A 72,089-nucleotide genomic window follows, 5' to 3' on the forward strand; every position below is an offset into this window, starting at 1 on the left:
ATATCCCTTTTTTTTCATTTACAATGTTGTTAACTTGTGCCATCTCTATCTTTCTTTAATCAGTCTTGCCAGTATCTTCAGTAGGATACCCTAGAATTAGATTTTGAGGCTGGTTATAGGCATACCTTGGAGGTATTGTGAGTTCTGCTCCAGACCACTGCAACGAAGTAAGTCACATGAATTTCCTGGTTTCTTAGTGCATGTAAAAGTTATGTTTGCTTATACTATAATCTATCAAGTGTGCAATAGCATTATATCTAAAAAAATGTAAATACTGTAATTAAGAAATACTTTATTGGTAAAAAAAAGTTAACTATCATCTGAGTTTTCAGTGAGTCATAATCCTTTTGCAATAGAAACATCAATGATCACTGATTACAGATCACTGTAGCAAATATAATAATAATAATAATTAATAATAATAATAATAATAATAATAATAGTTTAAAATATTGTGAGACTTATTAAAAAGTAACACAGAGACACAAAGTGAGCAAATGCTGTGGGGAAAATAGTGCCGGGAGAAGAGCTTAATGCAGGGTTGTCACAAACCTTCAATTTGGGAAAAGCACGCTATTTGTGAAGTGCAGTAAAGTGAAGCACAGTAAGATGAGTTATGCTGCAGTCCATACAAACAGTTTACAGGGAGCATCCTTTAGAGAATGAGGAAATAGGACAGGGAATGGAAGCAGCTAAGTGAGGATGGTCTTCAAGTGAAATCCAGCATGAGCCTGATCATATGGAAAATTCTGGAATGTAAAAACAACAACAACAACAACAACAACAACAACAACAACAACAACAACAACAAAAACCAGAGTGTATCAATCCCCTCACACATACCTGGAAGCAAGAGACTGGAGATTTTGCAGGAATTCTACTCTTCTTATAGCAATCAGGTGTTGGCTATGATCTTCCTCGGGGGAAGCTGGGTATAACTTCCAGGCACTTTAGTGATTGCTGGACAGTGAGCATGAAACACTGTAGAGGCTCTGGATGATACTATATTCCTTCAGTATAGTTCAGTCTTCTTCTAGAAAGCAAACAAAATATGAGCATATCACCTTCATCTGCCCATTTGAGAAGTCTCAACTGAAACTTTGGAATATTTATTATGGTCATTCCATTTTGATAGGTCTTGAATTCAAATTTTGGTTTCTCCAACTCCATAAAACTTCAAAAGAAATCTGCCTGGCATTTTTATTCTCTTAGCAGCTACTTTTTCTGAGAAAGAAAAAATAAATATCTTTGAATTTTGTAGCATCATACAAAAGAAATATAGTTTGGGTGGTGGGATCAAGACAGCAGAGTAGAAGACCCTGAACTCACCTATGTCCACAAACACATCAAAACTATAACCACATATAGAGAAACTCTGAACAACCTGAAGACCAGCAGAACAGCTCTTCTATAACCAAGGCTATAAAGAAAAAACCCAAATGGACTCTGATAGCAAGTTGAAGAGAAGTGATCTAGTCAGGACCCAAACCCCTTAGCAGGTGACCAAGAAGAGAAAGGGGATATCACAGGCTTGGAAATCTTCTCTAAGGAGAGAGGGAGTGAGCCCCATATTAGGCACCCCAGAACTGGGGTCCAACACCAAGAAGTGAGCCCTCTTGTTTGGAAACCAGTGGGACTCACTATAAGAAACTGAGACTCCACTCTTGAAGAGGAACTACATAGACTTGATTGCTCCCAGACCCAGTGCAGAGGCAGCAGACTGAGAACTGCCTGTGCTCTGACCAGTTTGTCAAGACTGCCCCAGTGCGTCACCCTGGCCTGCATGGGGCTTTTCTCCAGCGTCTCCTGTTCTGGTACTGCTCCCCACTAGGGTGGAGTCCACCATTGCCAGTGCACAAGCAGGCATCAGGGAAAGATCTGAGATAGCTGGGTCCTGGCCCTGCTTCTAGCCATGGTAGAGACCTGGAGCCAACTCAGAAGTGCAACTCCAACCTCTAGATCCCCAACCCAGCCTTGGACTAAGGCAGAGACCAGGAGCCAAGTTGAAAACGCAGCTGCAACATCTCAGGCCCTAGCCATGCCTTCTGCCATCACACATACCAGGGAGAAGATCACCTCCTGCAGGGCACCTGCTCCAGCCCCTGGGGACCCAGTCTCACCCTCTGATAGGACAGCAATTACCACTGAGCCCAGGAGAAGCCCCAGCTCACACCTGGCACTGGCTCTAGCCCCCACTCCAGCCCTACCGTCCACCAAGAAAGCAGCTGCCAGCATGCCCTGAGGGAAGATGTGACCCTTGCTCACTTCAGATCCTGCTTTCCCACCAAAGCCACTGAGCACACACAGACTGCATAGAGACACTCCCACACAAGAACATGATTTCAGGACCAGCGTAGGTAGCTGTTTTGCCTAACTTCATTGAGAGAAATAGAGAAAGTAAAACAAAATAAGAAGACAGAGGAAAATGTTTCAGATGAAAGAATAATATAATCCCCCAAGGGGGGGGGAGTAGGGGGATTTACTGAGATAAATAATTTGCCAGATAAAGAGCTAAAAGCAACAGTAATAAAAATGCTCACTGAATTCAGGAAAAGAATAAAGGAACACAGAAATCCAACAAAGAACTGGAAAATATAAAAAGAACTATCAAAGCTGAAGAATACAGTAACTGAAATGAAAAATGTGCTAGAAGGAATTAACAATATTTGGTGATGCAGAACACATAAGCAAACTAGAAGACAGAACACTGGATACCACCCAATCAAAGCAGCAAAAAGAAAAAAAAAAAAGTGAAATCAAGTGAGGATAGTTTAAGGGACTTCTGACACATCAAGCCCAGTAACATTCATGTTACAGGGATTCCAGAAGGAGAAGAGAGAGAGAAAGAGGTAGAAAATGTATTTGATGAAATTACGGCTGAAGATTTCCCTAACCTGAAGCAGGAAACAGTTATCCAGGTCCAGGAAGAACAGAGTCCTAGGCAAGATGAATCCAAAGAGACCCACACCAAGACATATAATAATTAAAATGGGAAAAGTTAAATGTAAAAAGAGAATTTTAAAGGCAGCAGGAGACAAACAAAGAGTTACATATGAGGGAACCCCCATGAGGCTATCAGCTGATTTTTCTGCAGACTTTGTAGGCTGAAAGGGAGCAGCATGATATATTTAAAATGCAGAAAGGTACACCTACAACCTAGGATACTCTACCTAGAAAGGTTTCATTCAGATCTGAAGGAGAGATAGAGTTTCCCAGAGAAGCAAAACCTAAAAGAATTCATCACTACTAAACCAAACTTACAAGTAAAGTTAAAGGGTCTTTTTTAAAGTGAAAAAGACCCCAAGTAGCTAAAGCAATCTTGAGAAAACAGAACAAAGCTGCAGATGCCATGCTCCCTGGCCTAAGACTATGTTAAAACAATGCTACGGTAATCAAAACAACATGGTTACTATATAAAAACAGAGATCAACAGAATGCAATAGAGAGCCCAGAAATAAAGCCATGCGCTTACGATCAATTACATAAGACAAAGGAGGCAAGAATATACAATGGGCGAAAGAGTCTCTTCACTAAGTGGTTCTGGGAAAACTGGACAGCTACATGTTAAAATATGAAATCAAAACATTTTCCCACACCATATGCAAAAATAAACACAAAATGAATTAAAGACCTAAGTGTTAGACTGGAAACCATAAAACTCCTAGAAGAAAAACATAAAAGCAGAACAATTTTTGCTAAGTCATAGCAATATTTTTGATGTTTCTCCTCAGGCAAAGGAAACAAAAGCAAAAATAAACAAATGGGACTTACTTAAATCTAAAAACTTTTGCACAGCAAAGGAAATCATCCATATAACAAAAAGACAACCTACTGAATGGGAGAAATTATTTGCAAATGTTATGACTGACAAGGGGTTAATATCCAAAATATATAAATAGCTCATATAATTCTGTATTATAAAAATAACCTGATTAAAAATTGGTAGAATACCTGGATAAACATTTTTCTAAAGAAAATACACAGATGACTAACAGGCATATGGAAAGATGCTCCACATTGTTAATCATCAGAGAAATGCAAATCAAAACCACAATGAGATACTACCTCACATCTGCAAGAAGACCACCATCAAAAAGTCTACAAATAACAAATGTTGGCAAGGATGTGGAGAAAAGGGTACACTGTTGGTGAGAACGTAAACTGATGCAGCCACTGTGGAAAACATTTTGAAGGTTTCTCAAAAAATTGAAAATAGAAATACCACATATCCAGCAATTTCACTGCTGGGTACATAGCTAAATATAATGAAAACTCTAATTTGAAGAGATATGTTTACCACAATGTTCACAAGGGCATTATTTACAATAGCCAAGATATGAAAGCAATCTAAGTTCCATCAACAGATGAAGGGATACAGAAATGAATAAACTGCATACACACACACACACACACACACACACAATGGAATATTACTCAGCCATCAAAAGAATGAGTATTTGCCATTTTAAACAACATGCATGGATCTGGAGGGTATTATGCTTAGTGAAATAAGTTAGACAGAAAAAGACAAATACTGTTATGTTTTCACTTATATGTGGAATGTAAAGTATAAAAGGAACAAAACAAAACAGAGACATACCTACAGAAACAGAGAACAAATTAGTGGTTACCAATGGGGAGAGGGCTGGGGAGTTCACAGTTTCCCCACCACTACACCTAGCCCATATTCTTTGCAGCTATCTCTGCTGACAGCTCTATTCCAGGAAAAGGACCTCCATTCAAATTCTTTTAGGCAGTTGCAATGAGGTCAATTTTTTTTTCCTGAGTCTCTTGGGCCTTGATTCTTTTCAGCTCAAGATAATCCATATGCCAAAGAGACAGTTTAGGGTGGCAACTTTTGCTCCCCTACAACTACAAACTCGATTTTGCAGCTGCTCTTACCATGACCATAGCCACAGAAAGAGTTCTCTGCTGCCCCTAATGATGCTTGTAATTAGGTGACTAATTAAATTAATCACAGAGTGCATCTGATTGCGGAACCTAGGTCGTGTGGACTTGCTCTAGTGCAGAGGGTTGGAAAAACAATATTTATAACACTTTTAAAGGTGGTCTTTGTCTCCCACTAAGATTTCTAATAGGAAGGGTGCTAGTTGACCAAAAGAATGGCAAATGTCCATGACAAACAAGAACAATAAAGAGGACCTTTATCACTGCTTCTATTCCACATTTACCAGATGGATACAGTAAGATCAGGACAAGAAGTGACAGCTGAATGGATTGGGAAGGAAGAAATAAAACCTTCCTTATATACAGAAGTTACGGTTGTATAAACAGAGAATCTAAGAAAATCTATAGACAATCACTTGAATTAATGAAGTTTAGAAGCTTTGCTGGAAACAAATTGGTATACAAAAAAATCAATAGTTTTTCTATACCCAGAAACAGTAAATCAATGATGGAATTTTAATATGCCATTTATACTAGAACCAAAACAATTAAATACAAAAGAATAAATCTAATAAATGTTTAAAAACTCTGAAATATAACATTATAGGACTTAACAGAAGATCTAGAAAAAGAGGAGATAGTTTCTATTCATGTTTAGGCAGAATCAATATTTCAAACATAATTCTCAAACAAATCTATATAACCAATGCAGTTTCATTTAAAATGTCTAATGTGAATAAAAAAAAATCTAAACTCAAAATACAGAGTCTAATACTCAGCTGAAAGAGTAAAGGCCAAGAGATGATTGTAAAACAAAATTAAATCACTTGGTGATTGTATCCAAAGAATTGTGCTTATTATGCACGTAATGATGTATCATTAAGAATAAAAATTGCTGTAGGCTTTTGATAACCTTTTTCAGATTAAAGAAATTCCATTCTATTCCTAGTTTGCTAGTTTTTAAGCATAAAAGAGTGTTGAATTTTATCAAAATGTTAGGAATCTACAGAGATGACTATAAGCTTTTTATTTTTCTCCTTTATTAATGTGGAGTTTAAATGATTAGTTGCATGTCATTAACCTTTCTTGCATTTCTTTGATGCATTCTGCTGTCTTTTAATTTTAAAAATAATTGATAGATATAGTTTACTAATTTTATTACAGGATTTTTTTTTTAGCCAGTTTGGGAAATGAGATTTGCCTATATTTTTCTTTCTAGTATGGAATTCACATAGACTTTGCGGGGAACTTCCTTCTTTTTCAGCTCTCTGGAATGGCACTTATCAATCAGCGAACTTTTGGTCTTTCAAAGACTGGTAGAACTCACCTATAAAACCTGGATCTGATTTATTACTATTGTTTTGTGAGTAGATTTCAAGCTACTGATTCTATTTCATTAGTGGCCTTAGATTTCTTTAATGTTAATGGTTTTAGATGGTTCCACATCTCCCTGACTTTAATTCCAAGGTGACTCTTGGCAGCTACTTTACTAATACCATTTTCACCCTTTCCAGCTCCTAAAACAATCCCACTGTACCTTCTGAAAGTCAGTCAGTAATTAGCAAAATCTCCAACTACTTCTCTGAACATTCCCTTCACATTCTTGTTCTAATACCTGCTTGGCCCCTACTCAACCCTCTCAGGTCCTCCCAATACCTTCTCCACAATCTCAGATCCTTAAATAACCCACTGCTCTCTCTGGAAGGCACAGTCAGTAATGAGTACTTCAGCTCTTCTTCCTGGCTGGCCCCTGGAATACTCCCTCTCTCAAATGATTTCTCTCACACTCCTTACACTGCTGTACCTAGACGGGATATAGGGGTACTTCTCAGTCCTTATTGCTGCTTCTAGAAAATCCCCCTACCCCCAATATCACTAAAGTTTTAGAGATCACATATCCTCAATATATACTGCACACTTTGAGATGTCTAAAAATGAGTGAGGGTGCAGTCTTCTCCAGGTCCAGGTAATTAAAGTGTTCACTGTCTGCAGAGAATTGAAAAGCTATAATAAAACAAACAAAGAATGCCAGTATGTTTTTTATTACCACCATGCTCCTGCAATTCTAAATAATATTTACACCCTTGGGTACATCAATGCATACTACTCTTTCTTGTTGAAGGTATCTACCAACTCCTAGGCTGCTCCATTCATTTATTTGAAGGTTTTAGCTCTAGGCTCACTGTCAGTCTCTCCAACATGACCTCTTGTGTTAATTTTTCAAGCTTATATCCTTCAAGTGGGTCATCTTTCCATACATTGACTTCTCAGTTTGACCTCTACTTCAGTGATCTTGTCTCCTGTCACTTTAGCCATCCAATTCCATGGATGGATGGCTCCACTAGTCCTTTTCATTTACTAGCAATGGTGACGTGTCCATAATCTTAAATTTCAAGCATCCCACTCTCGTAACTATGACCTATGTTTCCAACTCCTTATAACAATTGTGTCCAATCATACTACTTTTGAACTATCCTTCATTTGTCTTCCTTCTTCAACTTTAAATTTCTAGCCCCTCTCCCTGCAGTATGGGTTGTGCAGAGGAGATAATTCTTAAAGGACTAACCCTCAACCAACAGGGTGTAGGTTGTCCCAGCTTCCTTGTTCTTCAATGGATCAGATCTGATATCCATTTTCCATAGATCTTCAGAGGGTCCCTTAGAGAGACTGGGCTCCAGTTTCCTAGACTGGAAAATGGCTTAAAAACATAATATTTTTTTAAATTTACTTACTTGTTTTAACCTTCCTTGTTTCACTGTTCTTAATTCCTCACTTCTGCTTTCTAGGATTCCCTAACAACTAAACTACTTGCATGAAATTCTTGTCTCTGTCTCCGTCTTTAGGGAATCCAAATTAACCAACTATGAATGAACTGTCTTTACTTCTAGTGAAAGTCAACCCCTCCACCTGGGCACCAGGACACATTCCCCTTGTCTACTCAGGGACATCGCTGCAGTGATTCGCCCTTATTTCCTTCATCAGTCTCCGTCTTCTCTGCTAATAGATATTTCCATTTTTCTTTCTACCTAGTGTTTGGTTTCTTCCTTCTCTTAGAGTCACACTCAGGGGAAGGACTTTTGAAAAACATTTGTCTTGAATTCTCCCTCTCTTCTTTCTTAAATAGAATTTAATCATTTTAGTTGCCTCTCTTCCTCCATATTTAGCTCTACTTCCACATTCCCCCAAAACAACTGCTCTTGAGAAGGTCACTTGTGACTTTCTTGTTGCTAAATTCAGGAGTCAATTCTCAGTCTTCATTTTCTTGATAGACTCAGAGGGAGGCTATTTAATCTTCACCTGTTTTCCTTAAGTCCCCACATCAGCAGGGCTCTGGTGCTACTAGATTTCATCCTTCTGAGGCTGACCTTGGGCCATTCCTCCTGGTCTCAAGAATGAAGGGTCAACTACGTTTAGAGTGTGGGGAGAGGAAAGGGCTAAATAGAAATATTTCTTCTGACCTATATTCTCCCTGCTTCTTCTGGCCACCTATGGCTTTGACTTTGAGTCCTCTTCTTCCACCAACCTCTCAATTCTCTATGTTTCTACCAGTTTATGGTAACTTTATGGTGGAATTCAGGTTCCTTAGGGATTGTTTTTTTTTTTTTTTACAAAAATTTGTTGTTCGTTATTATAATCTATGATTCTCTCTGGTTTCCATAGTTTCCTCAGGTTTAATCTTGAGGAAGGAGTCAGCAGCCCAAATTAATTTTCAATCTTAATGGGAACTTTGAACTAAAGGGTTAAGGTTAACTCAGAAGGCTTGGGTTGCTTAAATTCTGCACATTTATATCTGGTTTTTCCTGGACTTTGTCTATGTGCCTTTTCACGTTGCTGAGATGGATCTTGTCAATTGAAAAAAAATGCACAACCTAAAAGTTGAGAATTATGTTTCATTCAGTGGACATACCGAGGACTTAAGCCTGGGAGACAGCTCTCAGATCACTCTGAGAGACTGCTTTGAAGAGGTAGGGGAGGAGCCAGGATATATAGAAGTTTTTGCAAAAACCAGGTAGTGGGAATATCAAAAGATTACTGTTAATTGAAGAAAACCAGACATCTTAAGTTAATGAATATAGTGCTTTTCTGTATATGGGAAGATGCAAGAGTCTGGACTCAATGAAATCATTCCTTTGATATAACTATCTAAGGCCAGTATCCTGTTTTTCTCTATCCTGAATCCCCTCAGGGTACATAGCTGGGGGTAGCTGCAGTGGCTGATGGCTTGATGGCTTCAACATCCTTTGTTTACTGATATGACAGGAGACATTTTTATACACAATCTGCATCATTTTACTGTAATTAACTGTAACCATGATTGTAACACCATTTCAGAGTCCTAAAAGTCCTTCAAGTGAATCAGACAACACGAAGATGATCTTGGGGGCCCTGAAGCAGAACAAGATATCTATAACAAGGGTATAAAAGGATTGGGATTTGGGAGAGTAGTATCAAAGATGTGAGGAGGATTCATTTAGCAAGAGCTGTGCTGTGACATCCACTCACTCAAGTCTAGTGAGAAGACTTTACCAGGATTCCTAGGGGAACTTCATATGTATCTCCTAAAATGTGGCTGTCCTAGTGGATCAGTGCTTGTCTCCCTCTTGGGAGACATGATCTGGTTACCGGCCCTGGTGGTGGGAGTGATAGTGAAGGTTGTGCTGTGCAAATCTTGACCTGCACGCTCCAAGTTTGTTGGAAGTAACAGTGCGTGTGTGCTTTCTGTGTACAATATGGGCCATGCCACTCAGCCACCCAGACAGACAGACAGACACACACACACAGAGTGAAAGAGAGACAGAGAGACAGAGAGACACATAGAGGGAGAGAGGCAGAGGCAGCATGGGGTTTTCTGAGTCCTGTCTGGGAGGGCTGCACATAGGAACAAGGAAACTTTAGCAAAGGAGAAAATTATATACAATTTCTAATAGACCAAACTGAGAAGCTTGCCTTAACTGGACTAAAGGGACTTCAGTAAGAGATCTCTGAAAAACCCCACCAAATACACAGTAAAATTTAAATCCATGATGAGTCTGGGGAGTACAAAGTCAATTTAGCAAAATGCCCATTAAGCAAGGTTTTTTCTGCTTTACCTTTCCTCCCTTCCCATCTGTCCTGATCAAATGTGATCAGAAACCCTGATGGGTGAGATGAGGAGAGGTCTGAAGCATAAGGCAGGAAAAGAGAGGAGAATCATAGCCCTCTTCCCTGACCTGCTGCTGGATACAGGCCCAGGGAGGGTACATCAGAGAAGACTTAACTTCTGTTGATTTTCTGTTGACTTTCAGACTAGATATTTTCAATAACTGTATTGAAACTGAATTGTGATTAAACCATAGAACTTTTAGTTGCCTAAGATTGATCAAAAAAGTTTAGTACATGGAAGTTTTCATCCACGGGCAGGTAAGAAACTTATCTCACTAAATATGTTCCAGACAGTTGTTGAGAGAAAAAAAAACAAAAAATAAAAGTAACAACAACAACAAAAAAAAACCCACATTGTTTTACTCTGACACCCAGGAGTCTAGCCTATAGATGTTTGTTAAGACGATGGTTCAGGTTTTAACTTCCAATCTTTCCTCCCCTATGGGATGACAGAAACTCTTCAACAGGAATGACTCAGGCAAAAGACAGTGTGCGGTTTTTTTGTGGTTTTTTTTGGTAATACTGAGCAGTATTTTTGTTTGTGTTCTTTTGGTTTTTAATTGCTGATCTTTGCCCCAATGAATACAGTAGCACTGAGGTCAGAAGGGTGGACTGATATGGGCCATTTGTATCATATCCTCTTCACCAGGGTCCTATTGTCTAATTGAAATACCTGCCCTGCACTTACATTGGATGCCTCTGGCATGATCTGAGCATCAAGTTTGCAGAAAGGCCTTAGGCCTTGTCCCTGTCAGAGAAGAAACGGAGATGAGCAAGACTTTAGGGACTTGCTCTCAAATTCCTTATTTCTTCCTAGAAGTGTATGCTCTTGGGGAGTAAAGCAACCACCCTGAGCAGGACAGTTGGATGATAATGGTCTTCTGTCTTAACGAAGGGGGAAAGGATGCTAAGAGATGGATTTGAAAATGTGGTACCACATGATGCATTACAACTACTGGATTTTTCAGAAGATTTACAGAATTAAGAAACATTCTGAAAGATAGGAACTGTGCTTCCCCCCCCCCAAGGAGTGAGCTGTGAGCTTAGTTTAGCCCTTATCCCTTGGAAGAGGTGAACAGGACATGTCCTCCATTAGCAGAGTAAATTCCAAAAATCTGCCAAGGCAGTAGGAAACAGTTGGAAGAGAAAGACAGGCCATGGCAAGGAGGCTGTTACTATCATAAATTTCCTAGGTCCCTCACATGGAAAGAGTTGACCCTGATATTTTTTCTGGCAAGTAGAGACTATGAGGGTTTAAATATTTGAATACTCTTCTAAGTGGAGTGGGTTGAAGTGGAGCTAAAATCATTGGACTTTGCGCCCTCTAGTCAAATACTAATTCTCAAACTTGATTTGTCAGTGGCAGGTAGGGCCACACAAATAAAATGTTTTTAAGTTTAATTATATCAATAAAGCCACAAGCACCATGTGTACATATTCAGACTGATAGTTACTGTTCTTTTCCTATATTAACCATTTAAGTAAGATAATTATTTGCCATTCTGTGACATTTAATTACAATGCTATGACTAATCTACATAGTTTGAAGGCAAAAATTGCTTTATATGTCATTTAGGATTTGTATGAACATATTTAAACTGCAGAAAAGATTGCTTGGAAAATGCAGAGGTGGCTCCCAAGAGCTCTTGATTACCTTCTGTATCAAGATCATTTTTTAAAAATCGGCTATATGATTGCAGCATAATTTCAAGGTGACCACCTGTCAAAGAGCTTCCGGGAAAAAAAAGGCAAAACTCCTCTCTGTCTTATTTGTGCATTTATTTTTATAAACATTTCTAATTTTCCAGAGGGTATGATGGGCTAAAATTTTAATGGGATTGTAATAGTTAGCAATGAGTAAATAACATGAATTCTTAGTTGATGTAAATTTTATGCCAGGTTTGAGTGATGAAGGCAAAAACTATCATTGAGACTGGAAACACATTTATTAGCAGATGTTCAGTTGTGCAGGACAAACCTACATGAATAACAAAGCTTGCCTTATTTGCACTGAGAGCTCTCAATTTCTTCTTTTCCCAGGAAGTGCATTGTACTCTGGACTTAGTTGAGTCATAATTAAGCTGTACTAAGAAAACATTCAAGTGACAATAATTTGCAAATGATCAAATTATTGTGGGCTTAGCTTAGGGCTTCACCAGCTGGAGTTCTTTCTCTGTTATAACCATATGTCTGTTAATAAATTTGATTCAAATGTAAAACAATTGCAGATATTTTAGAGACTGGGCAGAACAATTAAAAACAAATAACATTGTTCTTGTGACTTGGTCTTCAAATGAATGAACAAACCAAAATGATGATGCCAAATGCTACTTGGATAATGATTACAACATGAGAAAAAGCAGCAGTTAGCATGTTTTAAATCTAATTGCCTCAGATATCATGTGTCGACTCATCACACAGGATAGCTTAAAAGAATGGCACTTAAAACATAGTAGGTACTGTGCAGATTTCAAAGGAATCCCCTGTTATCTTCCTAAGTTTACTTCATAAATGTTTCAATGAACGTGAAGAGTGATGATCATTAGCAAAGCGGAATTACAGAGTAAATCACTTGGGGGCAAAATACTGTACTTGTCTTGTAAAAGATTAACAGTCTTGGTAAAGGTGAAGATGAAAAAGGGAATTTCTGGAGCTGCTCTTTTAAAAGGAACTATTTTTTGAAGGAGAAAAGGCTTCATCATTCCAGGAATTTGTTAATTACCTCTTTTCTTTAAATCTGCTCTTTGAGTTCTTTGAGATAACACTATTTGCAATGTTCCACTCTCTCCTAGTATATATCCCCATTTAAATTGTCTGGGAGAGTTGGCTACAGCTCTGTACCATCTTTATAAATTCATGATCTTACTAAAAAGGATGTTACTGAAACTGCTGACCTCTCCCATCCCCATCTCACAACAACACTCTCCTGACAGCAGTATTAGCAAAATTGTAAATCTAGTAAAGAACATATTAATATGGAAAGGTCAGTACATGTCAGAAATGGTAAAGTGTGGATAACTGATAGAAAATTACAAATTGGGAACTGCTTTGAGGAAGGTAAAATACACCTTGGCTGGTTCAATATATTTGAATTTCTGAAAATTTGATTAATGACATGAATCACTGCGAATCTTTTGGAAACTGATAAAATCACCTATTCCTCTTTGTGGGGCTGCTGCTTCTACCTCTTTATTCCTTCTTTGTCACAAACTGATTCGTTCCCTTCCTCAGATTTCTTTTATACAGTAAAATTCTCATTTTCTCTTCGTAGAAAAACAGTATGGTTTCTGGAAGGAGTAGTTATTGTTTACTTAATTACTGGAATTTTTTTGAGGGGTAAATAGATACATGAGGGAAGAAACAGTTTGTAAATACTGAAGAAAACTTAGTTCTATTTTTAAAAAAATAGCTGTATGTATAGGTGTATAAAACAATATAAAATTACTTGTCATCACAAGAGCAGCCTGTGGACATAGTAAGTACTTAATAATTGTTTTTGAACAAATTATTTCTGATTTTAGAAACTAAAGGCAAGGATGAATGGGTACTTCCCTGGGTGAGAAAAAATTAACAACTGTCTATTTCAAGAATAAATACTGCTGTTCTTATTTTGCATTTTTAATGATCTGAAAGAGGGACAGCCTAGTGAGAACTCCACAGTTTAGATGCTGATAATCTCCTCCAAGTAGTCAGCAGCTAGCCTCTGGGGACAAACCTCTGGGTTCTGCAAGGTAATTAGAACCTTACTGCTACATTGGGATCTTTGCATGTTCAGGTTAATTTTTTCATTTGTCCTTTCTTTAGAATAACTGTTTGAAATTTGATGATCCTGGCAGGACAACAGTTGTTTTATAACAGATTTAAAAAAACCAAAAAACTGAGGCTCTGAGAAGCAAAAGATTTGCCAAGTTCATTCACCTAGTAAGTGAAAGAGGTTGGACTGAAACAAAGGGCATTTGACTCCTGGTGCAAGGTTGCCTAACACAACAAAGGCATTAGAGGCCAAAAAATGTAGACGTTCACAAATGATTTTGATAAATCCTTAGATGTCAGACACATAACAGATGAGTAAGGGTCATCACGTGTTCTTAATACCCATCTTCTCCTTCTTCAGGCTAACGTCATGGAGGGCAGCCATGCAATCCCCTATAAAACCCTTTGCCATCACTGTCAGAAACGGAGTCCTGGACTCCGGGCCCATTGGCCTGTCCCAGTGAGCCCTTTCTCAAGTTCTTATCTTTTGGATACAGAAGCATATTACTAGGGAGTGTGAAGAGAAAGTTGACTTTAATCTTAATTGCCTGCATAACAGTATTTTTAAAAAGATCTCACTCTGTAAAATATAAAACCTTACCAACATCATAGACGTCAGGCATCCCAGAGCAGAGCAAAGGTTATTAGAAAAGAAAAGCCAAGCTTGCAGTTACTCTGTCTTCTCTTCCTCTGAATTTGCCATCAAAATACGGATGCACTTCCAAGCAGACCATAGCCAGATTACAGAAAGCAGTCTGTGCAACTACTCTATCCCTGCTTAATGTACACGCCAGGACAGGACAGGTATTTATCAAAATGTTATTTCATTTTTTTTCTTCCTTGATTTTAGAATGTTCCTCTAAAATATTTGTTCAAATAACCTGTATGTCAAAACAGCTCAACGCAGACTGTGAATGTGATTCATATGACTTTTCGTATGACTGATGTTTTGTTAATCAACATTTTAATTTTGCAATGATTATGCCATGATCAAACCAGTTACCTGACCCTGTTAGGGAGTTATTCAATTGTAGGAAAATAACTATGAAGCCGAAATCATGGTTTCCAGTATTGGAGCATCTCATGTTTTTGTTAGCCAGTAAAAGGTGAATACAACCTGGCTTCGTTAGATAGTACTTATATTCTGATGTTTATATACTGAAGTATTCTAAATCTAAAGTAATAGCATGTTATGTTTTCGGTTGCTTGTTTGTGCAATAATTTGTGATTTAATGTCATCAAAGAAATGATGTACAAAAACACATTTCATTTCTAACTGTTTGTGGAGGTGGCATGGTGGAGGAGTGGGGGCAGTGATACATGGTTTGGGGTTGGCTTTACATGCACACAGCTGACGTGACTCAGAATGTTATGGTTTCCACTCCTGAACAGAGAGTTCATGACTAACATCTGTGCAGCAGAAACTGAAATTTCTAGGGCCTATGTTGGGTTTTAAACATTTTCTACATTTCAGTGGTACAAGTTATTTTTCAGGCATATAATAACTTCTCATACATTTCCAAGTAACTGAGAAAAGTGATCAAAATACAAAGTCCATAACATGTTAAATGTCTACCCACACATATATTCCAGTGCACATGTGCTTTGGAGCCAGAAAATTTGGATTTGAGCCCTGGCTAGTTCTGCTGCTTATTTCCCTTGTCATCTTGGGCAAGTTCTTTTAGGTCTCACATTCTTAGTTTCTTCATCTGTAAAATGTGAAAATAAAATCTGCCTGGATTAACTTCATATGCTAATTACCTAGCAAAATTTTTGACAATAAAAAAATCATTATTAATAGTATTATTTTTATTGACACTTAATATAATACATGTGCAAATACTCTGAAAACTTTAAAACACTGTGCAGTTATTGCTATAATTTTTATTTCAAATACTGTTCATATCAATATGTACAAGAATATACACAGAAATTTACTATATATATTTATATATAAAACATTTTAAACCTAAGTTTTACAGCATCAAGTGAAATTATTTTTATTTATTTTTATAGGTGTATACAATAATTTATTGTTTAATAGAAGTGGAATTTCAAATCAGTAGGTCAAGAAGAGTTTATCAATAAGTGATACTAAAACAAATAGCCATCTTTTTGGAGGAAAAAAGTGATTGGATCCACTGCCCCACACCACATGTCCAAATACATTCCATGAGGATTACAGATTTAAATGTCTTTAAATATAATATATTTCAAAAGAAAATTATAAAATCTGCCTATAACCTAGAATTTGAAGATTTATTTTTAGGCAAGATGGGAAATCCAGGTTGAAAAAAAAACAACTACTCTGGCTACATAAAAATGAAATGTTTTGTAGAATAAAAAAAGAAATATTAACATAGCAAAATAGATAGATAAAACACATTCGATGATGCACCTGAACACTCTCGGTAAAACTGTGTTACTAAATCGGTGCTTTACAAGATCTTTATTAACCCCACAAAGGCCATCCACTGAAAACTACAGCAAGCATAATTGCCAGAGTAACTTTAGAACCATTCTGAATAAGGGAAGAATGCCTGGAATCAGTGCTATTTCAGAGAAAAAAAAAAAAAACCCACAAAAATAAATATTTGAAACAAACAAAAAAATTACAGAACATGTCATTACACTGAAAACACAAAGGAATCAAAGATTAGAGTTTAGCATGGTGTCCAAATAAAGACCTAAAGACCTCTGAGTGAATGGAGGAAATGCGCTGTCTCACGGATTCCCGGGCTGGTAACCCGGCACAATCACTACAGAGGCTCTAGAACCGTGGGACAGGCGGTTGGAAAATCTTTCGTTGTGTGGGCTCTGGGGTGAGACCCCATACCCTGCTGGTCCTTCCAGGGTCCAAACAAGCAAGTCGGCTCCCACCTCCACTGCTGCCCCAAAGTACGGGCCATGCCACCTGCCTGGACCCCCGCCTCCATACCTGGTTCTAGAAGGAAACAGGTCCTCAGGCCTCCTCCGGTCCCCAGCCCCTGAGCCTAGCCAGCCCGGGCCGTCCACATCCAAGCGGGAAGACCGTCTGAGGTGGTCCAGCTCGGCTGCTGGCGCCGGCGCGGGAGCCACCCCATTCACGACGTCGGGCTGGAGGCCGCGGTGACGTCACCCCGTCGGGTTCCTTCCTGCGGCGCGCGCTCGGCCACGTGGAGCGGGTCAGGCGGGTCACAGTCCCCTGGAAGAGAGGAGATTCTTTTCCCCGTGGATTCAGATCACAAAGGTCACAGTGGAAGGTTTGGAATAGGGGAGCACAGAACATGAAAACACGGCGCAGATGCACTCTTACTGCTGTTCACAACCAGGCTGAAGTTGAGGGCACACGTCCAGGTGGACATGAGCGAAGGGTAAGGTCTCCCTAAAGAAGCCCTTGGAGGCCAGGGTCAAATTTGTCCTTTAACGCTCTTCTTACATCCCAGAACGCTCCCTTCACGCCGGCCTCACCAAGTACGGATTGAACTACAGGATGACCAACGAACGTGACTTGTCCCTAGAGGCATGGAGCCGCGGAGTCACAAGGATTAAAAAAGGCCTCGGCGCACCAGTGAAGCCCCGTCCTCTCCCTCCCTCGGCCTTGTGGCCGGGCTCGGGAATTCCACCGGCAGGCTAAGCTCAAACGTTGCAGGTAAGGCATTTGCAGTTTCTCCCCACGTAGGGGGCTTTAGGGTTGACTCAGGTGACCCTAGCTAGGGGGCTGGATGCAGAAACCTATTTTTATTTATAAATATAAATATAAATAATATAAATATGTATATATACATATTTAATATCATTTAGCCTGTGACTATAAAATTACTAGTCTAGGAATCTTGGTCTGTGATCTTGGGCAAGGCATTTTTCTTTGCTAACCTGAACAGTTTTTTTTTTTCCATTTTATCCATTAAATAAAGATTAAAACGATTTGTATCATACATTTGTGGGGAGAATTAAATGCAGCAAGAGTACTTAGAAATAGACCCTCAATAGACTCTCAATAAATATTTGTTGAATATGGATCTGGCGTAAGTGAACTACAGCTAGGTTGACTTCTGAGACATCCCTTTCAGTTCTAATACTGTAGCACCCTCCACACGTTTTTCTACATGTAAAAAATAATATACATATCAGAAAGAATAAATGTGTCTTAGAGGTAGAGCATATACTTTTTATTATAGAAGACCCTAAAATCTTTAATTTTCCACTAACCTGTGGGCAACTGTGACTCTTTGGATTTTGTAACCTTGAACCTTCCCAAGATCCCCGACCATGGCAGCTTTTCAGTGCATATTGTTTGATGGATTCCTGCAAAATTTAAATGTTGAGAATAATACTATCATGGAAAGGAGAAGATGATGGAATTCCCTGAGGGCACTCATAGCTCTTGGGCATGCATTTTCTTAGACAGATGTCTCCTTTGGGGACAGCATGAATGTGTACCCACATACAATACAGCAGGATAGCCTGCTTTAGGCAGTATAAAAAAACATTAATTTTATTATTAAATTTATTTGATATGTCAAAAAAGAATACTATATAACTGCTCTCAAAATCGTGTTTAACACTCTGATCTGATGCATTATATGCTTGAGAATCAATCAGCTGTCAACAAGATATTTAAAAAATTAAAAGTAATATAGGTGACTCACAGGTAAAAGCATTTGATCTTTCTTTGGCTATAAAAGGAAGACAGAATGCTAATTCTTGAAGATTGTTAGAATAGGATCTGTTATCATTTAATAGGAAATATAGGTGATATATTTTATTAAAAAGATTCTACATAACGAAATATTTCTTAGTAAAAGTCCTTCTGTCTTGGAATCAATTACTAAGATTTTTCTGATAAACTCAAGGCTACTTTGAGGGTTGATTGTCCACCATTCTTCCAAAAAAAAAATCAGTATTTTAATAACCAAAGTCATTAGTTTTAAATTGTTTCATAACACCTCCTCATCTGAACTCATCTATTTCTGTTAATTATGTTAACTTCCAGAAACACAGTCTTCAAATACAGATTCCTGCCCTCTTTTGTTCATTCTGTCTCCTGTTACTGGCAGCATCATTGAGCTCAGAGTTTCCCTCACTGTGGGTCGCCCATATGCAGCCAGTACCTCAGTCATCCTGCATCAGACCACTGCTGACCGTATGACTCCTGGCTCAGAACCATGTAAATGCAGATTTCAGTATCTATAAGATAGTGTCCAAAATTCTCACTGAGATAAAGGCCAAATTATCAAGACCTTCAAAGGGTTCAGATCCCTGGGTAACGGCAGAAATATCTCCCACTGATGAAATGATCTGTCTCTTCTCCTTGTTCCATCTGCTCTCGGGAGGGCTGGTTTCAAGTCTTTTAGCAATTTTGTGAAGGCTCCAGGACACCAGTGGACTTGAATATCCTGGTCTTTTGCTAACATGGCTCCCATCTCTGTGAATTAATGATATGAATCCCAAAAGGCAATTAGAAGAAGACTGTTTTGCTGCCACCTAATCAGGACTGTCAACATCTTACCTTCAGGGAACAATCTCACAACTCCTTTCCCTAGTTCAGCTCAGCTAGGTCCATATTATCAAATCATTCATAGTAACATTATTTACAAGATAAGTCATAGATATTCATTAGAGCTTACTAAGTATCAGGCACTGGACTTCCTATTTACATAAATTATTTTATTGTATCCTCCTGGTCTTCAAGTGAATTTCAGTTATTATCTTTAAAGAAATAACTTTTAGAAACTTTAAGGAACACGTCCAAGATCGCAAATCTAGGTAGTGAGGTACCAAGACAAGTGTCAAGTTCCAAAGCCCTCCTCTGCCACATTACTTTCTCTCTATATTTCCATCTTGTCATTCAATTTGTTCCAAAATGCATCAGGGAATATGATGGAAAATATATAAAATGTATATATAGCAGTTACTCCCTTAACAACACCAGCAACAAAAACTCTAATGTTTCGATATCACCTGTCTCTTCAGAAAGGTTTACCCCAGATTACGTTTTATTTAACTACATAAGATGACAAAGACTAGGAGTGTGCTAATTATAATGATTTCTCACTTTCTCTTACTATTCTTTCATGCTCCCTCTACTTCTCTGAGCATTGGTATGGTTGTGCATTTTCCCCCAGAGGTCTCGAGTCAACTGAATGCTTGAACATGGATCTGGAATTGACTACTTTCCCATTGTTCTTGAAAACAAAGGTGCTTTCGCTGTGAAATGGATATATAAGTTCTTCTCAAGAACCGATCAGGAAAACAATATAGTGTAAGTCTTCCTTAACTAAGGGACAATTGTTCTTTCTTCATTATATTTCTTAAATTCACTTTCTTTTTTTATTTTCCCATGGCCACCATTGTAAGTTTTAATTCTCATCTGTTATCCAGACTATTTCACTGCCTCTTAATTGGTCTTCCGTCTTTCGTCTTCCTTCGGTATTTTGTATGTATGACACCAGCCAAGACTTCTTAAACAGTTTATCACACCACCTCCTCTCCCCAGATTTGCATGAGTCCTTATTATCTCCTCCTGGAGGGTAAAGAACATTTAGCATTTATGTTTCTATCCAGACAAAAAATATAGGAGCATTTCCATGCTTGTCCTTGTACATGTATTTTTTAAATTAACAAATGAATTAATGAATGAGTGAATAAAGTGTCTTATATGGTAAGAACATCACATATCAAGTACATGTGGTATTTTATTGTCCTTTAACATTTTTCAAATACTGTTGTGACTAATTTGAGGGAATCAATTCAAGTCTCCCTAGTGGATAAAATTTGAGTTTATTATGTATTTTCATGCTATGTGGGCACTGTTATAACCTACAATTATGAGATTCACATACCATGAGCACACTTGTGGAGGTTTTAAACTATGCCTACAAATCTTTGTTAAGGATCCCTTGCAAAAGTGGAGCTTAATTCACCTCCTTTTATGAGTGCATTGGACTTTGTGATTTTCTCCTGTTCTAATGAGTAGAATATGGTGAAGGTGATAGTGGGTGACTTCTGAGAAAAGAACATAAAAGGCTTTGTGGCTTCCTCCTTCCTCTGGTAATTCATTCATGTGCCATGCCATGAAGACATTCGTGGAAAGTACCATGTGGTGGGAAACTGAGCTCTCCAGGCAACAGCCTGTGAAGAGCAGAGGCCACCTGACAACATCCTTGTTGAATGAGTTTGGAAGCAGATTTCCCAGTATAGGTAAGCTTTCAGATGACTGCAGCCCCACCCAGTATCTTCACTGCAATGTCATGAGAGGTCCTACCACGGAACCATCCAGCTAAGCTGCTCCTTAAAAAAAAAAAAGAACATGGGAATAATATGAAAATACATGTTTATTAGTTTAAGCCATTACATTCTGGAATCATTTGTCATATAACAATCAATAATAAAACACTCAGGGCAGATTTTATTTTTAAATGAGTGTGCAGGAGATATAAGGAGTTAAGAGCAGAAATAATCTCATATCCTCTCTCTCTCTTTTTCTTTTACATACAGAAGTTAATAACCATTTTTTTGAGAACATAGCAATATTTTCCATGGTGTATTTGGAGTGCAAAGTTAGAAAATATACCTTAGACTTATATCATCATCATTCTTACAAAATAATATTAAAAATAAACTATTGGCAAATAGTATTCTTGTAGTCAATGACTTTTGTTAAGCCATTAAATAATATATCCCAGCACCTAGGCACTCAGAGACTATATATAGCATTCTGTTTGCCACAGGTATTCCTTCTTTCTTTCCTTAATTTTTATAAAATAAACTAAATTCCAAAATATTTATTCATTATGGATTACATTTTCACCAACAAGACATGTTTTACTAGTGCATATGAACTCATAGAATGGCTATTTGATTCATATTATAATTGGTTTGCAAAGCATGTATTCAAGCTCAAATGCTTTTGCTCCCTTTTAAAACTGAGCTTAAATTAGGTATTATATTTTATTTTATATTGTACCAGGTAACAACAAAACAATTTCTTATAATATGGAAACACTTTTATAATTACCACAATAACTTTGTAAAGAGTGAGTAGAGCCATAAAATAAGATGAACTCCTTAGTCAACATGCTATTTTATGCGTTTATTTATAGAAATAGATTTCAATCGTAGTCCCATATTCCAAATACCTTCTTCCAGAATAATAAAACAAGATAACTAAGCTTTTTTTCAGAAAGGATGCAAATAAAAGGATTTTTACATCCTTTTTCAAAACTCATTAAATAGAGCAGTGATTTTTTTTCATTCTTTTTTTAGACAAAAAAAGACATTTTTTTAGACATTCTTTTTTGCATTTATTCACCCTCCTCTTACAGAAATGTGAATCTAACCAATAATATTAAAACACTAATCAGCCTTATGGAGAGAGACAGCTTGTCACTCTCCTCCTTCCATATCTACATTAATTTGGTTTTAATTTGGTGTGGTTCTTCCATCTACCTAGGAACTGAGGAGTGTAATTTTTTTTTTTTCTTTTTTGACTTGTGAGGGAATTCTAAATGTGTTTGCATGGCAGATAGGAAAGTCGCAAGTTGTATACAGCAAGAAAATACTCAACAGTGGTAAAACTCCATCCTGTGTGCTGTAGGGTTACTGTCTCCATGTTTGTTTTATTGTTTTTAATTTGCATATCTTCTGTCTGTCCTTAAATTAGATGCAGGATCCTAATAATTTCACTTGAAACTCAAAGCCCAGATTTTGCTGTGTGAGGAAGTTTCTGAATAAGACATCAAGTTTCTAGCCATCAGAGGATAATTTATTGATACTTGTCAAAAGGAAGTATCAGTCTAACAGAAATCAAGACAAAAGGAATGCCTGATGAATTTTCTTTGAAATGCCTTTTATAAAAGTCCTTGGTAATGCATATTGATGAACTCCAAATTGTCTTGCCTGAAGTGAAAAGAAAGTAGACTGCTTTACACTGTCTTATAAATATTCATCAAAAGAACAAGACTTATGTTTCCAGGTGTGAGGTGAATGAAACGGCTGTATGATTGCCTTGGAATCTGGATAATTGGTAAAACAGCCGTTGACAGTTAGAGAATTTTAAACTTGGTATCTTGCCGTCACTTCATTTGGAGTCAGAGATAAAGCTTCTTATACCAAAGGGAAGCAGTTTTTAGAGGGTGATGGATTGATACTATCAAATTCTAGCCATTAGTTGTTTCCATTGTTGGCTTATTTATTCATTTTGCTGAAAATTAAAACAAAAATAATTGGTTTTGTTTTATTTCATTTTTGTTTTATTTATTTATTGCTGGGTAATTCATTTTGGTCTGATGAAACAATACCACTCTTACTAAGAGTGATTTGCTGGGTCTGTGTCTTAATTACAACCTAACACTGTTGAGTAATAGAATGACTCCATTCAAACATCCAGAAAAAGTGTGGTTACTGTCATTTTGCTTACCAAGACCCACTTTGGACTAAGCAATTAACCATGCTCGATTAAAGATCAAATTTGATTAAATTGATATGGAATATTTGATCTTTGGAGGGTAAGTAGTTCATATGAACAATCAGTGAATGCTGTCATTCAAACTGGTTGTAAATTTCTCCTGACCCTTGGTTTATAAACTGTCCTCTAACTAGTTAGGAGGAAACTATTCCATTCTCAGGAAACATTATTCTTTACAGTGCTTAGCACTTAAATGCAATTAAGCAAATATAATATCTTCCTTGAAGCAAATAGTTGCTTACCTTAAGTAACTGAAACTAATTAGCTCTGTTGAATGAAAGACATATTCACTAACTATTTAAAGAATGTTTTCTTCATCCTGAGCAGAAATGAGCACCTGTGTTGCCCTTACAGTTGGAGGAAGATGCTACTTTCTGCATCTGTAAGTCGATATCTATTTGTAGACCCAAAGGTAAGAAAATGAAATTGAAATTGATATGTGTCCAGGAGTAGAATGAGATAGAAAAAAACCAAAACCAAAAATACAGAAAAAAGAGAAAGACTGAGTAATCTGTATGCTTCTAGAAAGTGTTTAGGCCTTTTCTCAAAACTGTGTCTTTTTTTGTGAAGGAGATTTGATTGCTTCAGAGAGACCTTGGCTACAGACATAGATCTTGACTCATCCTGTAGCGATGAGCTGTGATAAATGTGGGGTGTGACAATGATGGTGATGAGGGCACTGGTGTTCTTGAAAAGGTAATTGGATAGTTTGGTAAGTAAAGTTAAATTTTCTAAAGCAGAGGAATCATCTTGCATTCAATCTCTCTCTTTTTTTTTTCAATCTTGCACTTTGTTTAATGTGCTGTATGATTCATCTCATTCAGAATCTATGAAAAATAGTTTGGAAAAAAGACTCATAAGGCATATGGTTTCAGCAGTCTGGAACACTTAAATTGATCATACAGAACACCTAGATGAATTCAATATGGAATAGAAACAAACCCAGAACAGCCTGTGAACTGAAGTGTCACTATCTCTGAGGAAATCGATTATTTTTCTTTTATTTCTGAGAAACCACTGCTGAGAGACATACCAAGTATCTGTGATATCATTTTTAGACCATTTTTCCAAGTCTCCAAGGAGCAAATCTCCATTTAAAATTTAAATGCAGGACTGCAGGAAAATGAGTAGGGCAGAAAAAAGAACTGACAGTAAAATATTTAAAACTTTGTTTTATTTGCCACATTAACCTGAAGCTAGGTAATGCCAAACACTGCCACACAGTATGCAATCAGTGGTGCATACAAGTACTAGAGTTGGAATATTTCGAGTGTCTGGATGCAGAAAACCACACGGGAAAGGGTTCTATCTAAAAATAACAGTAATGATTAATATTTGGAAAATGTAGGGAAACACAACACTCACCAAATCACAGCTCTGGTCGGATTTTTCTTAGGGCACTGTGTCCATGCTGAGTACAACATCCTAGGTGAGCCAGAATTTACAGTCGTCACTAGGAGGGCACATAACGCAAGGAAAGTGATGGGTTCTTTAACTTTACAAAACTTTTCATGGTGGCTACTGAGATGACACATCCTGCTCAGTGGTTCGTTGAAGGAAATAATAAGCTTTAATTAGATTTAGCCGTGATAGGAGGTGGGAGGGTTCAGGTGAGGTCTGCATTCACAAGAGGAAGAGTGTGAATGAGCATAAAGCATGAAAAAAAAATGTCTGCGCCCTCCCTGGTCAAAGTAATTCCAATAAATACAAATGTAAATACAGTAAGTTATCATTTATTAGAAAAGAAAGGAATGTTAGAAAGAACAGCCAGCATGGCTGTAGTAAACAGGTATTTGTAGCTCATTCTTGCTGAAGCAAAAATGGATGCAAAGGTTGTAGTAAGTATAAACATCCCCAAGGGGAAAAAGAAAGCATACTTTTTGACAAAGAGAATCTACTCCTAGACATTTATCAAAAGAAAATTAATAGGAAATTGTGTTAAGGTATATATGTAAGAATGCCATACAACAGTATTTAGATAGAAACAATACTGGAAACAACTCAAAGGATTAATAGTGGGAAACTGATTAAATATATTGTGCTAAATCATATAACTGTATAATATTTAGCCATCATGAAAATATTTATAGATGTTTAAAAATTTATGTTTAAATAAAAACCATATATTAAGTGAAAGGATGATACAGATGTGTGTGTGGTTAGCTTTATCAACTGTTTATTTATATAACAGATTTCATGGGCTGAATTGAGTCCTCAAAAAGTCATATGTTGAAGTTCTAACCCCCCAGTTCCTCAGAATGCAACTGTATTTGGAGGTGGGGCCTTTAAGGAGGTAATTAAGGTCAAATGAGGTCAAATGAGTGGGTTCTAATCCAGTATGATGGTGTTCTTATAAGAAGAGAGTAGGACACATATAAGTACTGAGGTAAGACCTTGTGAGGACAGAAAGAAGAGCGCTTTCTGCATGCCCAGGAGAGCGCTCAGAAGAAACCACACCCGTGGACACCTTGATCTTGGGCTTTTGGCCTCCAAAGTTATAAGAAAATACATCTCTGTTGTTTGCACTGCCCAGTCTGTGCTACTTTGTTTACGGCATCTGTAGAAAATTAACACAGATAGGTAGTAGTTAATTTTTAAAAATAGTAGTCTTTAGATATTTTTTCTCTTCGTAATTTCTGTTTTTGGCATAAATGTATATTATTTATATAATTTTAAAATACATAGAAAATAAAAAAGGAAAAGAGAAATACCAGGCTATCTTAGTCATGAAACACTAGATGTTTGGGACTCACTTTTCTCTAAGAATTATGTCAAGATTTAAGGATAAAACACTACATATATTGCATCGTTCGACCCAGTCTTGCCCAGAAGCTCACTTTCGTAAGTTTTGAGCTAGGGTTGTCATTTCTCACTTCAAACGGAATCTCAGTTCAAGTAATTTCAGTCCTTGTAACTGCATCAGAGCCAACTAGCTGAAAGTAAGTGGGGCAATACTTCTCTTGGAAACATCCGCAGTTCTTAGTAGGTGCCTTGTGTTCTGGAACTTTTTTCCCCCATAACATCTAGCAGAGTTCTAGACATGATATAGTCCTTCATAAATACTTTTTGACTGACTTATTTCAAAAATGAGAGTGATGAACTGCTCCTCAATAATTCACTTTCCTTCAGCTCTTTACTAATTGATGCAGGTACCTACTGCAGTGGGATACACCTAGAAGTCTTCAGGCGGTTGATTTTAAAAGCTACCCACCACAAATGGTATCAGGGATATGCCGTTTTTTCTCCTTAAAAAAATAAATAAGACCCAGAGCATATTGAGTCAGAGAATTTGCCCTGGAAATGTCAGTATCAGTTGTGTGATAGTCAGAGAAGAGGACGTGGAAGTGACAGGTAAACCATCTTCAGTAGGGTCATTTATCAGAACTTTGGACTGCCTTGTGCTTAGTGTATTTTTTTATTCTATAGGAGAATTCAAAGTAGTCTTATCTTCTGAATCCAACACATTCTCTAAAACCCCTATATGCTTGTTAAGATTTAAAAGGACATAGTGTCATCTACAAAGGAGGAATACGTAAATATGTTTCAAATGAAACATATTGTAAACATTATGGGAATGCATCAAGATGGCTTAGGTAAACTACTTCAGAGGAAGAAAATTATTTTCTTAACATTTGGTTGTTAATTTTAATATAAGATTCATATCACATTATACAAGTCTGTAGGACTTACAGTTTTCTGTTTCAGTCATTGTATAATTGCTTTAGTTAAATTATATATGATATGGCTTCAATGTTACATATATGTGCATTAATCCCTATGAAAGTTTATGTATGTATGTGTGTGTGTGTGTGTGTGTATAAACTTATCATTTTAAGGGTATCATGTATCCTCAGTATAGGGGATCAGATGTTCCACTCTTATTTGCTTTTCAAAAATTCAATCAACATTTAAAATGTCATTATGAGAAAATGATAAGAATTTGTGATTCTGAGAAACATAGAGAGAGATTAATTTAAAAACACAAATCACATCACAAGGAAAGTGTTTATCAGTCAAAATCATGTTCTCCTGACATGGACCAGAGGACTGTCAGATTCCTCTGTCTCTCCCTCTTGCCTTTTGTTTATTGGTGATTTTGCCTGGTCCCCTCAGCTATCTGTCCTGTGCTGAACTGCTCTATTCCTTCCTCTTCACCTCTCCAAGGAACCCTCTCTGCCCCTCATGCCCTGGGTCCTAACATCCATCTGCCCCAACTTCACCCTTCTACCTTCAGCCTGACTTGGTTTTAGCCACTAACAAAAACTACGTTTTCAGAATTCACAAAAATGGAGAGCTTTTGCCATAAATGTTGCAAAAGATGTTACAAATTTATTAAATCAAGAAGTATTTCAAGAAAGGCTGCAAAGCTTTGAGTCCATTAAAAGAAAGAAAAAGGCTACTCAGACCATGCACACACTTTCCCAGAAGCTTTCGTGCAAGTCTGGCTTAAGTAAGTTCCTATGTATAAATGCTCAGTCTAATATGAAAGTTCACTTGAAAGCACCATTATTTACAGTTAATAAGCAGCCACTTGTTTTTAAGTATTTCAATGAAATTTTTAATACTGACATTTGGTTTTAGTCTCTCCAACTGAAGAGGACAAACATTAAAGAAGGTGAAATTTTTAAATGAAAAATTATTTTATTTAAAATTCAAAATTTCAAAGGATATAATAATTATACCTAATTAAACTTACAAATACTGTTTTCAAAATAAATCTATAGCATTAAACTTCTGAAGTTATTAAAATTTAAAACTGCATTAAAACTTTTGGGAAATCCTGGACTTCAACATCCTTCATTAAAAAATAGATTTCTGTAAAAATCTAAACCAAAAATACCCAGGAAAATATTATACTTTCTCCTCCCACTGGGTTCTACTCTCCTTTAAAAATTATTGGAAGTGATCTTGCAGGACAGTGTCATTTGTCCTCAGTTACCCAGAGATTGAATACCAAAGAGGTCAATGGAGCAGCCTTAGGTCGTGGAGTTGGTTCATGCAGGGAAATGTTCCCTGGACTCCCAGTCCATTTCTGTTCTCACCACCTAAAGGGACTGACTTGATAAGAATTATGGACTTGGTGTTTTCGTCATGGTACCCGCATACCTAATAGGTCCTTTGATGAAATTTGCCCAATCCATGACTCTTGCTCTGAATAGTAGCATGAGGCTTTGCACAAAACATGGCCTTTGTTTGGACTGCACTGAGGACCTGGCCCAGGGCAGTACTGCCCTTAGCCTGCAGGGCGAGCCCTGCTCTGGACCTTCTCTGCTGAATCACTCCCCACAGGGAAAAGAGAGCCTGGGAAGAGGACTGGGGCCCAAAGGATGTGCTGTGATAATGAGTTTCATCCTCAAAACAGAGTGGGTAACTGATACATGTTGGTTCATAAAGGAAAAAGATCATTTGTTTTCCTGGATAGACATTTATATGCATTTTAGGATTTTTTGTGGTCCTGAATATAAGTTATTTTTTGACTTTTGTGTTTGCACTTTCTTGGCCCATCTACTGTACTTGCTTTGAAAATGTTACAGTACCATGTCTAATTCTCACAGGTGTTTAGAAGAGAAAGAAATAACCTTTACCTTTAGAAAAGAAAAGTTGAACTTGTACATGTTAGTAAGAACCTATAGAAGAATTTCTGAAATAATGTGTGGAAGCAGTGAGGCGGAAAGATATCTATGTATATGTAAGACTAAAACATACATATATTCAACATAAAGAATATACTAATAATTTAAAGAAAATATTTGAAAAATATGTTTTGTGAGTCAATAAAAAATATATGAGCTTTCCAAAACTGTGTATAAGTGGTAACTGAGAAGTCTCTGATTGATTATTTACATGAATTTCTTTCACTTTTTCCCTGATATTGTATTTAACTGTGTGTGCTATATAGATTTTCCCTTTAGAATACTTTAAGTATATATTTGGAAGATCCCAAAACTTTCTAATATTTTTCTATCATTAAAATTAATTGAATGCATATTAAATTATGCCTCCTAGGTGATAGATGTTTTACTCCAGCACAGGCTGGGGGTGTTTGGAATTGGACACGGAGTGGGATCTACTCTTTCTCTCCACTTCCCACTTCAGTACCTTGAAGAATAGAGAGATCTCAGCCAGACTTGCGGTCATTTCCTTTTTTGAACCTAAGTCTTCAAGAGTTGGGGGCAGAGAGAAAGGAGAGATCTCATTTAACCAGGTGTATGTGGCATAGGAAGTGTCCCTAATCACACTCCTGTTTGACTGGGTTCAGTCTGATGCTCATACTTTCACAGAGGAGGTGAGGTGCAGTTTCCTTGAAGAAGTGCTCACTTCACCTCTGTTTCTCCATCAGAAGATTCTGCAGTAGAAGTTTAAACAGTCTGACCACTTCAGAAGTCATGCAAGACAAACAAACAAACAAACACACACTCTCTGTCTAGTTGTGAGTCTGCTTTGCTGGGTCTGGTAACCCTCTGTTCAGTCTTCTGAATCCTGAACTAAATTCCATGATCCTTCACTTGGAGGAAAGGGCACTGTCGTTGTCTCTTCTATGTTGTCTAAGGGCTATGAAGAGCTGGAAAGGAGGACCATGTACCTTTTACATCTTAGGTTCCCTATACCATGGTCCTCTCATGCTTTGATGGTACAGATTTCTCCAAGAGGCCTCTTACTTTTGGAAACAGTTCAAAAATGTTCCAATCTGTGTTCATTACATGTCTAAATGAAGGGGGCCTATATAAAATTGCTTTCCTTAAAACTGGTAGGAAAATAGCTTTCTCTTACCCTTTGCCTTACTCAAAACATACCCTGTGCATTGCTGCCTGTTTTAAAAACACAAGTTCCATGCAATGTAGACAATGGGTAGACCTCCATTTATTTAGTTTCTCCATGGCAACTGCTTGTTGAGAAAGCTAAAGTGTCACTCACTCCTGGTCGGATCAGTACCTTTGTTTTGTAGCAAAATACTATCAGAGTGATGTCTAACATTAGCTGAACTAAAATAACTGATAAGAAATAAGTGGATTTATTAATAGTAATGCATTACCTGCATGGGGGGTAGGGTAAGATGCATTCTAGGAGAAGATAAAGAAAATATCCTAGAAGTAATCAATGTTGGAGATCACTGTTTTGCACATAGTGTGAAAGGGAAGGGGAAGTAATGCCTGGCAGTAGAAGGTTTGGAGGATTTTATTTTTTAATCATCTCTCTTCTTGTAACTGTCAGAGAACCAGTTATGCTCATATGAGGCCAATAAGACTGTGATGGATTGAAGTCTGCTTGATTTCTGGAATTGAGTTATAAATTATGTATATAAGCATACGAGACAACCTCATATTTGAGAAGAGCAATATTGAAGCTTTGGAGTAGAGGTAAGAGAATTCTACATATTGTAAAATATGAAATGTCCTGAGAAAATTAGTCTTCTTTTTTTTTGAAGAATAGGAAACAGAAAAAAGAAAGTAAAAAATTGAAGAATCACCAAAATAAATTTCAAAAGAAAGAAAAGGAATCTACTTTGAAGACTTACAAGAAGAGTAAAGCTAAAAAATTATTTACTCTGAACACCAGAATATGTTCTTGGATAGCTGTGAGCCAAACTTAACCCAGTCAAAGAAGCAGGAACAGAAAGATAACAGGAGAACAAGCACAGGTAAGATTCCAAGGAGATGAGATGGAGAAGTAGGAATTGTGAAGGATGACACTGTGTCGATATAACTCTTTACTGTCATTTCTAAAGAACATAGATGAAAAAGAAAAATTAGGCTAGCAATTTGGAGAATTTGAAAAGCTCTATCAGAGAAGTGGAAATAAATATATACATTGGTTAAAATGGTGAAGAGAACTTGAAAGAAAAAGAACAAAGATAACATTTAGAAGTTACAGGTACTACCTCTTAAGGAAGAAACTAGGACAACTGGAATAATAAAAAATAAAAGACATAATTCATTTTTATGAATTTTTTATGTAACTTAATGAGATTAAACAATAGAATTAGTCTAAATACACTTCAAGAAAAAGTAAATAGAATAGAATTTTAGCAGAAATACATTTTTGTAAAACTCTGAAATTGACAGGTAAATGAAAGAGTCAGAAGCCTCCCATCAGCAGGGAATGATCCAACAAAGAGAGAAGTTGAAGGAAGGAAGCAGGGAAGGGAGAGAGAGAAAATGATAAAGAGCAGGGGAAGAAGGAAAATGTATGAGAGGAGGAAAAAAGGACTGAACAGACTTTTCTGCACTTTAAATGATCAAAGAAATTGAGAAACCATCCTCAAAGTCTTCATGGGAAAAAATTGAGGCCATTGAATTTTGTAAACAGTGTAGTCTATTTTTAATTGTGAAGGCAAAAATTAAGTTTTTAAAAGAGCAAGAACATAAAATACTGCTACAACTAACATCCAGTATTACCCTTTTAAAAGAAATCATTTAAAAATGCATTTCAACTGAGTAAAGATTAATCATAACTAGAAAGGAAAGAATGGGAATATTGTCATATTAGAAAGAAACTGAAGAGGATGAAACCAGACTAGAGAATAGGAAAGTACACCACATTGCTGAATGGAGGGAGAAAAGGTGGGATTTAAGTATTAAAATCAAGTAGAGGTAAATATAAGCTTCTAAGTCACAACTGCAAATCCAGTTTTGATAATAAATAGATGTGAATTAACATGCCTTAAAGAAAATACATATAATATAAGTATAGTATATTAATAATTAGCTAGGCCTAAAATTCCAGGTTAGGGAAGGCTCCTGTGGGTGGAGGAAGAAATGAAAGTGTAAAAATTACCTTTTTCTCAAATGCTTCAGTTTTAATCTTAATTAATTGATTTATAAAATTTTGTTGAAGGATTTTGGGGGGAACTTAAACATAACCATCAGTAGGGTAAAGTTAAGATATAGTCTGTCTATATAACTGATGGAAATATATACATAATAATTATTCACATAAATTATAAAATGGTAGGGGTAAAACAAACTATAAAATCATGTTAGATATGATTGGTTTAGCTTTCTTATTCAAAAGTAAAAGTGTTTACTTTAAGTTCAATGTAAATCCAATTAAAGGTTATTTGGAAAAGGCATATCCAAACAAAATGGCACAAACAAGCTTAAAAAAAAACAGAATAAGCAATGATTTATCAGGTAGTTGTAAACAATAAGATAACAAAATATCAAAGGTAGAAATTCTGTTTACAGAGGTAAAAGAAAATTAAATGGGATAAAAGATTATTACTTTAATTAAAGATGCAGTACACATGAGGACATAATACTAATAAACTCTGTTGATGGCCTTGCAAGTTTAGTAGCTGAGAATTTTGAAGAGAACACTCAGAAGCACCTGCCAATACTTCTCTCCCAGCGTCACCACTACCTTATACTCCGCCCTCTTTCCTGTTGCAGGGGAAGTGAACATGCCGTGCACAGTGAGGCTGGTGCCTCATCCTGGGTGCCAGCTCTCATGCTCTGTCAGCTACACACAGACAGTGCTGGAATAATTCTGCTCCTGATTTCCCACATCATCACTTTTTTTCCCACTCTACACAATCCCCATGCTAGACAATTTCAGCATATAAAAGAAAACAGTTACGTCCCACATTTCCCTCAAATGCTGCCCCATGTCACTCCTCTTATAGCAAAACCCCTGGAAAGAATTTTCAATATATACACTCTCCAGTATCCCTCCTCTCATTCTCTCTTGGACCTGTCTCAAAAAGTTTTCACTCAATTTCAACGTGTCAGAGAAAATGCTCTTAACCAATGGCATCCTACATTTCTAAACCCCATGATCAATTCTCAACCTTCATTGAACTAATAGGAACAAATGATATCATTGATCAGTCTTTTCTCCTTGAAACAGCTTCTTATCTTGGTTTCCACAACACAACACCCTCCATGCTTACCACCTATATCTCTAGTTTTATCTTCTTAGTTTTTTTCTGCTGGTTCCTTTTCATTTCCGTAATCTGTAAATGTAAGAGTACCCTAAGGTCCTTCTCTTTACTATCTGTGCTTATTTTTATAGATTATTTCATCCAGAGTGTATGCTGGTAACTCCCAAACTTAGCTTAAAATGCTTCTTTCAAGAAAAGACTACATATCTAATGGCCACTTGACATCTCTACTTAAATGTTTAATAGGAATCACAAACTTAACATCTTCAAAACTGAGTTTCTGTTATTTTCACATTGTATCTGGATTCTCTGAAAATTCCCTTTCCCATTTAATGGCAACTCCATTTTCCGGTTGCTTAGACTAAAACAGTTGAAATCATCCTTGATTCCTCTTTTTATCTCATCACCAAATCAATTCCAGAAGCTGTTCTTATGAGTTATATCTTCAGTTCAAGTCTAGAGTCTGAGTACTTCTTCCCGTTTGCACTGTCATTATCGTTGAATAAATCATCATAATTTCTTGCCTGGAAAATAACAACAGTGGCTTAACTGGTTTCCCTGATTCTGTACTTGCCTGGCTACAGTTTATTTTCAACACAGAGGACAGTGTGATCTTGGTAAAAAAAAATAAAATAAAAAAATTAAAAAATTTCACCACCCCCTGCTAACAACCCTCCAAAGGCCTTTCATCTCAGAGTAAAAGTAGAAGTCATACAATGAAATTGTAACTTGAAATGTTGGATGAAGGCCATCCTTTCCCACCTCCTTTGATATAATTCTGATGCTATCTGTCATTGACCCTGTTGTCCACTCTGCTCTAGCCATTCTGGCCTCCTCAGAGACACCCGTGGTCTTCAAATCAGTGTCTTTGTATTCAGTCTTCCCTCTCTATGGAATGATCTTTCCCCAAATATCAAAAGAGCTAGCTCTCTCACTTCCCTCAGGCCTAACCCATCAGTTGTCTTTTCGTCAAAGTATTCCCTGGCCAGTCTAGGTTAACAATTCGGCTTCTCTTTGACATAATATCACTCTCTTGCCACTTCACTTTTTTCTTCTTAGCACTTCATATTATCTAACATCCTATATTTTATTTAAATATTGGTTTATTTGTTTAGTCAGTTTATTGTCTACTAAGTTCCCCAGATATAGGTCCCTATCAGTTGATCCTACTTAATGGTGTGCAAGAGTTAGCTTATCCAGGCTCACAAGAGCCTGTTGTTAGGTTTTCAGAAGTGTTATGAGCCAGCGCAGCCAGTACTATAAATAGATAAATAATAAATACTATACACTTACAATTAATCATTTTAAAAACAGAAGTATTAAGTACTCTAACTGCTTCCTAAGAATTTTACTATATTTTAGCAATTTCTATGATCTTGAAGTTACTTTAGTCTATTTTATCTATATTGTGGAAATATTCTACCATCAAATCTCATTATTCACAGTAATTATGTTTTATAAAGTCATAATAAGCCCCAAATTAGTGACTACTGAACTATTGCTACCAGGACAAATATAGGGTTAGGGTCCTGTGAGTCTCTGGTCCTGACATTTTCATCGACTAATCAATACATAACCTTGTTTTATGCACGTTTTTGTTTAAGTACACCTATTTAAAATATATTGTTGTCCATTAACATTACGTTTACAGCCACCAGCACTGTAACTCGTGCCTGGACAGAGCGTATCTAACACACGTATGTTCTCCATAAGGCACATCACGGCCTTTTTGCACTAGACACTAGACAGCACTTCAGCACTAACCCTGGGGGACATTTTCAACAGCAAAGTCACTAACAAAAAGCACAAGAAAACAAAAACCCCCAAACATGTGGCAGTAGAGCACAAAAAGGGCATTTATTTGTAGTACAAGAGCTGAAATAAGAAGGCAAAAATGTCTCCGTGTTCAACCTCAGCTGGGAACATGAGTATCAGGTGACTCATATTTTTGCCATTCTGTGCATATTCATGACTGACTATGAAAAGAATGTGAGTGTTGATCTGAAGATTACATACAGGTTGTAGCAAGTGGGCTAATTCACAGACATGAAATTGGCAAATCATAGGATCAACTGTATAGTGATGAGCTGAGTCATGTAAAATGCTTCCCTGCTCTGCATTCAAGGATGTCAAGGTGGTAGTTTTAAACTGTGCATGGTGGAATTATATACAACAGTGAAACTGGCAAATATTGCAAATTAGGTTTTTATTTCTTGTGTAAGTGATCACATAGACTTAAGAAAGTAACGGAAAAAAATACTAATAATATAGACCAAGCTTACATTTGTAGCCATTACACTGTGAATAGCACAAAAACCAAGGAACTATTCTTCCAGTAGTTGAAAAATATTATCCAATTAGCAAAGAAGCCACTCATGTTATGGATAATGATGATGTTCCAACATGTCTTTGTTGTTTTACTTTTCATTTTAGTCATTAATGTACACAAAACTATCAGCCAACATTCATGTTGAATCTACTGTTTATCTACACTGATTTGCAATCCTAGTTTGCTTAGGGATTCAATAATTCATCAAAAAAATCAATAGAAAAAGGCTTCTCAGAGAATGCCTTGGCTGTATGGAATTTACAACATGGAATATTGTATGCTTCATGATTATTTGCATACTGTCTCTTATACATTCTTCGTAGTGATAAAATTTGTATTAAACACATGTATAAGGCATACAGTTTTCCTTTTCTCTGAGAGCAGTCATGCCTTTATCAGGTACACACAGCTCTTCTGACAGTCCACTCTCAGTTTATGCATCCAGTGTACTCCAAGGTCAACTGAGTCACCTCACGCATGTCAAGAAGCCATCTTTGAGAGGTCTGTTTTAAAATGAGTCCCAGTTGGTTCCCTCCTGTGTGGCCCACATGTGGACCATGGGAAGTCCTGCTGGCAGTGGAAAAGCAGCTCTTTTTCAGTGTATTTTTCTCTCTTCATAGACTGTTTCCTGGAATATAGACCAACCACTCACCCTTCAGCTTTCCTGGGCATGAGTCAGACATCAGTTTAATGTTTCCCAAACTCTTAGGTGAACATATCACACTTTCTGACTTGTCTCCTTGCAGTTCCTCTTGAGGTGATTTCAAGTGGCGTGAAGTGGAGGGGAAGCACCTTTCTCCCCTTTGCAGGAATGAGAGGAGAAAATTGAATCTATCTAAGTTATAAGATAGCAAATACAGAAAGTAGTTAACAGATATAAATACTATTCTAAGTGAATAAATTCCAAGCTAGTAGAAAATACTGATGAAACAAATGATCTGTTTTAAAATAGAGTAATACTAAGATTTGGTTAAGAAGGTGTATATAGCTTCAACAGACAGAGAGTGATATAAGATTGACCTTTGAAGAAGGCTTCCAGGCCAACTGGTTTTATTTATGAACTACTCACCCCCAAACTAGTTGCTATGCTATAAAATCTATCCAGAGATAGAGTAAGATACCAAGGTAGTTACTGTCTCATGAAAATAACAAAACTTTGATATTAAAACTCATGAAAACTGAGGAAGTAAAATTATACAATGATGGCACTAATGAACAGATGTAGGAACTCTAAGTGAAATATGGCAAATAAATTCCAATCATTTATAAAAGAATCATTCATCAGGATAAAGTAGTTTTTAATCCAGGACACATAATGATGAAAGTGATAATTACAGTGATGCTGAGGATAGCTAAAACTTACTGAGCATTTACAATTTTCCATGCATTGTTTCAAGCATTTTACATACATCAGATCATTTATTCCAAACAACAAACCATGTATGCTGTATTATCTCCATTTTACAGATGAGAGAACTGGTAAGTGAGTAAATATTAAAACATGAACATAAGAAAAAAGCATATCATGTCAGTATAAAAGACATTTGGAAATATTTGAACATTAATTAAATGAAAATGTTTTAACATTAATTAATTAAATGAAACAAATGTATGCCTCTAACATGATTGAAATATCTCAAAATAAGAGTAATATCTTTCTTAGAGGGAAACACCAGCATGAAATTCAAGACAAAGATATGCTATCTAATTTCTAAAGTTCCCTTATAGAAATATGGTGTAAAAAAAAGTGACTACAAATATTTGAAATAGAGGGGAAATATGATTATTTAAAGTCATTGTAGTTAAATACCTAGAGAATGCATGTTAACTTGCTAAAACAGATGTCTAAAAATAAACATTTTGTATTTATCCACAGTAACAGTGATGACAATACCTCAATCACATATAGTAAATTTTTGGTACTTAAAAAAAATGTCTAGGATCTATGTGAAGAAAGCTATGATCATTTTTGAGTTGAAAGAAAGACTCTCAAGTTCATTTTAAAAATAAATAAGTGCATATAGGCATTAAAAATGAGAGGAATAGAACAGGCTTTTTTTTTTCCTGATAAGGAAACATGTTACAAAGCTAGCGCAATTAAAATCAACTTAAACTCAACAGAAAGTTAGTGGAATAGAATAGATAACCCAGAAACAGATCCCAGGAAAATTTTTCTCAAGTTTAGGGTCCCCAAGGATCACCTATCAATGTTGCTTAAAATATTCAGTTTCTGGGATCCTATCCAAAAGCATCCTGACTACGTCTGGCACTATTTACGTACAAGCACACAACGAAATTCTGATGCATATGGTCTATGTATTACTTTGATGTGTGATAAAGCAAATACTAAACCCCAACAGAGGAAACATTTCAATAATGTTGGTAAGTATTGCTATGAAAAATTACAGTCTTAAATTATTAAAAGTAAAATACTAATGAATTAAAGAGTTACATATAAAGGAGAAGATAAAAGCTAATGTAAAACATAACCCCATGGCCCCAAATGTTGCATCAAATCACCCTAGGTGCAAAGGGTCAATTCAGGGGCACCATGGGATGTTTTACAATTTCAGGGGAAGCATAACAATTTTTGACATATATTAGACATGTCACAAGCTGCTAGTTCCAGACACACAGTTTGGTCATTAGATTGATTAGCTACATTTGTTTCATTGGCATCCTTTTTTTTTTTAAATCATAAGAATAGCTATGATAGAAGCAAATACAGTGTAAAATTCACTGTGTGTCAGGGAGTGTGGTGGATTTCAGTCTGAGATTTGAGAAGGTGTACAGTACTCATTAGACACACAGGCCCATTAATAATTGAAGTTATGTAAGAATACAATTTTTAAATGTTTTCAATTTATGCGAATCTTTTTTCAAACAGCTATTAGTAGGACATAAATATTTCTTAAATTGTTTGTACCTAATTACTTAGTGGTAGTAGGTATTTTTTTGATGCCAAATACCCTGAAAAAATTACTTAGACATTAAGGGAGCTGTGACCTGAGAGAGTTTATATAACTTATAAGCAGAAGAAAGTATGGGTTACTTTTTAGTTGATCTTTGAAATGGAAGGATTATTTGAGCAATAGAAATAGCAGTGATAACGTTAATAATAAAACTAATACTTATGTATCAAGTACTTACTATTTAAGATCCTGGGCTTAAAGTTTTATGTGAACTATCCCATTTCTTTATCACAAAGATCTTTTGAGATAGGTTTTGTTTCAATCTCAACTGAGATGTAGAGTAATTAACTTTCCCAAGATGGTATAGCTAGCTGGTATATTAACCCAGGTGTTAAAATATAGTATAATTCTGTATGTAAATATGGCAAACAGTTAATAATATATAAAGAGTTCTCACTGGATGTTTAGAAAAGCACTCAAAAATACCAATGGAAAAATGAATAAAATCCATGAATAGGTAATTCACAAAAGAAATAATGCATAAGAAGTCGATACAGAAGAAAAATAGAAAAATAAACCTTACTAGTAATACAGTAATTCAAGTTAAAACTGTAAATATTTCAATGTCAGATTGAAAGCCCTGTAAGAGCAGCAGTCACAGACTTTTATGTCTGTGTTTGTTATATAACAGCCATCAATCAATTTTTCAAAAGAATGAGCATTCTGCCTTTTTACCTTATAAAGATTTAAATATTTATTAATTTTCTCTTCAAATAATTATTGAGTGATTTTTTGAACGTCTAATTGTGCTGGTTCTTAGATACAGGAGAGAACAACACAGACATAGCCCTGGCGTGGTGGAAATCATTATCTATGGATGTCAGGATGCTGAGATGCAGTGAGATAGGAATTCTCATACATTGCCATTGGTGGAAGTGCAGCTGGATACAGGCTTTCTGGAAAACACTTTGACAGCATGTGACAAGAGTTTGAAGAGTGACTCACCCTCTAATTCCACTTTTAAGAATCTTTTCCTAAAGACATAGTCAGAAAGACACTAAAAGATTTGCTTTAATGGATCTTCATCATAGCATTATTTAGAGAGCAAAACTTTGAAAGTAGCAATGGTCAATAACCAGTGAATTGTTAAGTAAATTATGGCAGTCTGTAGGAGACAATATTAGGCAGTCAAGGAAAACCATATTTTTGAAGAGTATTTAATAATGTGGAAAGTATGTTTTGTGATCCAGGAGGGATAAGGCAAACTTTAAAAACTATTATTAATGAATCTTTAAAAATCTCTAAAACTCTAGTAGGAAAAAAAAGGGGCATGCAATTGGAATCCAGCATTAACAGCAACACACACACACACACATGTGTACACACCCAAACATAGTTTTGGGGAAAAAAAAAAAGATTAGAATATTCAAGGTAGTTATATCTGGGGTTAAGTCTGAGACTATGGGTAACTGAAATTTTTTTCTCCTGTATTATTTGATAAAGTAACTCTCCATATCTGTGGTTTTGATACCCCTGTATTCAACCAACTGCAGATCAAAAATGTTTGGAGAAAATTTTAGAAAGTTTCAAAAAGCAAAACTTTAATTTGCCTCATCCTGGCAACTATTTATGTATCATTTACATTGTATTTATAACTATTTACATAACATTTATATTGTATTTTGTATTATAACTAACCTAAGTGTTTGGGAGGGTATGAGTAAGTTACATGCCAATACTGTGACCCTTTGTACAAGGCACTTGAGCATCTGCAGATTTTGGTATCCACAGGGGTCCTGGAATCAGTCCTCCTGCAGATATCAATGGACTTTTAAAAAAAATTTTTTTTGAAGTGTCATTGATTTACAATGTTAGGTTCAGGTGTACAGCAAAGCGATTCAGGTATACATATACAAACATACATATTTTTTCTTTTCATCTTCTTTTCCATTATATGATATTACAAGAAATTGAATATAGTTCCCTGTACTATACAGTAGGCCCTTGTTTATCTATTTTATATGTAGTAATGTGTATCTAGTAGTCCCCAACCCCTAAATTACCCTTCCCTGCCTTTTTCCCTTTGGTAACCATAGTTTGTTTTCTATGTCCATGAGTCTATTTTTGATTTTTAAATAGAATATGTATCATTTTTTTAAGATACCACATATTAGTGATAGCATATGGTATTTGTCTTTCCCTGTCTGACTTACTTCACTCAATATAATAATCTCTAGGTCCATCCCTGTTGCTGCAAATGACATTATTTCATTCTTTATTATGGCTGAGTAATATTCCATTGCATATGTATACCACATCTTCTTTATCCAGTCATCTGTTGATGGGCATTTAAGTTGTTTCCATTCTTGGGTATCATAAATAGTGCAGCTGTGAACATTGGAGTGCATGTGTCTTTTCAAATTGTACTTTTCTCTGGATATATGCCTAGGAGTGGGATTGCTAGATCATACAGTAAGTCTATTTTTAGTTTTTTAAGAAAATTCTATACTGTCCTCCATAGTGGCAGCACCCATTTACATTCCCACCAACAATGTAGGAAGGTTCCTTTTTCTCCACACCCTCTCCAAGAGACTTCTGTACTAAACATTTTGTCCAATGTGCTTGCATTGTTTTCTATAATAAAATAACTTGAATAAAAACAGTAGTAAGCAATAACAGTGAGAATTTAATAGAAATATAAATGAGAAATGAATGGTGATAAAAAAAATAACTCTGTAATTGTCAGTCAGTTAAGCATATGGCTTTAAAGGTCTTCAAAAGCAGTGAAAATAAGTTTGTTTAAGGCAATAATTTAAAGTATAAAGATACTTATTTATTCAACATTTGTTTATATTTATTGTTTATAAGGTATTATATTATCCAGGTGCTAAATTAGACAATTATTTTATAATCTAATAAAATAGATTATTTTATAGCTATCAGTATTTTATTGAAGCATATCTAACTAGACAGAGACAATACTCAGTTGGTCTCCAGTTCAGAAAGTAACTAAAAGAAAAAAAATGTATATATATATATATATATATATATATATATACACATTTTGCCAAAAATAATTATTACATATTTCCCTCAGGGATTCTCAGCCTTCTTTGAAGAAATAGGAGGATATCAGAGTGGGCAAAATGGGTTCAGAATTGCCCAAGAGCAAGTCAAGATCACAGCCAACAAGAATGAGAGTGACGTCACCAACTTAAATCAATGTTTATGATGGTAAAACACCCTACAGGGTGAGGCTGCGATGGGAAAGAAAAGATCAGGAAACCTAAGCAGTTTTTGTATCCTGAGTTATAGTGGACCAACTGGAAAAAGACACATATCAAGGATGCCCAGAGGTAGAGCTAAGCAAAGAGCAGCAAGTCCACAAGCAGAGGTGGGTGAGTCTCTTTAACAAGAAAATGGGCTGAATCGTGAACAGTGTCAGGCTCAACACAAAGCAACTGTAGGCCGAAGTGACATACTTTTAGGTATTTGTTATCTGAGAAGTATGGTTCCCACATAAACCTCTATCTCCTTTTGTACCAGAATACAGAACACTCATTATCATCTCTGAATTATGTGTCTTAACACTGAAAATATCCTGTTAAAAGGCAAACTGAGCATGTTAACATTTTTAAGAGTTTATTTGAACAAAAAATAATTTGAATTGGGCAGCATCCCATCTGGCAGATGGAAAGGATCTTCCAAGACCTGTACAAAATAAAACACTACATAGACAGAAGGGAGCAGGAGCTCGGAAGTTATAAGCTAGGTAAGAAAGCAGGTTGGTTATTGCGAGGTTACTTTCCTTTAGGGGCTGCTAGGGACCTAGTAGGAAAATTATCTAACCTAGTACACATCAGGTGACTTCTGATTGACTGGTTTAAGATTCCATGTCTGGGAAAGCCCAAACTAATTAAGTCAATTTGGTGACATGGGAGTAGGGCTTAGCATAAGCAACTCAATTTTGGGCCTGCTGTCATGTTATTAACACTTTATTCCCTTTAATAATAATTTTTAAATTTTTTCCTAAACCTTTTTCTGTATGAATTATCATTTTTTGTTTTTTGCTAATTTTATCTAATCACTCTATAAACCCCTACCATCACCATCATCTTCATCTCCATTTTGCCCATAAAAAAATCTGTTAAAATTGATCACTCTTGTAAGAAATTAAAACTATGCCAGAAAGTAGAAAAAGATAATGCTGTTCATTGCATACAGCGTTCAGGGCAAATCTGGTACGAATTCATCTAGGAATGGAAAACAAAGAAAATGTTAAACTAAGTGAAATTGTCATCTCACACATCTGTCAACAAATAGATTTTTAAAATTATTTTAGAGAAAAAAATCATTGAGGCCATCAGGCAGTACAAATCAGCTCTCTAAACAGGCAAAGAAGATACTGGAATATAGCTGCAGAAGAATAGAATATAAAACAAAGGAATAATAGCCAACTTTGCTTGGTAGATCTAATCTAGAATACTGTGATTTACTTTAAGGTTAAAATTGGGTTACAACTTATGGTTCCACTTTTCTGCAACACTTTCTCTGTGTTACAATGGCTCGTAAAAAGTTTCTTTTTTTCCCTTTTATCAGAACTTCTTAAAAAGACATTCCTTTATTGGAAAAAGTATTTTCTACCTTACTCAGTTCATTAAAACATTCCCCAGTGGTTTCCTCTACCTTTCCTTTGAATTGTTATTCTGGCTTTTTCTTCTTTTTATTTTTTAATATTCCAAGGTTTTTTCTTTTTTTTCTACTTAACTTGCTACTTCTTTTTATTTCCCCTTGTGTCTAGTGTTTCACTACATAATCTATTTTTAAATTGATGGCCCATAATCTAAAAGGTTTATAATAAATTTTCTATTCCTAATTTCCAAAGAATACCTTAAGTGAACTTTCTCTTGGGTATAACATCTATTTTAAAATAATAAATCTCAATCAGAACAGTTTTGTGATCAATTTCACTGTGGAAGAATACAGATTCCAACATTTTGTCTTGCTTTTACTGTTGCTTTGAGAACTTTCTCTAACCTTTTATGTAAATGGTAATCTTTAGCGTTTATAACTCAAGTGGTTTGGAGGAAGTTGCAATGAAATGATGATTGTATGCTTTTTAAATATATTGATTGAAATAGTAAGAAAATGTTTCAGAGTAGAGAAAACAAAATACAACTACTTTTGAAAAACTTTACTGAATAATTTGTGTAGTTTGTAAGGCTTCCATGTTCTTTTTCTAAAATTCATAAATTTATATTCAGTAGAATTTATACTTTTTTCACCTACATAAGAAGACTTCATGTATTACTGGGAAAGTATAATACAAATAATTTATTTCCTTAGGCCCTTAATACTTTTAAATATGAAAAGAAGTAGATATTGAAAAAGAAATTAGTGAATAGAGATTAGATATTCCAATGTCAAAAATGTGATTTGAAAATGATTTAACTTATATTTTCTTTTTGTAGATATTAACAATTGTAGCTCAAAGTTAAGGTAAAATTCTAGAACCTATTGCCGTCACTGAGAAAGTGATATGTTCCTTTGTTAGATCTTACCACAATCTGAAAGATATTTTCTCAAAAATAATTTTTTTTTTGCAGCAAGTTATCTTACTGTTTGGATGTTTGCTTATGTGAATTCTTCATGATTCAAATAAAATCATGTCCCCAAAGTTGATTAATAATTCTGTCAGAGGCTGTGATACATCCTTAGCAGAGCCCATAAATCCCATTTAACACGTTATTAAAATAAAAATATGTTTTATAAAAGAATATTGCAGAAAATAATTATAACACTATACTTAAAAGAGAAAAATCATAACATTAAAAATAAGTAGAAAAAGTGGCTACTAGTATTTAAGGAGATAAATACAGACATTAAGTTATGAAGGAAACTTTTTAGAAAAATTATAGGCTTGCGGTTGGATGGTATTTATTCTTTATTATAACTAAATTTATTTTAACATTGTGTCTTGTTTTGTCTTGTGTTAGTTTGTCTGAAAAAATGCTGGACTCCTCTTGCCTCATTTCAGGGAACCATGCCTTCCAGAGCTCCCGTCACCGCACGGTTCCCTCCCACACTGAGCCTGCGGTGATCCTGGTATAGAAAATAGAAGGCGATGAAAGTGATGCGGCGTGACTTCCCAGGTGAGGCTACAAGAAGCCATGCAGCTTTGCGCTGGGCTTTTAGAACACTTGCTTTGGGCGAAGCCAGTCCCCGTTTAAGAAGCCCATTCACTCTGAGCCGGACATGGTGTGAGGAAGCCCAGACCAGCCATTTGAATAGGTCATGTAGAAAAGGGAGGGGAGGGCAAGAGGAGGAAGGAGAGAGAGAGAGGTTAACTGGCCAGATCCCTGGGGCTGTCCAAGTCGTCTCAGCCGAAAAGTCAGTTGTGTGCGATGCGAGGCCCACGTGGATGTCTAGCCCTGCTGAGTCTTCAGGAACCCCAGCCCCAGTCACCATTTCTCTGTTCTGCTTGAGACACACCAAGCAAGACAGACTAGCAGAACCCAGTCAACCCACGGACCCCGAGAGGTAATAACAAATCATTGTCTTAAGCTACTAATGTGTGGTTTTTGTTACACAGCAATAGAGAACTAGAAGAGCTTTCTCTTGTTACAGGTATAGTATCAGCAAAAAAACTGCATTTTCTCAACTAAGATGAAAAGAATATAGAGAAAGGAAAATGTTTTATTGGCGATACCAAAGAAAGAAGGAAAGGGGGCTAGTCAAGAGGTGACGCCTTATTCCCTGAGTGACTGAACTGCTGTCTAGACAGTCCTAAGGGACAATTTTATAGATGCAGCATTGATAAACCCGTTTCCAAAACTTTAAAAGTGGCTCTATTTTGGAAATTAATCTTTTTGATTTATAAACACCACTTTGAAAACTTTTCAGTAAAGACCTAGAGAGTCATAACAAAGGTATAATGTCACTATGTTCTATGATACTCCTTGTGTCAATGACAGGTCATAGATAACCATTGGATATATTTATTTATGTATGCAAATACATACCTTAATGCAGTCATTCTTCAACACAAACATAATCCTGCACCCTAGAGAGATTTTAATGCAGTTCATAAAATTGGAATCAGAAGATTCAATTTAGTCCAACCTCCTTTTTGGGAGACCAGAGCTTTACCTGAAAAAAAGTTGGAATATTACGTGTTGTATTAGAACATAAAATTAAACTCAGCTATCTCAGAGGACAAGTTCAGGTTTAATAAAAATAAATGTGACTGTTCATTCATTCAAAGAAACATACTCTCACTTTCCTACAGATGCTTCAGTAAAGAGAACACTAATCTAATTATAGTATTTAAAAAAATAAATTGCCTTTGTGCTTGCTGTAAAATAAACAACACAGCTGCAGGGACTGCCAAGCTTCATTTATTAAAGAAAATACCTTTTGATGATTAACAAAGGCAGGTTTGTTTGAAACATGAATATGCTCACTGAAGTCTCCTGGATGGAGGGGATTTTCAGAAACGGAGGATTTCAATGAATTGAGGAAAATGTAAACCTAGATAATTAGCATTAGATAACTTTTGCTCCTTTTTGATTTATAGTGTTGGCAGGGGTGAAGGGTAGGGGTAGAAAAGAGTAAAGAACGAAAGGAAAAGATAATGTTGGTTTCCTAAAAAACAATCTAATTATTTTCTGACTTAGGATTTTTATATAAAGAGCTTTTGGGTAAAATGGCTCAGTCTCTGTAAAATTTTAAAAAGATATTACTACCTCCGTCAGGCACTGGAGATTTTGGTTTTTAATTTGGGGTGAGGTTTAGCCACAGATCCTTGAGCAGGTAAGTCTTACCTATGCTCATCACTATGGGGCCATCAGGACAATAATAATGAGGAAGTTTCTGATAAACTGAGAATTTGGCACAAAATCAGCCTGGATATCATCCAGACCAGGCTGCTTTTGAGCATGAAGGGAGCACACCTAATAATTAATTAATAATTATGCTGGGGCAGTAGGCATAAATTGTCACTGTCCCTGGCAGACCCAGATGCATGGTCACCCTACACAGAGAAAACGCTGTTGGTCATTGGCAGGGTCTCCCTGTGGATAAGATTGTAAGACTATTTCTCTCATTCTACAGTTGAGGATACAGATAAGGATCAAATCCTTTGTTCAAAGTCTCACTTTTTATTACTGGCAGAATAGAACACAGGTCTCCTAATGCTCTTCCAAACATACGACAGCCAAAGAACCTCACTACTGGTCTACCTAAAGGCTGACCCTTAGAGAGCTTTCTTTGATCTGTGGATCCACATTACAAAAGATATTCCCAAAATTATAAATGGTAGTTCTCAGTGGTTATATATTAAGCACACGACACCAGATAACTCAGCAAGGATAAATTTATCATATTAGCAACCTATTTCCTTGGAAAGCAAGAAACAAGATTCCAAGGAAATGAGTCATAGGACAGACATTTTTCTGTGAGAGCATCCATGTGAAAGGAGATGCCTTCTTTCCGGCACTCACCGCAGGAGCAGCAGGCTAAACACCAGGGTATCCAGAAAGCCATTTCTCCTCTTAGAAAGCACCAGCTACCTTAGAATAACCTTTCTTTAAACACAAAGAACAAAATTTCTACAGCAATTGTTCTTTCACTGTTGTCCTACCGCTCTTCCTGTTGTTTCTTGTTCTCATCTTACAGTTCCATAGTGGCAGTCCTGACAAATCTCTCCTACAGATACTCGAATTTCACTGCAACATATTTGCAAGTGTGAATTAAAGAAACTAAAGAGATCTAAAGCATATGCTACATCTTTGACCGCAATGCTGGGTTTGTTATGTTCTCATAAACTCCCTTAGAGATGTTTGAGGGAGAGAGTTCACTGTAGGGACACCTGTGGAAACACAGAAGGGAGGCATCAACATGGCTGGACTCACCTGGAAAAGGTCTTGCAATCTGGTTTCAGAAGAACAAAAGCTCCCTGTAAGCAGGCCTTGTGCAAGATGCCTGGCAGATGTGTCAGAAAAGTTTGGAACCAGGAGAGTGGTTCCTTTTAGTTGCCCTGTCCCTGTGGGATCATAGACAGTATAGACTCTCCTAGAAGCAAAGTAGGACAATACACATGGAGTACTGCCAACCAGGGAAGCTCACCTGAGCTTTGAGCCCAGAGTTTTTGGGGGTCCCATCATATAGACACGGTTGACAGTCTCTGGCTGCTCTGGAAGTCTAGCTGGTACCATGTGACATAAGATATTCCACCATAAACTACATCCTAAGACTATGTAGAATGATGGCCTAAGTCCAATCAAGGTAAACAAAGACACTCTTATGAGGCAAGGCACTCAAAGGTTTAGAGATGACCTTGCAGGAGCAGAAGCAAAGGCCTAGCCTCTCTTGGGCAGGGTTAATTCTTTATTGCACACCGCTACAGACCTCCTGAGATCTGCTTCAGGACTCCACATTGACCGAGCTCTGCTGTTCCCCCTCCCACCCATCACCCCCCACCCCACACACTCACTGCTTCTCCCTGTGTCTTGATCTTTTGGTGCCCCTACCAACTGGTACACTTGGATCAGAAATGTCAGCTCAAGTTTCTAAGAGAAAGAATTAGTCCATTTTATCACCATAGTCTGTGTAGGTGTAAAGATTCATTACTGGCCCCTTCGTGGGCTTCTGACTAACCCAACTAACACTGACTGTGACTGGCCTTGGATCAGACCACAAGCTTCACACAGTCAGCTGTGACCAAGAACAATGGATCATTGGTGTTTAACCAATGCAACCCTCATAAGTAATTGTTTTAAATGTCACCATTTGTATAATAAAATGCACGCCTGTCATGAAATATCTGATGTATCGGTGTCATGTATGAAGGACCTAGTATGAACAGCATCTAAATTTAAAACTGATAGTAAGGAGTAGTTTGATTTCCTTGGCCACATAAGAAAACATGTGCTTTTGCTTCATGGCCACGCTGTGGACCATTTGGCTTTGAACCTTGTATATATGATTTTAACAACCTCGGTTTGCCACAAAGATTCTGAATTGTGCCAATTCAGGGCTGAAAATTATTTTGCCACGCAGTAGGCATATCTACCTTTTAATAATCGTTTGCAATGAGAAGAATTGGAAAGTGTATGGCCTACCATGAAATGTCTAAGGTGACATTCATTTTATTTAATAATGATGAAACATGGGTATCCTAGTGTCATCAACTGACTCATGTCACCCTGAAAGTTGTAGGTGGAAGCCCTAATCCCCAGTGTGGCTGTATTTGGAGACTGGGGCTTTGCAACAGGAGGTGATACAGGTATAATGAGGTCATGAGGGTGGGGCCCTAATCTGATAGAACTTATGTCCCTTTCAGAAGAGGAAGAGACACCAGACTTTCTTTCCGCACACCACGGAGGAAAGGGCATGTGAAGATTCAGCAAGAAGGAGACTGTCTGCAAGTTAGGAAGAGAATTCCCACCAGAAACTGAACCTGCCAGACCTTGATCTGAGATGTCTAGTCTTCAGACTGTGATAAATAAATGTCTACTATTTAAGCCACGCGGTTTGTGGTAGTTTAGCATGGTAGCCTGAGCAGACAGATACATCCAAAGTGATGACTAAATAACTGAAAAAAGTCATCTTTATTGACTATGAACTTAATGAATAACTGAATAAATGGAAAAAATGAGAAAAATTAGGATCTGAGCATATTATACTCTAAGAAAAATCATTTTCATGCTTAGATATAAACTTAAACTTAAAATTTCCCTGTAAAGGACCTAGAAATTTAAGAAGGCTCTGGTGTAGCTTAGAGCTATAGAATTTATATAATTTTCTATCATAGACATATTAAGATTTTTTACCTTGAGTGAAGACAATTGGGGATCTTTCATTTGCCACACGTTCTGAACGAGACTGAAGTCATCTGAAGAGCAAAAATCAGTGAAGCAGCAGAAAGCATTAGTGAGTGAGAAAAATTCACCATGTGACCATCTGTCCCACATTCTGAATTCAAGAGACTTGGCAAGTCTATAAAAATATCATGCATGAACTTTCCCTAATGGTCATATTTTTTACTGCCAGCTATATTAATTTTCAATTGCATTTCAATAGGGCATTAGTGATAACCAGTTAGACAAATTCAAGATCCTAATGGAGATATATATTATAGGCTTCTTTTTCATATTTAAAGGTAACGTTAAATTTATACCACATTGTTCAGGAATTCATTTATTTATTCTCCACACTTTATGGGTGCTGTGACACCTCATAAAATTTCCTATTAGCTAGAATCTCCTGCTAGTAAAATAATATGGTGGTTAAGTTAATTTGCATATCTCTACTGCAGATATTTAGATTTGTATTTTTGTGTCACTATATATATTTTCATGAGTTTTGTAAAGCCTCCTCACTGACAGCAGTGAATTTGAGTAGGAAATCAGATCATGACCTGATATTTTCAATATGATTTGCATATAATTACAGGAAATAGAAGTGACTGAGAATTATTTTAGGGGTGTCTGGACAAGTTTTCTGATATAAGAAGCACCTGCAGACCAAGGCATCATCAGTACACGAAGGGACATTTGGGTCCTACACCTCCTCCTGGCCTTCTTGACCAGAACTGGAGATCTAGGAGGGGTGAGGTCACTGTTCAGCGATCAGGAGAGATGATTACACTGATCTGCTCCTCTGCTTGTTTTGAGACTGTAAGATTTACAAAAGCAGAGACCTGGTCTCTTTTGTTCACCACTTTATTCCCAGAGCCTGAATTTTCTCCACATCTACAGTCATTATTCAAGAAATATTAGTTGAGTCATTGACTGGAAGAAAATGAAACCAAGTGCCATTCCCACTGCTCTGGGAAAGAAAAGGAAAGGAAATAAATGTAGTTGCTAAGAATTCATTGTCTCTAAGCCACCTGTCTTCTCAGCTGGAAAGATCCCTGAGAAAAAGCTCAGGGGTAAGTGCACCATTACAGGACAGTTTGCCACACTCTCTTGAAGGCAGAAAAATAATAGACATTTTTTCTTCTGTAGGTTTCTACATCTTCCTACAAGTTAAAACAGAAAAGAAAAGAAAAAAAAAAAAAGGAAAGGAGGCAGAGAACCCTGAGTAGAGAGATTTCAGCCACTTGTAGCAACTTAAGTGGTATAGGGTGCCTCAGGCACGGTGGACTTGGAGTGGGGAGTGGCCCTGCCAGGCAGAAAGGGCTGTCTGGGGAGAGTCCTGACATCAGGATGACGTCAGCCAGCGAGGAGCCTTTTGAAGAGTTAAAGAATGGACTCGGCTGAGAGAGAGAACAAAACATTTCCAGTTTTCAGAACACCGTGGCTGCCTTGACAGAGTTTCCCAGGAGTTACCCTTTATGCCAAAGGAGAGGGAGGAGGTAAAACTCTTCATTTATCTGACCTTTAGATACTGTCTTTTCCAGGGGATCCAGCAACAGAGAGGAGAGACCTAGAATGAGAACAGGAAACCTTTTGCTGCCAGGTAGGAGACAACTGCATAGCTTCAGGGTAGATGAAAATTCATGAGGAAATGGCAAACATTACATAGGAAAACTGAGCCTGCAAACCAGGTATTTCAAAACAAGTTTATGATATGAGTGATCATTAAAATTGTTCTGATAATGCTAAAATTTCTAGACGGGACAGGCTTAGAGCACAACAATCTGAACAGAAGAAGGCAACTTGAAGCTGTGTTTCAATAATAATAATAATAATAATAATAATAATAATAATAATAATAATAATAATAATAATAATAATAATAATAATAATACAACTTAGATTGCATTTTACAGATAACACAGTAATCTAAAAATGTCCTTATTGACATTTGTAAAATAGTGAGAAAATATAGATTCTCCTTTACAAGGAATATTATTTCTATGTCATGGTTTGAACAATTGATGGTGATGTCATTGATTACTTGTAATAAAAATGAGGGGTGTAAAAGGAAGCCTCCTACATTGGTGGGAATGTAGTTTGGTGCAGCTGTTATGGAAAACAGTATGGAGATTCCTCAAAAGACTGAAAATAAAAGTTACCATCTGATCCAGCAGTCCCACTCCTGGGCATATATCCAGAGGGAACCTTAATTCAAAAAGGTATATGCACCCCAATGTTCATAGTAGCATTTATTTACAATAACCAAGACATGGAAACAACCTAAATGTCCAATAACAAATGACTGGATAAAGAAGTTGTGGTATATTTATACAATGGAATATTACTCAGTCATAAAAAAGGAATAAAATGACACCATTTGCAGCAACATGAATGGACCTGGAGATTGTCATTCTAAGTGAAGTAAGCCAGAAAGAAAAAGAAAAATACTATATGAGATCACTCATATGTGGAATCTAAAAAAGAACATAAATACAAAACAGAAACAGACTCATAGACATAGAAAACAAACTTATGGTTGCCAGGGAGGGAAGGGAATGGGGAGGGATAAATTGAGAGTTTTGAGATTTGCAGATATTAACTACAATATATAAGATATATAAACAACAAGTTTATACTGTATAGCACAGGGAACTATATTCAATATCTTGTAGTAACTTATGGTGAAAAAGAATATGAAAGCAAATATATGTATGTTCATGTATGACTGAAGAATTATGCTGTACACTAGAAATTGATACAACACTGTACACTGACTATATACTTCAGTAAAAAATATTTATACAAAAAACCCCCAAAACAAAAAAAAAAAAATGAGGGGTATAAACAATTAGTTTTGAAACACTGTTGAAAGCCATGTTTAAATGCAAGTTGGCAGGAAAACAGCAATGTCATGTGAGGAGTTACTTCTAACTAAAATCTGTTAGAAATCAAGATTAACCATCACTAAATTTACAGTGGAAGTCAAAGTGAAAATGTGGTTTGATTTATGCACTGCTTTCTCAGGAATATCGTCATTGGATACAATGAGGTATAGTGTTATAAGATGTTAAGAAAAGTAAATAAACACACTGGCATAAATATTGGACACTGTGGTGCATGAATACTAAGAACGAAAATATAAGCAGTATAAACATGCTTTAATTAAAATGTAATGTGATATATTCAATATGCATTAGTCTCCATTCTTTACATAGGCAAGTGGACTGGCTACCCTCCCATCTTTAGGGAGTAAATAGGCCTCTGTCCAACTCACCCCAGGCACTCTGACACAGGAAACCAATGACATTATCCTTAAAGAGTATACAATCTGTCTACCTGCCAAATTCGCAAAGTTCTGCCTCTGGATATTTTCTATACTTCATCTAGTGACCAGTACACATTTATTGAGTTGAACTGATTATATTTATGTGTATATACACACACATACAATTAGGGTAATTAAAAGAGCCTGATCACTTCATTCTATTAGTGTTTACCTTGTTAAAGTATTTTTTCTTTTTCCTCTTATCTCATTTTTGACCTGGAACAAATCTATTTCTTCAGCTTTAAGCAGAATTGATGTTTACTGGAAAATGTTTCTTTTACCTCCCTCTGTCCAGGCTGATGGAGATTGAAGTCATATACAGATATATACATAGTTAATCATCATTCTTGTTATCAATTTATGTTGCCCTCAACTATGAATGACCTTATTACTGATAGCATTTAATTTCAACTAAATGTTTAAAAACAGAATTCTGGGTTCAGACAAAAGCTTTCTTAGTAAATATTAAAGAATGAATAATAATTATGACAACTGTTACCGTGTTTTGAGAGATTAATAAGTTCTTCCAATTGACAAAATCAAGGATATATCTTAGGTAGCTTGATCTTCCAGTAGTTACTAAAATGCTTCAAGTGGAAGAGAACGTATTATTTGTGCCACATTCTATTCCATTTCAGACTGCTTATATTTTAAAATTCTGGAAGGACAAGTTAAAGTTAGAAGAAAGAAGGGGCAGGGTATTATAAACAGAAGAGAGTGTACATGTGGAAGAATGCATTTCCTGTTCAGTTTGCTGCAAATCACTGATGTAGTCAGAATATACAGCAAAGTGAGAGGATGGTGGGATGAGATGACAGAGCTCTGGGGGATGCAGAGTTAAGGACTTGGGGCTTTATCCTATGGGGTAGTTTCTGCTACAGGAAAACAGTCAGATTTAAATCTTACAAAGGTCACTCTGAAAGAGTGTATGTAAATGGTGAATTAGTGCAGAGATGTGAACTCTGTAGGTACTTATGACTGAACTATTGCATTCATCTAGGCAAGAAATAAATGTAAATAATGAACTTATCTACAGAACAGAAGTAGACTTGCAGGCATAGTAAATAATCTTATGGTGGGGGTGGGAAGGGATACATTTGGGAGTTTGAGATTTGCGAATGAAAACCTCTCTATATAAAAATAGATTAAAAAAACAAATTTATTCTGTACAGCACAGGGAACTATATTCAATATCTTGTAATAACCTTTAATGAAAAAGAATATGAAAATGAGTATATGTATATATATGCATGCCTGGGACATTGTGCTGTGCACCAGAAACTGACACATTGTAACTAACTGTACTTCAATTTAAAAACAAGAAAGAAACATAGATCATGAAAGAGAAGAGAGAACAGGAAGCATATTTGAGAACCATTTAGCAGACAGACTGACAAAGATTTCCATGTTTCTGGCAGGGTAGATTAGCAATAATTGATGATATTTACCAAAATGGGGGAATCCAAGAGAGGAAGAGAAGATGCAAGGGAATGAGGCAGGGAAAATGAGAACAAAGCCATGTCAAGTTTGTGATACAAATAGAAAACTCAGGTGCAGATGTTCTGATAACAAGTCAATCTGATGATATCATAGGGGGAATTCTAGTCTAGAAATATTGGGTGAAACAGTGCAAATGAGAAGTGAGGACAGTATGAATAAGGCAGTATCAGGGTGTAATGGATAAAAATAGGGTGGAATTAAAAGACACATTAAAGTAAGATTCAGTAAGACTAGTGCCAAATTGCTTTAACATTAGAGAAAGTTATTGCTCTTACTAAGCACCAGAGCTAGTGCTGTTTAAAGTATGTAATTCTGCAGGTACAACTTCTAACCTTTAAACAGAACTATAATTAAAATTTAGTTTTATAGAAATTTCTATATTAGGCTCTTAACGTGTAAACTGTAGGTCAAAGCACGTGTTATTCAAATCTAGTATTCGGAGCACCTAGTGTATGAACATGGTCAACACATGTTTGTGGAACCAGATTGACACATCTATGCTGCAGCTTTCATCATGTCATGCATTTTTTTTTCCCAGCAGACACTTACTGAATGTATGCTATGGGCCAGGCCCTGTGTTTTTTACTAAGGATAAAAAGAATAAAAAATATTATTTTTAGATTCAAAAATTAATCTTGATAAAGAAACATGTATAAAATAATAATTACTATGATGGAAGTAAACATAGAATCATATGGACTTGTAGAAGAGGGGCTTATCAGTCAACTGGTCAGCTTCTCATGGGTGATGATGTGTAAGCCAAATTGTGATGCTGAGTAGGAGTCAGCCAGGTTTGTGGAGGTGGAGGTGGTGTACAGTTGTGGGTATTACAGGCGTGAGGAACATCCTTGTGAATAGGGCGGGGGGCTGGGAGATCAGAAAGCTCTCTAAGTAACACTGGCAAAATAGCAAGATGTTGGAAGGGAGAGACAGGAGAGAACAATGACCATGAAAATGAATATTAAGGTCGGCGCAATACATTTCTATGCCATGCTCAGGAATTTGAATGAGGAAAACAGCCAGAGAAGACAGGCTGTAAGTTCAGCCTTAGACATATTGGGTTGAAATGTGTATTGGTCAGAGTAGGCTGACTACTGTAATAAATAATCATTTCATTAGCTTAACCAATACAAGTTTCTGTTCCATCAATGTCACAGCCCAGTGAAGGCTGTACAGGGAGGGCCTGTGCTCAATGCAGCCACCCAAGCACCAAGGCTCTTTCTATCCTTTAGTCCGCCTTCCTCTAGAGCCTTAGAATCATCTCTGTGGAGCTCACAGGCGAACAAAGAATAGGAGGATACAGGCAAGACTGTTTTAGAGGGCAGACCTGAAAAAGGCACGTATCACATCAACACACATTCTGTTGGTCAGAAGTCGATCAACGTGGTCATACCTGACTGTGGGAAACTGGGGAATTTTACCTACTCGGATGCTCTGTGGGGAAATAAAAAAGGATTTGGGGAAAACAGGTTTCTATCTGTGAGATAAGCAAGTAGAAATAAAAAATAGAAAATTCTGTTTTAAACCTATTAATGTATTTATGAATCCTGCACATAAAACAGTGGTGGTTTAAATCATGGAAGTGAGTGAAATCTCCAGGTATGATCAAATTCATTGAAAATAACTCAAGCATTTCATGGGTACATTAAAAAAAGAGCATGAAAAATGAATTGAACATAAATGGCCAGGAACATAGGGGAAGAGTAGGAGGGGGAATGTCAAAGATGCAAAGGGAGGGAAGAATTTCCGGAGAGAGGGCGGAGTCAAAGGCATGATAAGCCCCAGGGTAGTCAAGTAAGAGGTAACCATTGGCCACGTTCTGAGACTTTAACTACTTCAATTTGGTAAGAATTCATCACATCGTTTAGATGGCTGGGTGACAGGAAGGGGACTATATCTGGAGCAACAAATAGCCTTAATTTGTAATGTCTACTTGGTTTAAAATTTAAGATGGTAAAGTTTTCTGTATAACTTCATTGCTGATACCTCAAAATTAGCCTTAACAGAAACTTTAACTCTATATTTACAGTTACTTCTCTCAGATAAGTTTTGTTGGTGATGTCTTTCTTTCTCAAAAAGATGAAAAATCAACAGAAATCCTTTCTAATTCCATTTAACTTTCATGTTTATAGTCTCCTTATTAAATACACTCTGAATATAGTCAGATGGCAATTCTTTTGTGGATTCAGAATATGTGTAAAATGCATTTGCATATTTACTTCCCACATGTGTATGTATATATACATATTCCTATCTATGTGCCTCCTCATGGATGATTCTAATTAAATTTGGTTGGATTAAAAAGTTTTATTTATTTATTTATTTATTTATTTATTTATTTATTTATTTATTTATTTATTTATTCTTAGAGGAGGTTCTGGGGATTGAACCCAGGACCCCATGCATGCTAAGCATGTGCTCTACCACTGAGCTCTACCCACCCTCCCCCAAATTAAATTTAAAATAATGACAAATAAAAGCAAATTATATAAATGCCTTGATAAACATCTCCAGTTGCGTTTTAAATTATAAAAATCCTTAATGCCACTGTGCGGTATCGTGTAGCTTCAAGAAGCAACGCAGTTGGGAGATGGGATACATTACCTGTGTTTTACTATCAATATTGAAAATATTTAAACGTTAATAATAAATGCCCTGAAAGCATAGGTACATATTATTTGGCATTAAAAATAATGTGAAGAAATATTTACCAAATGTTGTTTTACTATTGCTCTTTCTTAAAAAAACAAAAAGGTCTTACATTCCCAATATATAACATATTACAAGAGGAGCGCCTGTCTTTGATGGCTTCCCTTGATGGTGACCTCTGAGGCAACTCTGCGAATTCCTAAGTCAAAAGAAGCAGAGTTTGGAAACAACTGCTGTGAAAGGTGTGCTCTGGCGGGGACTTCCACAAGACGGTAAATGTGGGTGGGGAAAAAATGTGGGATCAAGGTGCTGTAAAGCTCTAAGTAGGAAAGACTGAGAGGAAGAAATTAAGCAGGTTGCCAGTGGCAGGCCCTCATAGTAAAATAAAATAAAATAAAATAGAATAAAATAAATAAAATAGTAAAATAAAATAAAATGAAAAAACTAGTGGAGTGCAGCTTGTTGGTGATGAAACAGACTATCGGGCAGGCCCAGGCCTGGGAAAAGCATGAGAGGAAAACTTGGCAGCAAAGATAATAAAACCAGACATGTCAAAAACAGAGCAACAACAGCAACAACCTGCAGATGTTTAAACAGGTAAAGCATAAATTATTTTTAGCAGCAATGATTAATACTACGGAAAATGAATGAAACTTCTGCCCTTAACTGGAAGCGGCAGGAACCATAAAATGTTCATGGTTTTACATTCGAATCCTATTTTCACCTGTTCACTTAAAACACAGCTGGCACAGGCGAGCGGGGCTCTGTGCTAGGTGATGGGGAGATGGAGGAATCAGGCACAGTCTCCTCTGGTAGAAATCCTTCTTCCCACTAGAAGAGGAGCACGCACATAAAGATGAGGGCAGAGGGGAAGAGGGCACGTTGGCCGAGCACGGGAACAGGGCTGCTAAATCTGACCGATGTGCCCGAGAATAGTGTCCTGGTAGAGAGGAAACATGGACTGGGTTAGTGACACACCAACAGGGGATGTTTAGACAAATTAGACCTCAGCAGCTGTAACACCAACAATAGCAGTAAACTAAGAAATCCAGTAAAGCAAAACGAAACCACACAGGTTGATCTGTTAGCATGTTCCAGACTTAGCATATTCTGTGGTTCATTTGGATGGTACCTCACTGAATGTAATTGTGCATAATTAGCTTATCCACTTTGACTTCAACACATTTAACCATACCTTACACAAGGGAAAGAAATTACATTTCTTAAGTCTCTTGCCTCAGGTGATAAACTCTGCCTTGGTGGCTAAACCAGGATACAGGCTTAGGCAGTCTGACTTCACACTTGTGTTCTTAAGCACAGCTGACTGTGAAGTATTTAAAACAAATGAACAAGAAAACTATGGGACCTCCCCAACCCCACCCTGTAATATCTTTGAAGAAAAGTACTAGTTTTGTTCCAATTTCCTTCTGAGTAAAGTCCGTTTATTAGAGAGATCTCAAAAAAAAGCACAAAAGTTTGAATACACAGTTTATTATGTTAGGCAATATATAAATTTTTTACAATGTACAGTACTGAACAATCTTAAAATGAAAATTTCCAAATGTTCGAGTTGTTGTGCCTTTTTTCTAGTCATTTTAAAGGCATTCTAAAACAACAACAACGAAAATACAAAGAGCACAAGGAGGTTGTATTTCTGTCTTCAAAACATGAATCACAAAGGCCTTTGAAAATGATTGTCATAAACTCTTTCTTAGTCTTCTTTTCAAAGCCAGCGATCTTTGATTCCTTTAATAACTCACACAATTAAGGCACTGCAAAGCTTCTGCTCTCTCACTAACTCTCCCTCCACCACACCCTTAGTGCTTTCTTTACTCGGCTGAGATTGAAGCTCCACCCTGATCATCTCTCCCTTGCTGAGTTCTCAGCAGCCCTCACCTTCTTGTTACACTGGACTTGCTTGTTTGAGCCACGTTCCTAGTTACACACACTGAGCCTGCACTCACCAAAGCTGAATGTGGCTGGAGATCAACACTATTCATGTAAACTGGTCCCACTGTAAATTCAGGATTAAGTGGGTCCTTAATGTTGCTGGGCAGCACTTAAGTCTGTGCATTGGCTCCCTTTCCTAGAGGACTGTATACGCATTCTCCCCAAACTTCCATCGCCTTTGTTCATCCTCATTCACAGCTGCTGATCCTTTACTCTGTTTCACTTAGGAAATACAAGCAAGCAGAAGAGAACTTCCACGTCTAACTCCCATCTGCCTTGTGTCCATAAAAGAATTCTTTTGCTGTTCACACTCTGGGCAGAGGCTAACTCCTCCCCAAGTACGCTAGACCCCATCCCTTCTCATCTACACGAGGAAATCTCTCTAGTAATTCTCCCGATCTTCGCTGTATTATCCCATTTTTCTTCTTAAGCTTTCTCACTTGCATATAAACATCGTTATTGTTTTTCTTCCTTTAAACATGTCTCTCTTAACAAGTTTGTCACAATGTTGATAAATGACAAGACTGGGCAACCAGTGCTGATGGGTGCATTATACAATTCTCTCTGTGTTTGAGTATATTAAAAAAAAAATCTATAAAGCAAAAGCAAAAATGGAAACAAAAAACCTCCCTTGACCTTTCTAGTCCCTTCTGCATACCACACCAATTCTCTCATTCACATGACCGCAAAACACCTCAAAAACTATTTATACTCTCAACTTTGTTACTTCCTTTTTCTCTTGAATCCACTCCATTCATGTGTTTGTCCAGCACTTGAGGAAGAGTACTCTTGTCGGGATCAGCAATGGCTTCCCTCTTGCTCAAGCCAATGGCAGTTCTCAGTATGTACGGTATGTGATGGATCAGTAGTGTTCCACACAGTTGATCACTCCCTCTTCTCTGATGCACCATCTTCTATTCACTAGTCTTCTGGTTGTCTTCTACATCCTCATCACCTCCTTCTTGGTCTCCTTGGTTTATTCTCTAAGCATTCATGTGTTTTCAGACTCTGTCTTTGGGTATCTCTTCACTCTGTACTCACTCACTTGCTAAATTCATTCAGCACTGTTACGCTGAATACTATGTTAAAGCTAATGACTCCCTGTTTTATATCTCCAGCTGAATCTCTGCCCTGACTCCTGTTTCTAACTGCCTTCTCCACACCTCCACTTGGATCTCTGATAAGGACTTCAGATTTAGTGTGTGCAATACTGAGTTCCTCATCCCCATCCCCTCTACCGCATGTAGCCACAGAGAGACTCCTGAACTCTTTCTTTCATTCCTCAAATCTGTTCTCTTAAAAAATTCATTTCTCAATCTCAGAATATGTTCAGAGCCAACACTTTGCCACCTCTGCTACTACCTGTAGTCGAAGTCTCCATCAGTTCTCATCTGAATTATTTAAGTAACCTCCCAGTCCCCTCAGTCTACCATCAACAGAGCAGACAGAATGATCTTCAGAAAGCACAGTCAGATCATGTCTAACCTCTGCTTCAAAACACCTAGTGGCTTTTCATTCTATAACAATGTCCTTTTTATATTTCACAGCCTCATTATGTGAAGTGTGATCTGTCGCCTGTGAGCTTGTAAGATTCAGAACCTTAGGTCCCAGCCCAGACCTACTAAACTAGAATCTAGGTTTTAATAAGACGTCAGGATTCACAAGCAAATATACAACATCCCTCTCCCACTGTCAGTCCGATTTCCTCTTCTGCTATTCTGCCTCTCACTTACCCTCTCCCACCTTATGTGACCTATTTGCTGTTTCTTAAACACATGCACACATTTCTACCCCAGAGCATTTGTTTTACCCTTTCTTCTGCCTGAAGAGCTGTTGCCTAAGGTATTTGTATGGCTGTGCCTTTACAGAAAAGTCATCTTCGTAGTCTTTCCCTGGCCAACTCTGTAAAATTTCACTGCCCCTACATCTGGTCCTTTACCACTTCTTCCTTTTTTCCCCCTTTGTCCATGGCACTAATCATCACCTAACACAGTAGTCATTTTAACTTAGTTATCTGGTTTGTTGATTGCATTTCCTCACTGAAAGTTAACACAAGGTTCCTTTTCTGTTCCCCACCTCCACATTGCCCCGCCCTCACCACAATGTGGTTTCTCCAGCACCTGAAAGATTGCCTGGTAAGTAAATGATACTTAATAACCACTTACTGAGTGAATAAAGGCTTCTTTATTTTTTCAAATAGCCTCAAGGAAAATGTTCTCCAAACCTCCTTAAGACCTTCATTCCAGTGAGCCCAAACTTTTCCTCTAGGCAATCAGAGTTGTAATGGGGAAAACCTCTGGCAAACCTAAAGCCTCTGGTGAACTCAGCAATCTACCCACACCTAGCAAAGCTGGACAAACACAGAGAACTGTTGCCACTTTGTAAAGCAAGATCATCGACCTCAAGGGCTCATTCAACACCATCCAACAATTCTGTCACATTTTGCTGGTAAGACTCTTTTCACATCCTCCAGCTCCCAAATATCCCTTTGTTTCCCTATGCAGAGCAGTTTCCCTGTGCTTGTCTCACCCCAAATGAATAGGCTCTGCTCAGAGGAACGCATCTGGTGACCAAAAAACGCCTGTTAAAGTTGTATTTTTCTAGCTCCAATATTCCCCCAAAACGAATTCTGTGGTTGGTCTTGAAAGTAACTACTTTTCCTCCATTATACACGGAAGAAAAACTGATATACCAATTTAGACTTTCATAATTTTCTGAATAACTTACAGAAATTATTTTCTAAGTTAGTATACACTCTTAAAATTATGATGCACGGTACATGTTGTGAAATGTGTCTAGAAGATCAGCAATTCTTTAACAAAGATGTGTTTAAAAATACTGACGCTTCTTAGATGTTCACTTCCAGTTCAGATCCCTAGAGATCTCACTTTATAATCTCACTGAGAAAATAAATACTTCACTATATGCTAAACTATGATTTAAATTCCAATTATGCCATTCCTATGCCTAGTCTAAGAATGGTTTTTTAACATTTAAAAAATTGCATTTCCTTCTTTTCAAAGTTCTGTGAGAATTTTTGTTTAAACATCTCTTTTTCCCCAATTCTACATAATTCATTGTCATTAAGTATTATTATTACCAATATAAATAGTTATATAAAATGACATTTTAAAGATAATGGCATGTAACTTCCAAAATAGATTTATCATCTATTCCTGATAAAAGTACCATGTAAATGATAAAATAGGCTTATTTCATTGATACAATTAATCTGTTATTAATGAGATAACTAACCAACCTTACAAACTGAAAGCCAATGAACCATTATATGATCAGGGCAGTTTTGCTCCAAATGGCGTAAACACGTCTTTTACTACCTTTAGCAAACGAGTCATTTATTGGCTAACATAACCAAGGCAAGGACAGAGTTGTAATGAGGGCTCAGGGACAAGTACTATCCTCTCCACTCTACTTCTTTCTTTCTGTTGACTTTTCCCATAATTGCTAGACACAATGAAACCAGAGAGGAAGTAAGAGTTTTTCCATATTGTCCCAGGCTCATAAATCCCAAGGTAAGATTCTTACTGGCCCTGCCTGAGTCAGATACTGACTCCATTAGCAATAGTCACCCTGAGCAGGGTATCAGAATCTGTGAGAAGATGGCAGCTTCCTTTGGAATCATCTGGTTACTACTGGGGCAAGGAAATTGCTAGAATGAATTGGTGGGAGTGTGGTGCACATGTGGTGAATTGCTGTACTGGGCAAACAAAACAACAGATGTTTTTTTAACAACCGTTTGTTTTGCCTCCTTTCCAACTGGAGACCATTATGCTAGAAGCTAAACTGTACTTATCATTTTTTTCTTCTTTTTTTGCAGCACAATAAAAGGGCTTCCACAATTTTAAGGCATCAAATGGAATTGTTTAGCTCACACGTATTGTCAAAGTTACACAGAGAGGAAAACTCAGGTTGGTTCCAAAGGAAAACTCTTCTACAGAAAACGTAAAGGGGTTAGAAAGCTTCCCAAAGATAAGTGACTTTTGTGGTGATGTGATAGGCCAAATCCCCCCAGAATTTATCTGTTGACACCTAATCCCTAGTGTGGTGGTATTTGGAGGTGGAGCCTTTGGAGTGTAATTAGGTTGGGAGGGTGGAGCCTTCCTGGATGGGATTAGTGCCTTTGTTATGACGAGACCAGAGAGACAGCTTGCTCCTTTTCCAGCATGTGAGGACACAGAAGCCTGCAATCTGCACCCAACAAGAGGGCTTTCACCAGAACTCCACTGTGCTGGCACCATGATCTCATATTTCCAGCCTCCAGAGCTATGAGAAAAAAAGAATTCTGTTGTGGATAAGCCATCTTAATTTATGGTATTTTGTGATAGCAGCTCAAGCTGACTGAGACCGATAACCAAACTGATATCACGGAAAGTAACATGAAGATTTTACAAGCAGGAGTTTTCCATAGGCTCCAGAAAACTTCAAAAAATTATAGTAGCTTAGAGAGAAATGCTATGATACAATGTAATATAAATAAGTGTATTGCTATTGAGAGGAGGCTCAGAAAATACTATCTTTCAATCCTTTCAAATGAACAGGATGTTTTTCTCTCCTACTTTGTGAGTATGGTGACTATTTACTCTTCAACAACTAATATTTTTCTTTCATGTCTAAACTTTGTGAACTAGGCCTGTGAGACCCTAGAGATCCAGGTAGAGGTTTCAGGGAGTTGGGAATCAGCTATAAAAATGATCAAATAAATTAGCAAAAAAAAAACAAAAACAAAAAACAAACGAGCAAAAAACCCCTAGGAGATTCTTTCCTTGAAAATCTTTGTTGTTATTTTGAAAATTATAAATGTAACGTTAGCATTAGTTTTGTAAACTATGTTATTAGTATTTTATTTTGTTGAAATCAATTATTGAATGCCATGGCATGTAGCTATATATATATTTAGGGAGCACACATGTGATATATTACTATGTCAAGTCAGTGAGGGGAGGGTTGTTCATTGCTTTATACCTGATTCCCAGAGCAGTGCCTGGCTCGTAGTAGATGTGTCATGATTAAACAAAATAAAGTTAGTTAATCTTTGTCATACAGTAATTTTAGAATGCTTCAATTGATATATATTAAAATTGATCCTGCCATTATGATTATGGATCAGGTCCAGCTCAAGTTGGCAATATAAATGAAAAAAAAAAAGGAGGAAAGAAACCTGTGTATCCTTTGATCTTACTTTCACATCACATTACTGAAAACCATGGGAAAAGGGCCAGTGTTAAATTTAACCAAATGGAAGGAGAATCCTATATTTGGCCACCAAGCAAACACATCAGGGGATATGAAAGCATTCTATAAAAAAAAAAAGTCTTCATTTTTAGGATTGGATATTTACAGGAACTTAGAATTCCCTACAGAGACATGATACATTACAGCATCACATAAATTTGCTTATTTGCTTATTTCACTCCCAGCCAGAAGAAGTTGTCATACTGGAGAGACTTCTGTGGAGTCATGTCAGCAGTTTGTGTCTTTGAGCTCTCACAGAAGGTGACCTTTGTCAACAAATGTTATCCACTCCAGGAGCACTGGTATGTTTTTCACTATTTTGAAGCAAACATCGAATGGATTGGCAGCTATATAATTTGCATTCTGCACACAACTGGACAAAGATATAGGTGTCTCTCAGTGAAGCCAGTGCCTAGCTTTCATCTGGTGTTGTACAGGTTGTTGCCATCAAAGAAAAATTTGCATTTTATGAGCCCATTTTGGAACCTGGAAAGAACATCAATGTCTTCAAAATGGTGAAAAGCTTTTTTGCCAGGAAAAGCTTTCCCTGGAATTCGAATCTTGGTGTCGGTGCTCAGGTGGAGCACTGCAATGCTTGGCAACACATCTAGTTTGGCTCCCTTCTTGAAGAAAGATACACCACATGTCATAATGACTCACTGCCTCCTACACCAGTGAGCAATGTCAGAAGAGACTCTGCCAGCAACCCTGAGAGGATCTTCATCCACTGCCATGGAAAGATCGACTTTATCAGAGCCAAAGATTTAAATGATTTATTTCAGGATGTTTTGTCAAGGGATGAAAGAAGACTAATAACTTCTTTGCTATATGTTCCAAAAACAAACCTTTCAGTGCTTAATTGTAGTTTGGGCAAGTTTTAACTTTCTCTTTTCTTTCCTCTCTCTCTCTTTCTTTCTTTATTAATTATTTGGAGGGTGACAGGTGGAAGATAAAATGATATAAAGGAAAGTTCACTGAGCACTAGTGGGCGACGAGGAATTGATCCATATGTTGGCCAAAGAAAGGATTTTTTTGTTGATATAAATGAGATCATTCATTCAAAACAAAACGTTAGATTATAGATGCTGCTAAAAACGAAACAAAACCAACACAACACCCCCATCCTACCTCAAACCACCACCACAACAGACTACAAATCCTATATCCAAGTCCGGATCCAAACACTGGAACCAGGGAACTATCTCAAAATTATAAATGCTAGGAAAATCATGTTTTTCGTCTGCACCGAGGGTGATGGAGCCTTGCCAAATTCTCTGTGGGAAGATATCTACAGATCTCTGGAAAAACTATAGAGTCCTTCCTAAGGTTACTTCTGCTCAAACTGTTTAAATTTTGAAACCTGGGTGTGTGGTCCTCTTCTTGCTGACAAAGAAGGCATCACTGTGGTACATTTTGACCTAGATGACTTTGGGATGAAGAACTTGCCATGCCAGGATTTCAAGCCAAGAAGTCCCAGGGAATTCAGTTATATTCAACGATGTACACTCACCGGGCAAAGCCATTGTGAAAACACCCCCCTCATATGTCTCTGTAAATGAGGTTATTAGCACACACAGTCACTGAGACACATAGCCGAGAATATCAAAATTAGATGTCAAAGATAATATGCATGCTTTCAAGTCAAAAATATGACAATTCCATATTTTTATGATGAATGAGATCAAATTCTTGCTGACTTTTCCTTTGGGGCAAAATTGGTTTGTCATATTTTTAAAATTTGGATCTTAAATTCTCTCCCCTTGTGTTCAGTAGGTGACCTTTATTTCTCCTTCACAGAGCAGTTTCCTTTACGTCCGTCACCAAACCTAACATGCATGTGCAGGTCTGCTCCTTCTCCTTTCTCTCCGTCTGTGATGACAGTTGGTACAAATGGCTGGAATCCAGAGGAGGCAGTCATCTAGCTCCAGCGATGCTGATGATGGCATGTGTGGGATGGCACCTCACTCAGGTATGTGTCCCTGAGAGCCTGTGTAGGGTTGAGCTATCCTACCAGCTTGGTCTCCTCACAGTTGGGACTGTCATAGGAGAGAAAACTAAACTTCTTTTTTTGCCAAGGCTATTGCAGGCTCTTTCAGTTAGAGTGATTTAGCTTTTACTCCAATTCACTAAGATTCTGTCACTCTATGTGGTCTCACCAAGTGCTGTGGCTTCAATTATTTCCCAGTGTTACCAATTCAGGTCTCTCTTTCCACGGCCCAGAGCTGCATATCTGAACACCCCACTGGGTACTTGGGTAGCCCATAGAAACTGAAATCCAGCAATCCCCAAACTTAATCTTTTCTTACTCAAATTTTTCTTTCTCCTCCAATGTCTGTTTGAATCAGTGGTACCATCCACAACCCAGTGGCTTAAAATAGAAATCTTGGATTAAATTTCAACTTTTCTCTCTCCTGCCTTTCATAAACCTAATACATAAAATTGCATCTTTTCTACTTCCTACAAAAATCTCATAAATCCAACCACTTCTGTTTGTGTCCCTTGCCGAGAGTGCGGGACCCTATCACCTCTCCCTTTGGATGCTGATAGTGACCTGCCCTTGCTTTCCTCGTTCTGATTTTGTCCCTCCCTGGCCCATTCTCTACAGCTCTCGGAGCCTGCTTTCCACAGTGCCAACCTGCCTCTGTACAGAACCTTCTGAAGTCAAGATTTCTTAATAGGGCTAGCAAGGTCTTCCAGTCTTATCTATTGTCCTTGTTTCCTTCATAGGTCACAGTCCAGCTTTTCCAAACTTGTTAAAGATCTGCAACTACCCAGTCTCACAACCGTGCTTTCCAGTAAGTGTTTCTCTGTTAAAAACAAACTCCTTCAGCATCAGCGGGCTGATGCCAGTGTCTCCCTCAGGTTGCAGCTCAGTGGCTGCTTCCCTGAAATCTTTGTCAGCTCTTTCAAGTCTGGGCTAGATGTTCCTCCTGCGTGAAGGAGGGGACGGCACTCCCAGGGAATAGCACCGGTTATATTGCATGATAATGTTTCTTCACCGTCCCGTTTCTCACAGGGGAGGGACAGAATGTGTCTTGTATTTCCATTTGCCCCACATTCTGCTACCCCTACAGCTCCTATTACTGCTAGCATGTAGTAGGGGTTTAGGAGTGACATACAATAGGGATAAATTGTGCACATCATTTTACCTGACTTTGTTTTAACACCATCTCTCAGGAAGAGTTCATAACTCTCATTAAATTCTCCAAGAGCTCATGGCCTCAAAATAGCTAATCATCCATCAGTCTGCTAACTGGTAAAACACCGTAAGACACAATCCTTAAGGTTTTAGGATAGTGTGCAAGAAATAACCTCTTTTTCCCCACCAATCTGTGCAAATGGCCAATTGAAATGACCATAGATGGTTATCCCTTTACCTCAAAACCAACATATTACAAATATCACTTCTCCTAACACACACACACACACGATATCCTTTTTGGAGCCACTCTTTACAGCAATGGGCATGGAATTGGCATGAAAAAGCTAAAGGTTTCAAGAACCTGTTCAAAAGCACAAGAGGGATAAAGTTATGAAAATCAAAAATAGTTTGGGGAATTTGGCTCAGAGACAAAATCAAGACCCAATTGGTTTACTTTTTTAAAAAACGTTTTATTTTGCAACAGGCTCACCAGAAGTTGCAAAAGTAGTGCAGATCACACATCTTCCCCCAGTGAGGAAATGAGTTATTTTTTATTAGTTTTTTTCTAATAGAAAAGATTCTTTTCCATGACTGACTTTCATTTTCACAATGTAAAGCTGTACAATTTGATCAATTCAAAAATCATTTGAGTTGTGTCTGTTGAGCATTTAATGTTGTCAGAGAGTATACTAAGTATTGAAAAGCCTTCAAATCAATGCCATGGAGTAGATACAAACGTTACCACGAGACACAGACAATGAGGCTGAGGCACAGACAGGTCGAGTAAAATGCTTAAAATCCCACAGATGCTAAGAATCAGGGCCAAGTTTATGAACGCGTTTCTGCCTGACTTCAGAGACTGCAGTCTGAACACCCACACTGGGATGAACCACTTCCAAAATTGCTTTCCATCTCTGGAAGGGTTAAGGACTGACTGACCATCTCTCATCAGGAATTAGATTCAACTGTTTACACGCTTGCTTGCATTCTTCTAAAACCTATCTAAGATCATTTCCCTGAAGGGGTGGAATGAAGTCAGGAAAAAAATAGAAAGAGAAGATCCTGTTTACCTGTCTGGGCAGAAGGCCAGGAGAATCAAGCAGAGGAAAGCCTTTGGGGTGGGTTGTGTCCATGGCATGTGTGAATGGGGGTCAGCAAGGAAGACAGGAAAGTCATAGGATAGTGAAGGCTAACATCAAATATCTCAAAATATTGTCCCCACACAGGTTCTGAACCCAGGAAGAATTTAAGCCGTTTCATCATGTTTTTGCCTCTTGCAATGCAGTGCCTCCTGATCCTGGGATTCAGACTCAAGACACTCTGTCAGCACATTGATCATTGGTCCCTGATTTTATGGGTCAATTCCAATCCTGATTATTCTGGTCTTGTAGGTTTTAAACGTCAAACCTAAGTATCCTGGAAAGTTCAGTGGTATGCATTGCCTGGACAGATGTCTCAAATCATATCTCAATTCCTTATACCTGGTTGTTTCATAGCACCTCTGACCCATGTCCTGGTTTACACCCTGCACCTCCATGCTTTGTCCCTTCTGCCGCTCAAGGTCAGATTGTTTAGATTAATGCAACATTTCCTCCAAACACAGAAGCAGTTATAGCATCCTTTTTCTGTGAAGATGCACTTGTAATGCTAACAACTACTTTCTTTATCACTTTGGGAGTGAAAACAGTTCAGAAGATGAGAATGGCCTGTACTCTCCAGGCTGATTGTAAACATCTTTTCCCTTAACCCTTAAACATTTGCTCTACAGAGAAGTTCACAGCACAGAAAAGTCCATCCTTTCCTTTTTAGTATAGTGTGTAGTGTACATTGTAAGACAAACTCCGCCTTCCTCCTGTTCTTGGCAGATGTCTTAATTAATCTTTCTTTCATATTAATGAAAGGCTCAATGGCAGGACTCGCCCAACTCTTTAAAAAAAAAAATCTTCACTAAAGTTAATAACCTCAGAGAGTCTGCAAAGCTGGCATGGAATTTACAGAACAAAGCTGTGAAGAGTCACAGGCCTTCTCTAATAAAGACATCTCTTGTTTCTACTGCATAGTTTTGCTTACACAGCTTTATAGATGTTCTCTGTCTGGAGGCTATTAAGCCCATTCAAATGCCCTATTTTTCTTCTAATTGCTTTTCTGCCACTGGCTTGTTAGCAGGTCTCTCACACATGCGCACATCCACACACACACACACGCACACGCACAAACACATCTCTGTCTCTCCCTCCCTATCTCGCTTCCCCACTTCAGTATTTCCCTCCAACCCAGCGTGGCCATCTGCCTCAGAATGTCAGAAAAACACTGCTCCCTAAAAAGCCAGCTTATCTGGAACCCTCGTGCAATATTTATAAGCTCTGTCAGTTTCTCCTCTCTTCTTTGTGTTCTGTGATATTCAGCACTTTCTGCAAAGAATGTAATAAAAAAAATTAAGAAGATCAGAGAAGGTGCTTATCTCCAGTGACATGTCCAAACAGGCACTCTGCCCCTCTCTAATATGCACATCTAATTTGCTCCCGAGCCCAGGCCTGGAAGAAAAACATCTTGAGGAAGTTTTCTTCCATGGACTGAGCCATCTGCTAATGTGGTCCTGTGCCAGTAATTTACAAGTAATGGTTTACAGCTGTGAACCCTGGCTTCGGCTCTGTTTTGGTCATTTAGTAATTACAACAGTTTCATTAATATTTAAAGGGAATAGTCTGTTCAATATCAATTAGGGACTATCTGCAACCGTGTAGCTCCATTTTCATATTTGCATTTGACATTTAATATTCTGCACACATAAATTCTTGGTCTTGAAAATACATTGCCACAGAAGGTCAGAATTAATCCTGAGCCCATTTCTACCTAGCTCTACTAAGCTTTAGGAAATATTTCTGCAGAGAGTGGGAACATAAAGGTTATTTGGGGGCGGTTTTACACATCTGAATATTTAAGTACTTTTCCCCACCACTAAAGTTAAGGTTACAGAGTTCTCCTCAATTCTTGTTACATATCCTGTATTCTGGGGACATTTCAAACTTATTTGAGGCAGATTTGCATAGTATTAAGCAGGGAGATGACATCTATTACTTGCAAATCTTACATAACCTCAGTGATATTTAACTTTAATATTTGAGGGTCTGGGGGGTTCTGTGGATTTCAACACTTAATAAATAGAACTAGACTATGACCAAAAAATAAAATCTTCCTAAAATCATTTACATCAGAGAATAAGTCTTGATCTCTAATTAAATTGTTGAGCAGAGAGTGGCTATGCTAGGGTTTATCTCAGAAGAAAGCCCCACAGTAATTTGAATTTTGTGTGGCTGAGAATGGCCCAAGGATTTGATCCTCAATGTTCAGTGATTTTGGTGAGGGACTGAGTGAGAAAGAAAGCAAATTTCATGTGAGCTAAAGGTCTTTATAGGAGAAAATCAGGAGCTTCCATCAGGAGAGAGAAGAGTGGTTTGAGATTATTAAGGACGGATCACAGAGGATGTCCTAAAAGCATGGTTTGAGTGGCAGAGGTTAAAAACAGTTTGAGCTGAAGTCTGGGGTTTCTTTTGGCTCTTGACTCCCAGGCTGGTGACATGAGGTGAATCACTGAGCATGTAACATTATTCTAAGGGTCAGAGGTAGGGAAGGACCCCCTGAGTGAAGGGGAGTTATGAAGAGGATGTTGAAAGAGACTCCAGGGGGCGGATGGAATCTGATTCAAGGCAGGTAGGTGCATGTATGAAACCATGACTGACGTGATGCGGCAGAGGCTGCATCCGGAGCTGTGTTACTACGCTTTCGTTTGTTTGAATTTTAAAGCTACTTATAATCTTGTGCTGCTCAAGCAGAGGGAGTGACTTTAGGAATACAGATAGAGTGACAATCAGAGGTAAAAATCTGTGTGTCCTAGGGCTGTGTAAAGAAGTCTTACTTCCCGCCTCCCAGCGTCTCAGTCTCAAGGAGGGACCCGCAAGAGGTGGAAAGGAGAAGAGGTGCCAGTCAGTAGGGAAACATCCTGAACAGTCATTTAGATTGTCGTCAGCATTTCTGTTATATAGTTCATGTAATCTACTAAAAATCAGGTTTCTTTTATAAAGCAAATCATTCAGGGTCAGTTTCATTCAACATACATAAATGATGTTCTCACATATTCCTTAGCTCCCTAAGAACTTCCTTGCAGTGACCATGTGTTGCTTATTAGCCCAATCCCAGATGTTTGTTCTGTCTTGGCAAACACTTTGCTGTTTGCCTTGTATCACTGTGCATCTCCAGTTGGTTTGTGCATTTGTAACTTTTTGCCCCAACTGAAGTATGGGCTTCAGGAGGACAGGGGCAGACTCCTATTGGTCTATTCTCATAGTTTCCAGCTGGCCCTGGGAAGTTATTACTGGCTCTCAAAAGTGTAACCAGGCGGGCCAAAAGGGGGACTTGTCATTAGGAAATAATCAATCAATCAATCAGTCAGTCAGTCCAGCCTCTAAGACTGAAGGTCAGGCATGACTTTAGTTCCTGAAAAACCCAGAGCATAAAATGATACAGACTCACAGATACAGGAATCGGGGACCCTAGGTGATCAGGTGAACTTGGAGCTTGCGACTAGAAGGGAGAGTCCTCTGTTTGTCAGGTCATCAGATAAGTAATGTACTCCACTGGCTCATGCTTGTGGAGAGAGGCACTTAGTGTCTTTTTTGGAACTTCAGGCATTTGAGTGATCAGCAGGTGGATGGGACCAAAGCCCTACAGAAAGCATTATTTCCAAAAAATAAGAACTAAGAGGATTCTGGAACATGCAGACAATCAACATCATATTGGAAGGCTCTGTCTGGATCCCACAGACTTTGGTGACCAGTAGGCTAGCTCCAGTATCTTCAGCAAATCCAATCACAGGTCTGGGGTCTTGGAGAAGTCTGTGATTAAGAGGCCCTATAGTAGCTAGTGAGGATCAATTCAGAAGCTCAGGTCATGAAGAACAAATACTTCACCTCTAGAAGAAGCTGAGAGAAAGAATCAAGGGCTCTAATGTGATGAGGGGGCAGGAGGAAAAGATCCAA

General features: G+C 37.3%; 2 long non-coding RNA genes across 4 annotated transcripts; both read left to right on the top strand.

Annotated features, from left to right (window-relative positions):
• Nucleotides 1–14,468: 14,468 nt before the first annotated feature.
• Nucleotides 14,469–21,348, top strand: LOC141577635 (uncharacterized). Its single transcript, XR_012506863.1, has 3 exons — nt 14,469–14,607; nt 17,229–17,434; nt 19,911–21,348. It is a non-coding gene; the product is annotated as an uncharacterized LOC141577635 (long non-coding RNA).
• A 1,089-nt stretch (nt 21,349–22,437) lies between these two features.
• On the top strand, nt 22,438–51,771 carry LOC141577681 (uncharacterized). Of its 3 annotated transcripts, none has more exons than XR_012506926.1 (5): nt 22,438–23,947; nt 30,464–30,890; nt 41,470–41,766; nt 44,369–44,524; nt 50,381–51,771. It is a non-coding gene; the product is annotated as an uncharacterized LOC141577681 (long non-coding RNA). The 3 variants fall into 3 exon arrangements; XR_012506924.1 differs by lacking the exon at nt 50,381–51,771 and adding an exon at nt 48,715–49,266; XR_012506925.1 differs by lacking the exon at nt 50,381–51,771 and adding an exon at nt 48,715–49,266 and having other exon boundaries at nt 44,410–44,524.
• Nucleotides 51,772–72,089: the final 20,318 nt, after the last annotated feature.

The sequence above is a fragment of the Camelus bactrianus genome, chromosome 5, assembly GCF_048773025.1.
Source record: "Camelus bactrianus isolate YW-2024 breed Bactrian camel chromosome 5, ASM4877302v1, whole genome shotgun sequence".
In the NCBI taxonomy this organism is placed as follows: Eukaryota; Metazoa; Chordata; class Mammalia; order Artiodactyla; family Camelidae; genus Camelus; species Camelus bactrianus.